The 70000-nt window shown below is 37.8% G+C and overlaps 8 protein-coding genes and 1 pseudogene across 9 annotated transcripts in view; 7 read left to right on the forward strand and 2 right to left on the reverse strand.

Moving 5' to 3' along the window:
- Positions 1–10088: 10088 nt before the first annotated feature.
- LOC149391716 (amino acid permease 3-like) lies at positions 10089–15131 on the forward strand. Its single transcript, XM_089618948.1, has 7 exons — positions 10089–10227; positions 11968–12076; positions 12164–12397; positions 12478–12571; positions 12643–12857; positions 12949–13088; positions 14167–15131. Exons 1-7 carry the CDS (start codon positions 10222–10224, stop codon positions 14806–14808), a joined length of 1440 nt encoding a protein of 479 aa, XP_089475074.1. The 5' UTR covers positions 10089–10221; the 3' UTR covers positions 14809–15131.
- Positions 15132–18044: 2913 nt separating this feature from the next.
- Positions 18045–20476, reverse strand: LOC149391717 (protein TIC 55, chloroplastic-like). The gene is made up of 4 exons (XM_089621351.1): positions 20078–20476; positions 19514–19616; positions 19083–19437; positions 18045–19009 (listed from the first exon to the last, which is right to left on the reverse strand). The coding sequence occupies exons 1-4, from the start codon at positions 20449–20451 to the stop codon at positions 18228–18230; spliced, it is 1614 nt and encodes a 537-aa protein (XP_089477477.1). The 5' UTR covers positions 20452–20476; the 3' UTR covers positions 18045–18227.
- A 412-nt stretch (positions 20477–20888) lies between these two features.
- On the reverse strand, positions 20889–22995 carry LOC149391718 (protein TIC 55, chloroplastic-like). Its single transcript, XM_089620604.1, has 3 exons — positions 22484–22995; positions 22262–22364; positions 20889–22167 (listed from the first exon to the last, which is right to left on the reverse strand). Exons 1-3 carry the CDS (start codon positions 22840–22842, stop codon positions 21046–21048), a joined length of 1584 nt encoding a protein of 527 aa, XP_089476730.1. The 5' UTR covers positions 22843–22995; the 3' UTR covers positions 20889–21045.
- Positions 22996–24801: 1806 nt separating this feature from the next.
- DBR1 (debranching enzyme 1) lies at positions 24802–28454 on the forward strand. The gene is made up of 10 exons (XM_089618700.1): positions 24802–25021; positions 25092–25249; positions 25376–25497; positions 25800–25993; positions 26379–26561; positions 26642–26760; positions 26855–26994; positions 27133–27255; positions 27720–27817; positions 27977–28454. The coding sequence occupies exons 1-9, from the start codon at positions 24899–24901 to the stop codon at positions 27791–27793; spliced, it is 1236 nt and encodes a 411-aa protein (XP_089474826.1). The 5' UTR covers positions 24802–24898; the 3' UTR covers positions 27794–27817; positions 27977–28454.
- Positions 28455–28887: 433 nt separating this feature from the next.
- Positions 28888–30491, forward strand: LOC149391720 (peroxidase superfamily protein). The gene is made up of 4 exons (XM_089618701.1): positions 28888–29211; positions 29314–29493; positions 29660–29825; positions 29906–30491. The coding sequence occupies exons 1-4, from the start codon at positions 28972–28974 to the stop codon at positions 30322–30324; spliced, it is 1005 nt and encodes a 334-aa protein (XP_089474827.1). The 5' UTR covers positions 28888–28971; the 3' UTR covers positions 30325–30491.
- A 1009-nt stretch (positions 30492–31500) lies between these two features.
- On the forward strand, positions 31501–35186 carry LOC149391721 (eukaryotic translation initiation factor 3 subunit B-like). Its single transcript, XM_089618699.1, has 11 exons — positions 31501–31799; positions 31892–32129; positions 32385–32531; positions 32644–32772; positions 32922–33050; positions 33137–33220; positions 33294–33418; positions 33510–33708; positions 33809–34341; positions 34454–34562; positions 34662–35186. The coding sequence occupies exons 1-11, from the start codon at positions 31678–31680 to the stop codon at positions 34998–35000; spliced, it is 2154 nt and encodes a 717-aa protein (XP_089474825.1). The 5' UTR covers positions 31501–31677; the 3' UTR covers positions 35001–35186.
- Positions 35187–44755: 9569 nt separating this feature from the next.
- Positions 44756–48329, forward strand: LOC149391722 (aspartyl protease family protein At5g10770-like). Its single transcript, XM_089620138.1, has 3 exons — positions 44756–44994; positions 45613–46044; positions 47316–48329. The coding sequence occupies exons 1-3, from the start codon at positions 44853–44855 to the stop codon at positions 48137–48139; spliced, it is 1398 nt and encodes a 465-aa protein (XP_089476264.1). The 5' UTR covers positions 44756–44852; the 3' UTR covers positions 48140–48329.
- A 14689-nt stretch (positions 48330–63018) lies between these two features.
- On the forward strand, positions 63019–64859 carry LOC149391723 (aspartyl protease family protein At5g10770-like). Its single transcript, XM_089620139.1, has 2 exons — positions 63019–63210; positions 63830–64859. Exons 1-2 carry the CDS (start codon positions 63157–63159, stop codon positions 64652–64654), a joined length of 879 nt encoding a protein of 292 aa, XP_089476265.1. The 5' UTR covers positions 63019–63156; the 3' UTR covers positions 64655–64859.
- A 2818-nt stretch (positions 64860–67677) lies between these two features.
- Positions 67678–70000, forward strand: part of LOC149391724 (aspartyl protease family protein At5g10770-like) — a 4088-nt pseudogene continuing 1765 nt past the window's right edge. Inside the window, exons 1-2 of the transcript XR_016300355.1 lie at positions 67678–67882; positions 69717–70000. The exon at positions 69717–70000 is cut by the window's right edge and continues 163 nt beyond it. The product of XR_016300355.1 is annotated as an aspartyl protease family protein At5g10770-like (transcript). The remainder of the gene's footprint in view (positions 67883–69716) is intronic.

Below are 70000 nucleotides of genomic sequence, written 5' to 3' on the forward strand. Positions count from 1 at the left end.
TGTACTTTGATTTGGAGATTTATATAATTAGAGGAAAGAAAAGTTAAGATTGACATATCATATGTCTATAGTTTATTCCTTCCCCAGCGGAAGTCGGCATAGATCACTTAGAACAACTTTTATTTTTTAATTCATGCATAATTCATCGTTTTTTTTTTTTTTTTACCTTTCTTTTATGCATATCGTTGTCAAGATTCATCATATATATGTAACATGTGTATATATGTATATATTAATAATAGGGTTACGACGATATAATATTAATTTTTTACACTGCTTTAAATTTTATACATTTTTTTATCACTTTTATTTTGCTGATATAGAGACCGAACTTTTTTTTTTTTTTTCAATATGTCTTTTAACGGCATTACCGCTAACAGTGGTACTTAAATGCAAGTTATTTATACCGACGAAAGAAAGTAGTAGTATATATACATGATTACATGCATAAAATCCAAAACATTAGATATTTATACCACAATTAATCCATATTTGTAAATGACTAAGCCAATTCAAACCTAAGAATTTCATTCTGTCATACGTTTCAAATTTTTTTGATTTATAGCCATTCTGCTTATGTGTCACATTGTTTATACCATTTTTACCCTTATTAATTAGTTAATATAATTTATTTTCGAAATTAATAAAATCTAATTTATTATTCAAAATCCCTAATTATTAGGATCTCAGCTATCTCTCTATCTCTCTCTCTCTCTATTTTTCATGTTCACTCTCTCTCTCTCTCTCTCTCTTTCTCTCTCTCGTCACATTTTTTTAGCCATGGACAAATGTCAAAATAATAAAAACCGCAGTTAATAATCGTTAATAACTGTTAATAGGTTTCTGCTTTAACTAATAGTCGGTAATAACTGTTAATAGGTTTCTGGTAGAAACCTATTAACAGTTATTACCGACTATTAACTGCGAGATGCTATTTTTTTTAACCTCTGTTATGGCTAAAAATGTAATAAAGAGAGAGAGAGAGAGAGAGAGAGAGAGAGAGAGAGAGAGTATTTAGGTATAAATAAATTATTTTCATTTAATTTATTTTTGGTAAAGAATTAAGGGAAAAAATAAGGGTAATTATGTCTTGTTGCATCAAAGATTGGCTAATTATCAAATATTACTAAAACATTGGCTATTTCACAATTTTAAGTTTTAAAAAGGCTAATAAGCTAGAGCGCCCTAATTTGAATGTCAAATAAAAAATAATAAACATATTCTGACGATTCACAATTATTTTGTAGAAAATATAAATACATGCCATGAGCTAATAACGTTTATTTATTATATTAGTTAGAGGAAACATGAGAGTTTAATTTGAAATTCCGTGGATTCCGGTCAGAAATCGGTCCGGAAACCGTTTTTTTAGAGTCCCGGTACCGGTATGTACAAAACCGGAAATTTTCTTGGATTCCGAGGAAACCGTTCTGGTTTCCAGTGTTTTCCAGGGAATCCTTCCACTTTCCGGTTGTCTTTAATCAAATTCTCACGCATTCCGACGAAAATTTACCGGTAAGTGGTCAAATATCGACAATTCTTAAAATATGATGATATTTAGTGTTCTTCACGAAATTTGTCGTTAGTTTTTTATGATTTAGTTCAAATTCTTAGTTTCTAACTTCATTATTGTGTTTAATTGGAGTTTGTATCCAATCTTTTTCAATTTTTCTGTTACATCAAAAAATAGGGTTTAGATTTGAATGTGTTTTTGATTTTTTTTTTTTTTAAAAATTAGTTGTAGAATATGAAATTTTATGTATAATTAATTGATTTTTAACATGAATATTATCATTATTTTGATTTTGTACTTTGCATTGAACTATATCATTAGGTGTATGTTGAATTTTTGTTGAACTATTATTGTAGACTTTTTCTATTTTTATTTTATGTTATGTATGAATTTTTTTTTAAATATTTATTCACTACATTCCTCTTGGTAAGTACGGTATTTGACGGTATTCCTCGACGGTAACGGTATTCTCAACGGTACAGTTTTTCTTTTCCTTTTCTGAACTATTATTGTAGACTTTTTCCATTTTTATTTTATGTTATGTATGAATTTTTTTTTAAAATATTTATTCACTACATTCCTCTTGGTAAGTACGGTATTTGACGGTATTCCTCGATGGTAACGTTATTCTCAACGGTACAGTTTTTCTTTTCATTTTCTGAATTCCATGGTATTCCTCTGGTTGACCTTCAGATACCAGTAAAATCTGAGTCCCGAAACGATAACGGTAACAGTATTTCGATCATTAGTCGATATTTGAAAATTAAATTATATTTTGTGCAGATAAAGAAATTAAGGTTTTTGGCTATGTGAAAGGTCAAGACTCAAAATTATCATTAACTGCAATACAACACATAACCACTTCAATCCCAAACACACATGCTCATTTTTGCATTTTTTGAGCACGTGTTTAAATTATTATTATTTTGTGTTTTTTTTTAGTTAGATTTTTGGGAAAAAAAGTTGTTGTTTTGTGTGATTAAAAGAAAAAAAGAACCGATTTCTTGAGGTCTTAAACTGAATTTTGAAGGCTTGCATTTAGTTTTCGAAGTTTTATAAAGTTGTTTTGCGCTCAGTTTTGTAAAAGAGAAATTTCATTTTCTAGACCTAAAAGTTATGAAAATATCTCAATTAGACCCGTTAATTAAAAAATATCCAAAATTGGACTTTTGTACCAATTTTGGACAAAAATGCCCTCAATTCAAAATAAACCTCATAACATCATCTTCTTCATTCTCACTTTCTCACTTTCTCTCACTTTCTCTCAACACAAAAACAACTTTTCTCCATCTCCACCAATCTGACGCGAAAATCACCAAATCCGACGCCATCCTCATCAAATCCGACGCCGACCTCGACACCTCCGACGCCCACCACCAACTCCGACGCCGACCCCGACCTCCATCAACCTCCATAGCTACCTCAAAATGACAAAAAAGGTATGTTTTTTAATGGTTTTTCATGGTTTCTTAGTGTACCATAGATAAGAAATAAGATTAGAGTGGTTTCATAGTGATTTTTTTTTTTTTTTTAAATCTGGAAATGTTTGGATTTTTTTTTTTTTTTTTAAATCCTGATGGAGACGGTCGGATCCCGTCAGATCCTGCCAGATCCGGTCGGATCCTGCCAGATCCGGTCGGATCCTGACCATGCCAGATCTGGTCGGATCTTGCCAGATCCGGTCGGATCTTGCCAGATCTGGTCGGATCTTGCCAGATCCGGTCGGATCTTGCCAGATCCGGTCGGATCCGGTCCGAATTTTATCTTAAATTTCATCGGAAATCGTACTTAAATTTCATCCTAAATTATCGGATTTCATCGGAAATAACGTTAAATTCCCGGATATTTGACCTAAATCTATTAACTTCTTTTTTTCTACACAAACTATATCAACATAACTATAAAAGATGAATGAATGAGCATACTAACCCATTTCGACGGGATTGATTGAAGTGGATACTCAAAAATGATGAAACGAGAGGAAATGAGAGAGGATGAGAGATGAAAAGAAGTATAGAATGAAGTGAAGATGATTATATTACCTTGAAAGGGTATTTTTGTCCGAAATTGGTACAAAAGTCTAATTTTATATATTTATGAACTAGTGAGTCTAACTGAGATATTTTCATAACTTCGAGGTCTAGAAAATGAAATTTCTCTTGTAAAATTCCAAGTTGTTTCGCACTCTGTTTTATAAAATTTTGAAAATCCGCACTCAATTTTATAAATATTGCCCATAAATAAAACTCGAAAAATCAACTTTAAAAAATAGGCTATTACTTATAAAAAATAAAAAAAATTTCACATGACCTTTCACATGACTATAAAATAGGTTTATAGTGTAAACTTTGAAATAAAAGGCAAAAAATAAGCTAAAACTATATATATATATATATATATATATATATATTTATATATATATATATATATGTTACTATATAATATAGTAACTTTGACCTTTCACATGACTATAAACCTTTAATTTTTCTTATATGCTTAAAAAAAATTCAAATGTTGTATCTCATCAGAAACTTTGGTTTCTGTTTATTGTACATAGATTAAAATTAGGGCGTTTTAGATTTGTAGTCAAAACTAAACTATAAAATTAAAATGTAGCCAATGTTTGCAAACTTTTAAGAAAATAGCTAATGATAATTATATTTGACTTAAATATCCTTATATTAAACATGTTATAATTAACAAAAAAAATGTAAATTATTTATAAATTCGACAATTAATGTACCAATAATGAACTCCGGCGGAATTCTAGAATAGTAGACATGATTTTTCATCCAACACAATGAGTCTATTTTTGAAGCTCTTCTCGCTACGAATCTGTAGGATTTGGAATCACTCAATTTCGAGTTCATCATATGAGGAAGATATGGATTTTTGAAGTTTTAATGAGGAAAAAAAAACTGTATGAGAGAGAAAGTGATGAATTATTGTAGCAAAAAAAAAAGGCTGGAATGACAAAATATGAAATTTGACTGGCTTATTCAAGTGTCACCTCATATGTTCGGCTATTTTCCTAAAAAATTTCAAACGTTGGTTATATCCCAAACGTGATGTTGAAATGGGCTAATAAGTTAAAATTTCTTAAAATTATACATTTTATACAGACATTCATCCATAAGCAAATGTTTTGAGTGGACTGTTTATTTAAAGATTTATTAATTTATGAAAATATAAAATAAAATAAATAAAAAAAGCTAAGATTAAGGTAATAACCAAAAAGCTGGTAAAGCAAAATAGAAAAAAAATATCAAAGAAACTAATTTCTAAATAAGATTATTCAAAACACAAGAAATTATAGGTAAATGATTGAGATTTGTAACTGAGTAAGCCACTTTAAATATGTAATTTTGGATCTAGCCTTTGTTTGACAATTTTTAGGTATATAGCCAAATGGCTTATGTGGCAATAATTAAGGTCTGATTTGCCATTATTTATTAACAAATTCGTTATTTTCTCTCTCCTATTTTTTTCAAATAATTTTTTTTTTATCAAAACTTCAAATATTTGTATCTTTCTCATACGAACTCGAAATTGAGTGATTTCAGATCCTACAAATTCGTGGCGTCGAGATCTTCAAAAATAGACCCATTGTGTTTAATGAAAAATTATATTTATGTCGATAATTTCAAAAAAATTCAGTTATTTCCATATTTAAGGTAGTAACGTGATTTTTCTACATCTATGATATTAAACATGATTGTTCATCAAACATAATGGATCTATTTTTGAAGATCTCGGCATCACGAATTCGTAGGATTTGGAATCACTCAATTTCGAGTTCATATGAGATAGATATGGTTTTTTGAAGTTTTTATGTAAAAAAAAGTGTAGGAAAAAAATAGGAGAGAGGAAATGACGAATTTGTTAATAAATAAGGGCAAATCAAACCTTAATTATTGCCACATAAACCTGTTGGCTATTTTACTAAATGTTGTGAAACGTAAGTTAAAAACAAATTTTATAGTTTCATTTTGGCTATTTTGCTACACTGCCCTAAATATTTTAGGATGGTTCTAAATAAGATTATTCAAAACACAAGAAATCATAGGTAAATGATTTTAGGTTGGAGAACCATCAAGGAAAAAAACTGTCTATTTTTATTAGAGATTTGTAACTAACTAGGCCAATTTAAACATGTGATTTTGGATCTAGCCTACGTTTGACAATTTTTAGGGATATAACCAAATGGTTTATGTGACAATAATTAAAGTCTGTCCTTATTTATTAACAAATTCGTCACTTTATCTCTCTTATTTTTGTTCAAATAATTTTTTTTGCATCAAAACTTAAAAAATTCGTAACTTTCTCATACGAAGTCGAAATTGAGTGATTTCAGATCCTACAAATTCGTGGCGTCGAGATCTTCAAAAATAGACCCATTGTGTTTGATGAAAAAATATATTTAATGCATCATATTTACGTTTCCATTTATTTTTTTGATAATTTCAAAAAATTTCAGTTATTTCCAAATTTAAGGTAGTAACGTGATTTTTCTACATCTATGGTATTAAACATGATTTTTCATCAAACACAATGGATCTATTTTTAAAGATCTCGGCGTCACGAATCCGTAGGATTTTGAATCACTCAATTTCGAGTTCATATGAGATATATATGGTTTTTTTGAAGTTTTTATGTAAAAAAGTGTAGAAAAAAAAGTAGGAGAGAGAAAATGACGAATTTGTTAATAAATAAGGGCAAATCGGACCTTAATTATTGCCACAAAAACCTGTTGGATATTTCCCTAAAAGTTGTGAAACGTAGGCTAAAAACAAATTTCATAGTTTCATTTTGACTATTTTACTACAGTGCCCTTTTTATTATCTATATCAAAGTCGACAGTTTTGAAATTTTGAGAGTTGGCTAGTAATATTCAAAATCCCTATAATTATAGCACGCCACTAATTTTTTTTTTTTTTTTTTTCATTTTCCTACACTATCTTAAATTGCTATTTATTGATCATAAATAAAATTGGTTATAGTTTAATAATGCATTATATAATCTGAAAATAAATAATATATTTAAAGATAGAAAAATTTAAATTTAAGGTGAGTAATGTCCCTAAGTTTGTTTCTACTTTTTAATTACATATAATATTACATATAAAATCTCGCTCTCTCACTCTCTCTACGTAGAGAGAGGACGTGTGTGACATGTCATTGTTCTACTGGCGGAGGAAGGCGATAACGGGCTGTGGGACAGGCATGCGTAAGATTCAAAATCCATCTGTGATGATACGTCTGAATCGCTTCGCCGAAGTCTGAGTGTCCCGATGAGTATTTGACATTTTTTAATTTTCACGCTATATGTCTCCCTGTAAATTTGAATATACTCACCTTTAGTTTAATTTTACGATGTTATTGAATCTTGGCTTTATGTTTACACATTTTTGTTGTGTCTTTTTTATATTGCTATACTCGCCTTTAGTTTCTCATTTTTGTTTTGGAGTACTCGTCTTCGGATTTTCACAATAGTTTTGGCCGTATAGGTATATATATAAACATAATTCTTTAGGTCTCGGTAGGAAAGAGTCATTCACTTGCTTAACATTTAGTGTGTGCCATTATTTTCGTTCTTAAGTTAAGATACGATGTTATCATTCGATTTTAAATATCTTGAGTTAAATCTTTTATGACTTGAACTCTTATATTTATTGTTCAAATTCTCGTGTTATAGGCTTGTTATCTAATAAAATTCTCGTGTTATTTATAATAAATTAAACTTATTAATATATCTTTTCACGTATTTCTTTTTGGTCAAGCTTGATCTTGACGTTCAAATTATGGAGCATAAATTAAAATCTAAAAGTCTAAAACACCTTCGCTCCTGTTCCATCAGGACTATTTATTCTAATGGGGGAAAAAAAAAACAAAAAAACAAAACAGGACTACTCTTTTCACAGCCTAATCATCTCATGCTAGTCATCGTCAAGAAAACGAATCTCCAAACGAACAAGCAAATCAAATTTCAGAGTTGCGTGTGACTATTTAGTGAAACGTCATTTTCCGAATAAATGAACTAGAACACGAATACAATAATAATTTATACACACGCTACGTACTAAAAATCTTTTAACAAAATTGATTCTTGCATTCAATTTACCTTGTAATATAATTGAACAGCGCTAATTATTATGCCAATAACTCTTTCTTTAGGAAGCCAATAATACCATTCCCTATAATGTTAGTGTGGGACTATCAGACACGGATTAATTTGTCTCTAGCTAGCTTTTTAATATTGATTAGCAAAGACACACATATCACACGTATACCTATTAATACATATATATATATATATACATATACATATATATATACATATATATACGCGTAAGGATGATTTTTCTACACCAAATATTATTTGAATTTTAAAAGGAAAGAAAGAATAGTGTGCTTGCGGTGCAGGAATTATTGGTGTATACTAACCCAGTTGTGGATGGCGAATTATTCGTGAGCTATATATTATATACTATGGACGGTTACCATTATATGTTGTAGTGACTTTAATTAATCATTACGTTTTCCAAACTCAGTGATCCAGGTTTATCCTGAATTCCTGATAATAAGGCGATTTGGAGGTTATTATATATATAACAAAAAAAAAAATACCATTTGCCAATATTTATATATAGTAGTGTTTAATTGTATCCCTAGTTTCATAGGTTTATAAACCTTATTGTATTAATAATTATGGGCATTTTCTAATTTTATTGACTTATGATCGCGTTTCGAATATCCTCCAACTTTTATACATATAAAATTATAATAAGTAAATAAAAAGTTTCATTGGTCACAAACTAATACAAGAGAATATGATCACCACCACCTTCAAGAATTTGGGTCTTGGTATTTTTCAGTCCTTTTATCAACATTTTTTCGCTCTTTTATTTTATTAATATGAGAGTATAATCCCCACGAAAATTAATTGGTGGGAATAGTCAAGCAAGAACCTCTTATTTGTTGTGGTAGTTAATATCAATCAAAGTTCAAACGGCTAGAAAGAAGATCGATCCGAATCGAATTATACTAATAATAATATCAGGTTATAGCTATCTCTTTGACGCATGTTTTGTCGATTTTATAGCAAACTTGGATTATTACGAAAAATATAATTTTCCCAGTATATATATCTGCAAGCTATATCAAGAATTTGTTCTCTTTAGACTAGTGGCATAGTGGGTTTCTCAATGATGAAAAATCGTGAACTTGATAAGAGAAAAATATCATTAATTTATTTTAAGATAAACATTATAAAAATCTTTGGTGGTTAAAAGCTGAATCACACATAAGTATAACTGTACTGTATTCCGGAGAAAGAATAAATCAACTTTAATTTACTCGAATGTGCTAGCTTATTTAAAGAGTGTGTGCTACTGTGATAATAATATTAGTAATAATTTTTACAAAGAAAAAATGAAACTTAAAAATATAATGATTGGTCGGTCATCCGGGACTTGGATAGTGGTTGTAAGTAAAAAAAACTGCTTAAAGACTAATTAAGTATTGATTTTAAATGTGAAATATACGATCTCAAACCGGTCTCTAAATTAGACTAAACATTTTTAGAGGTTTGATCCGGTTTAAACCGTTGGAAATATAAAATTCTTATATATTACGAATTTAAATAAATATTTTCTTAAATAAATAATCCATCATAACTCTTAATACAAACTTCTTCGGAAGGAATATCCAAATCAAACTTATTATATTCAAGTTAAACTATCAAATTTAAATATGCTAAAATAAATAATTAAATAAAGTAAAAAGATTTAATTTTAGATCGGGTCTCTAAACTGTGGTTTCAATGTTTGAAAATGTATCAAACCGTTTAAGACTAGTCTAAAAAAATCAGACCGAATTAATAAAATTCGTTTGAGACCCGACCAACAGTTTTAAAAAAAAAGATCTACAATCCAATTTGGTTTACGATTTTTGACCTTTTTGCACACTCTTTCTAGTCCTAGCAATCAATAGTTATCTGTCTGTTTGAGAAATCTTTTGTCTCATAAATGATAATCATATATATGAGCTATTCCATGCTAAAAAAAGAAAGAAAAAAAACATTTTATTATTATTGAGGGGACGAGTATAAACTTAAAAAGATTGATGATACAGATCTTAAGTTTTTCCTTTCTCTAATAACCTCTCGTTCCTCAGTCATAGGGACAAAATATGAGAATTAGATACCACCTTGTCCACCTACCAATCGGAATTAGTTTTATACATAAAATCATTGCCAGGTCAAGTGCAAAATCTTCTCTTGAATTATTTTTATTATTTGCACTACAAAAAAAAAAACAGTGCACCAAAAAAATAAAATAAACAACGGACTACAACAAATGCTGTATAATAAAACAAGCTTTGATTTATTTGATACAGCTATGGCAAACAATGAAATAATTAAGAGTATCCGAACCGTATTCTGTATTGGCAGTAAGAATGGTGGAGAGGCCACACACGTGCGAATCTTGATTTCAAACTTCAAAGGTAGTCATTTAAAGAGAGTGATTATTTTATTAATTTTTTCATGCTCCAAAAACTAGTATATAAGGCAAGTAAATCTTTAGAGAAGAAGTACCAAGACATCCCAAATAATTCAAACTCATATCCATAAATTCTCTATTTGCTTCTGAGGAGTGTTTGGTTGTTTGACTTGGTCTTCACAAGGGGTCTCAAAATTCAAAGTTGAAATGAAGGTATATTTATGCTTATTTTGTTATGTTTCTATTATAGTTTTGGAAGATAATTGCTTTCAATGTCATTGCGTGATTGCCAAAATGAGTTCTATTGATGGAAACTCGACTTTGGGGAATTATTTGTTCATGTTTTTCATATATGCGTTCGCTGATTTTTATGACATGCATTCTACATTTAGTTGATCTATATTAGACGTATAAATAAAGAAAGAGAAACGGGTCCAACCAAAGGTTTGAAAGTACAAAAACTAACAAATATAATTTCCCGCTCGTGTCAAAATTTATTGTTTCTCATTATGCTTTTTTTTCAATCATTTGATCATAAAAAAATCAGAAAATTAAAAAAATAGCTAATTTAAATGTTTGACATGACTAATAACCAACGATTGATAAATCTTAAATAAATAGCCGTAAATAATGACGTAGCTTAATATATGGAAATTGAATTTATCTAAGATTTACGTCTGTAAATATATGAAAATAGCTATTTACTTAAGATTTATCAAACGTTGATTATTTAGTAATGTCAAACATTTAAATTGACTATTTTTCTAATAGGTTACTAAAATGTATATCATATATTTCTTTTAGAAACTATTATCTACTGCTTGATGAGATTTCACAAAATATCAAAAATAAAAAATTGATCCAATTCAATATAGATATTTAAATATCTTCCCTTGATTGATCATAGATGAAAAGTTTACATTGTAAATACATTGTAAACTAAAGCTCGAACGTCTTTATTCAGTAGCAAGGAAAAGGTATAAAAATATCTTTGGCATGGTGCTGTTAAAATATATATGGGATACAAAAATATAAGAACAAAAATTATTAGAGGAAAAAGACTAGCTGAAAAATTGTGGCTTTATACCTATAATTTTTTACCTGCCACGTGTATAGTGTATGCATTATAAAGTTGGGCGATAGAACAAGTACAACTAGCTGTCAGAGGTCTTTTTCAATGTCCCTAAATAAAAACGTAATTTGAACTTTGAACTTAATGACAATCTCATTTGACTAGTTTAAGTATTCTCGATACCTACTTTGCCTAAAAACTGCAAAATATACTAAATAAATCAATAAAACTTGGTAAAATAGCAACAGCGAATAAAGATAAATTTTGAACTTTATTAGCGGTAGGTCCAAAGTTTTGTTTTTACAGGAAAACGATTTATTTACCAAAGTCCTACGTACCTAGCTTGTGTTTTAAATTTTTATCCAAATAAAAAATTTCTTGAAAAAAGATTTACACCCTAAAGAGAGAGCGATAATATATGTAGTAGTTGCAAGGGACAAATGACATTCACTTATTGGTAAGAGTTAGAAATAGAATCGGATTATAATAAGTAAAAAAAAAAAAAAAAAGGCTGTCTACAACAAAATAATTAACACTCCTAAAATAAAACAAAATAAAAAGTCAAATACGTAACGTCGGTCGTTGACGTCGATACACTCTGGTCTTTACTCTTTACACCACGTGGGTCTGAAGTCTGACCTCTATTTCTTCACATGGGAAAACCATTATAAATAGCTCTCACTCTCTTCATAGTTTCATCACTTCATTTCATCTCATTTCCTCTCCTTGGGCCGTGTGTGAGTGTGTGTGGGTGTCAAAAGAATCTCTGTTAAGAGCAGAAACGGTTGGGAGATACAGAGAAAGTCCCAAAATCCAATACATATTTCCTTTTTTTCCATTAAAACCGACATCAATTAATATCTTCTCATTCCGTGTCCAAGATGGGTGAGCAACACCTTCAACACCGCCAAGTCTTCGACGTCTCGGTTGACGTGGCTCCACAAACCGGCTCAAAGTGCTTCGACGACGATGGGCGTCTCAAGAGAACTGGTTAGCTTATTTCTTTATTCATTTATCATCGTTATTTATTGCATCGTATTGATTTTTGACGACATACATATATATATATACTTGCAGGGAATGTTTGGACGGCGAGTTCTCACATAATCACAGCTGTGATCGGATCTGGAGTTCTGTCTCTAGCTTGGGCCGTGGCTCAACTGGGATGGATCGCCGGGCCAATCGTGATGTTGATGTTCTCCTTCGTCACCTATTACACCTCAACTCTTCTCTCCGCTTGTTACCGCTCCGGCGACCCTATCACCGGAAAAAGAAACTACACTTACATGGAGGCTGTTCGGTCAAACCTAGGTCAGCTTTGGACAAAGCCGTAAATTCTCAATGCTTATTTATTGATTTATTTATTGAATTTGGGTTTTGGTTGAATTCAGGTGGGGTTCAAGTCAAGATATGTGGGATAATTCAGTACCTGAACCTGTTCGGGGTTGCCATTGGATATACTATAGCCTCCTCTATCAGCATGATGTTAGTTTTTTTTTTTTTTTTTTTTTTTGCGATTGTGTATTTTTAATAAAACGGGATGTGAAAAACGACAGGGCGATCAAGCGGTCGAACTGTTTCCACAGCAGTGGGGGAAAAAATCCGTGCCGTATGAACAGCAATCCGTACATGATCGCGTTCGGTATCACAGAGATAGTCTTCTCTCAGATTCCTGACTTTGACCAGCTATGGTGGCTCTCCATCGTCGCCGCTGTTATGTCCTTCACTTATTCCACCATTGGACTCGGACTCGGAATCGCCCAAGTTGCAGGTACTACTGATTCTGATTCAGTTTTTTTTTTTTTTTTTTATATATCAGCTTGTAATTTGTTCGCTGACTTTTTTTTTTTGGAATGAAACAGAGAACGGGAAAATTGGCGGGAGTCTCACCGGAATAAGCATCGGAGCGGTGACGGAGACGCAGAAGATTTGGAGGACTTTCCAATCCCTCGGTGACATCGCCTTTGCCTATTCATACTCCATCATTCTCATTGAAATTCAGGTAAAAAAATAATATATATTAATAATAAGCCTTATTAATGACGCAACAGCTTATCGCGAATTACAGAGCAAATTAAATGTTAAACCCAACCAGTCACTTGGTGATGGAAACAAGCGAATGAAATGGAAACAATTATTGAATTCAGATTTTTTTATAATTTTTTGTTTTTTTTGTTTTTTTTTCCATTTTTACTAGAATCGCCGTTACTTATGGAATTTATTACTCCAATGAAAACTTTTTCCTGATACGAAGAAGAGAAGATAAGCTCGATTACATATATATTTATAAGGTGATAAGTACAACAAGGACAAAATAGTAAAAAGAAAAAAAATTCCTGTATTAGCTTTAAAAATGAAATTAAATGCGAGTGCAGAGTATCTCTAAGATAAAAAGATAGAAATGTGTAGATTTTTCAAATACATATCTTTAAGATTTTTTTTAGCTTAAAATTTACGCCGATGTTTTAATCTGCATAAAACTCGACACAAAATTTACGCGATTTCGTGTACTACAGACTCAAATAATAAGAACTACTAACAAAAGAAAACTCTTGTATTGAAATATGTAACTAAATGTGCGTACATGCTTTTTCGCTTAAAATTTCATGCTGATGCTCAAAATTTTACACAGATGTTTTAATCGCATAAAACTGCATCTGTATATAATTTTTTTTTTTTTTTTTTTTTTTTTTGTGAAGACATAAATAGCTCAAACTAAGATCATGACGTGACATATAAACATAAATTAAGCTATATTTGTTTAGTATTTAAAACTTAGACTATAATTTTAATTTAAAAATAGTCATTCAACCATTTCATATAGTTTCTCCTAAAAATTCGGGTATAATTCATGTTCCCAACGGTCTTTAAAAAAACCCGTCGGATTTTAAATCACAAACCGGTGGGGTTCTAATTCGCAGGACAAGGTTCGATCCTCATTTCATATAGTTTTATCAAAATTTTACAAAAATTAACAGAACGTCGGCTATTTATCAAAACTTAAGTTTTGCACATAAATTTTGAAAAATCCCAATCATAAAAAATACTAGTATGTAATCAATCATGTCAAAATTTCGCAGGACACGGTTCGATCCCCACCGGCAGAGTCGAAGACGATGAAAAAGGCGACGCGAATAAGCGTAGCCGTGACCACAGCTTTCTACATGGCTTGCGGTTGCATGGGCTACGCGGCTTTCGGAGACTCTTCCCCGGGAAACCTCTTGACCGGTTTCGGGTTCTACAACCCTTACTGGCTCCTCGACATCGCCAACGCAGCCATCGTGATCCACCTCGTCGGAGCCTACCAAGTCTACTGTCAGCCTTTATTCGCCTTCGTCGAATCCCAGGCCGCCAAGCGCTACCCCGACAGCGCGTTCGTCACAGCCGAGATTCGCGTCTCCAAGTCCTTCTCCCTCAACCTCTTTCGGCTGACGTGGCGCTCCGCTTTCGTGGTCACCACGACAGTCATCTCGATGCTCATGCCGTTTTTCAATGATGTCGTCGGGCTTCTCGGTGCGCTCGGGTTTTGGCCGTTGACCGTGTTTTATCCGGTTCAGATGTACATTGCTCAGAAGAGGGTTCCGAAGTGGTCTACGCAGTGGCTTTGCCTTCAGATGCTCAGCGCTGCTTGCCTCGTCATCACTATCGCCGCCGCGGCCGGGTCTATCGCCGGAGTTATCCTCGATCTCAAGAACTATAAGCCTTTCGCTACCGACTATTAGAATGCCTTTTTTTTATTATTGGCCCTCTCTCTTTCATTTCTTTTCTTTTTTCCCTTTTTTTTTTATCTTTCTTTCTCTATTGTTGTGATATTGATGATGTCTTTGCGAGACCGTGCGTTTGTACCTAAATGAAAATTAGAGCATGAGTCTCTGTTCGTTCTTCTGATGATATGAATGAATGTCGCCATGGGACGAAAGTCAAATTCCATGGACTGTTGACTTTTACTTGTGGTGTAACGGAACAGACCTGTCAGTCGTGGACTTTATGGGAAAGACATGGGCTTTAATATCATCCATCAATGAAGTGAAACCCATTTGGGGGATATGGATATGAATTGGGATAGGTGTGTGTGTGTCCCCATTAAATCGAATGGGAATGAATTATGAATGGGTTTGTGTTATGCATATTTGAATGCGTTGTCTTCAATTCATCAATATGGATTCTGAAAGTGAAGTATTGGGAAACTAACATTAGGAAAAAAAAAGATATACTATTCTATTGACAATACGACACTCTTGTTGGGTTTGTTACACAAGATTCAATATGTCCACGGTTTTCCTTCCCATTTTCTACTGGAAAATGTTTTCGGGTGACCACTGCCATAGGAAATATGTATTTTTTTCCCCTCATTTTTCCGTTGTTTTTTGGTCGTTTTTTCTTAAGTCCTTTTATAATTATAAGACTTTTTAATGCTATTTTCATTTTTTTTTGCGTAGACATTTACATATATAATTAAACACTAAAAGTGAATATTAATTTAAAAACAAACTTAAAATGGATCTATGCTAAAAAAAATAGATCAGTCTTGTCCAAATTCCTAATGAGATTATTGGGCGAATAAGGAACACCAATAAATAAAATAATACATTTCACAAATAATAGGATAAAAATTGAGATGTAGTGGGATATAAATGGCACACGCCGCCACCAGTGGAGAGTCAGCAACCGGAAAGTGGTAGGGCCTCCATTTTTTATATTTCCTTTATATTTTATATGTCGTTGACTAAATACTCTATCTTTAAGGACTTTGAGCTTTTAGTGGGTTGTTGGTAGTATTATTCACTGGAATAGTCTTTTCCAATGTTGCTTTAGAGGGTCAATGAAAAAAATGGCACTTTACATTTCTTAATGATAGTTTATTAGTATTGGAGACATGAAGAAGAATCTCCGAGCTTATAGGACGAGTGCACGTAGGTTCCTAAATCTTTGGCCACTTGGATGTGTTCATTAATGATATATTGCCAATCAAAGGGTGTAATAATTATTGTATATAAGATTATAAACATGCTCATTTTTCGTGTTAAAAATAAATATACTCAAACAAATCGAATAAAACTTATACTAAAACGTGAGTAATTAAAAGAAACTTGGGAGATGTTTGGTTGTTAACTCAAATAATTTTTATTTTTTTTCAATTTTTTTAAAATTGTTGTGAAAAACATTTTTGTAATTACTTTTGAAAAGCTGTTTGGTTCTCCTTCTCTGGGCGTTCACTCCAATCTCAAATCTCTGAAGGCACCGGAGAACCTTCCTCTGCACGCCCTCCTCCGCGCGAGTCTGCTGTGCCTCGCCGTGCCTCGCCAGCCCCTCCGCGTCGCCGGAGTCCTCCTCCGGGAGCACCGTCAGCATCTCCAGCACCGCCACGTTGGCGTCCGTGTTGCCCTGGAGCCCGCAGAAGAGCCGCTCCATCGGCCACCCCATCTTCCCGGCCAGCGCCGATATCCCCAGGCAGATTTGCGTCAGAAGCTGCGGCGGCCCCGCCGTGAACCGCTTCGCCGCCGCCAGGAGCACGTTCAGGAGCGCCTTTACGGCTGTGGATTGGGCGGAGAGGATTTGGGTCCGGGATGGCGAGTTGGAGAGAGAGAGAGAGAGAGAGAGAGAGAGATGGCGAGTTGGAGAGAGAGAGAGAGAGAGAGAGAGAGATGTGAGTGAAAAAAAGCAAAAACAGATAAAAGTTGTTTTTGAAAATCCTTCACAAAAATAAAATACAACTTGAAAATTTTTCAAATAAATTTTTTCAGTTGTAAACCAAACACTTTTTACTTTATTGTAAAACAAAAAGCAAACTCAAAAAGTAAAAAACACTTTCCGGATGAGGTACCAAACATAACCTTGAACTCCACAAAACTTAAACGACTAGATGAGCCAAAAAAATGTTGTCTAAGAATCACCGAGACTTAAGCGTAGGTTTGAACTTACTCTAGATTTGCCAAAGCATATCTCTCTATCTCAAAATCGGAGATAAACTCCAACAAGCCCAAAGAAGACAACGTGAAAAACAGGACCAATCAATGAATGAATTCCAACCTTCAAAAAGAGGACCAGCACCAAAAGTCCATCACACGCGGATCAAGTGAAAGTTCGTGGCCAAATATTCTCGCGCCTAAATTTTTGGAAGATCTTAGGTGGAATACCGTACAACACTATGAAGAAGACTTGGCTTACTAGCAAAAATATAATACACGGAAGTAGAACTAAACAAAGGTAAATCTAATGTTAAGGAGCACAATCTAGTGTTAATAGAAAATATAGAAAAATTAATCCCTCTAGACCCCTTTCAAACACAATCCCACACGCCACTCGCTGACCCAATCCGAACATGACTCCTAGTTTGGGAGTAGGGAAAGGAGAGTAGCTCTCAACCCCACTTGTGAGGGCCTCGCCGGAAAGAACCGTGGAACCAAGATCGGCAAGGACTACGATTAGAACTCAGTCACTATTTCCGATGGCATACCAAATCTCCGTCCATGTAATTTCCCACTCAGATATTTCGATCGCCGAGCACGAAGCTTTTCCCGCCCACGCATCTCTGTTTCCCAAGGAAAAAAGACCACTTCCTTCTTCTCTTATAGGTTCTTAATTCCGTCTTTAAAAGTTGCGTGTCTTTTAAAACACTCTTGATGTTGATACTTTCTTGCCCGAGGTCTTGAGGCTTCCGCAATCTTTGACTTTGATTGCTATACTCTCCTTGAGACCAACCTTTGAGAACATTAGTGAGCATATCCTTGAACCTCATCCAGCCCCGATTGACCAGCGCTTCAATGATAAAGTAAACCCGTATCCCTTAAATATCCTACAAATCCTCTCTCGATCCGCAATTTCCAGGACTTCTTCAAAATTAGCACGAATCCATTTAGCAGCCTCACTACCTGTCAACGCCATAAGAGACTTTGCACGGTTGACCTCCAGAGAAACCAAGAATTGCTCGTCTTCAATGAAAGCATTCAGTGTATGTCTGGTTCTTCTTTGACACAGCCATGAACTATATCTTCCTTCTAAACGTAGCAAGTGTACATTGTTTAATGGTGACCACTCTTGCAACAATGATTCTGCTAAACAGAGTTTACGCTTTGCCAAGTAAGTAACGACAAAGCCATGTTAAGAGAAATGTATCAAATTTACAAATCCTGTACACTCTTCACAATCTTCTGTGAGGTCTAATGAAGTTGACAGTGTTCAAGTCGGCAGCGGAGTTGCAGACGTACGCACCGCCGCAGCAAGCGGCCGCGGCCACCAACAGAACCGCCTTCCACTGCCTTCCGGCGACCAAAACCGCCACCGCCGCCAACACAGCCGCCGCCGCCGACAGCCCGTCCTTCCACGCTCGGAAACCCTTGACCACCGCCGCGCATTCTCTGCAATGCACCACGTGCCTGAAGTACCGGTTCATCGGGTTCCCCGCCACCGCCGTCCCAACCCCGCCCTTCGCCGGAAAACCCGCCGCCGTGCTCGCCGGAAACCCCGCCGGAGCGTGCTCCACCACCGCCGGAGTCCCCGGTGGGGATGCCGTCCGGTGGCCGAAGTGGTGAGGCATCCCGTGGCCCACCTTGTCGACCCACTTCCGATACTCGACGACCCACGTGTCGGATGACCCGAGGTTGATGTAGAGCCGCCCGGTCGGGGAATTCTCTCGGATCAGAACCTCGTTCTGCGACGAGAGGAACCCCATGTCCTGCTCGAGAACCTTGCACGCGTTCTGGTGGAAGAACCACTTCGGGAAGAGGTTGACCAGAGGCGACCTTTTGGTGCCGCCGAAGCGGAGGATCAGCATGGACCGCCCTTGTCCGCTCGGCCTGCAAAGAAACAGCCCCGTGAAGTAGTGTCGCTCCCCGGTCTTCTCGTCCACGGTTTCCCTGTTGTTCTGCAGCGAGCACGGGGCCGAGAATCGCAGCAAGTTCGGCAGCGGATCGTCCTCCGTGGCTAGAGGTAGGCAAAACGGTTAAAAGGGTTAACCGGTTAAAAATGTAAAATTAACTGCGGATAAATTACCCACCTCTATCGGTGGCCTTTCCCCAGCGGCCGGCGAAGCCTCTCCCCGAGCGCTCGGCCACGTGGAAGAGCAACGGCTGGGCGTCCTCGCGCTTCGAGTAGAAGTCGGTGCGGTCGTGGGAGATCGGGACGTGGGCCGGGTCCATCAGGTTCTCGAGCAGGATCGAGTGGTCGTACGGGACCTCGTGGATCGTCGACGTGTCCTGAAACCCCGGCCGAGCAAAGTTCTCGAACCACGGAAGCTTTTTCGGGTCGGGGCTTGCTGATTGGGACATCCAAACCCATACCACTCCTTGCGAGTCTCTCACCTCGTATGGCTTCAGGCACGCCAATTTTGGTATCTTGGCCTCACTCGGAAGCTATCATATAGAATATATACGTAAATATATATGTTGCTGCAAAAGAAAGAGCTATTCATTAATGGATAGAACTGACCTGAGGGATTTTGACACATCTTCCATCTCCTTCGAATTGCCAGCCGTGGTATAAGCATTCCAATCTTCCGTCGATCAATTGCCCTTCTGATAGCTTTGCCAACCTGTGTGATTAGTATATCTACTTGTGGATCACAAGTTTTAAGATGGGATAAATAATTTAGTTTTTCTTTTCATCTATCTCACTCTCAGTTCTCTTAATCACTCTCTTTATTCTCTCCTCTTTTCCTTTACTTCCCTCTTTTTTTTTTTTCTAATAAAAACCAAAAATCACATGCACTGTACCAATTTTTTTAATATTATGTATACCCAGGCTTTCAATTTTGCAGTCAATTTTTTTTCCTGAATACATATTTTAACATTTTCATATAATGCTTTAGACAATGTTTATAATGAAATAGAAATTAATAGAATATTTGGTTGAGATTCCAGCATAATCTAACAATTTATAATATAATAAAGCATTGAGATTGAATTCTTGAAAAATTAGGGCGACGGAGAATTAGGATGCTTTGCGGGCCTGTAATTAAACTGTATAGTCATGATCGCAAGCAAGAGTTGTGACCTGTGGGGGCAGCGATCTTGGTGGCACCGGAGTTCTCCATCGCCGTCGCGGTAGAGCACGAGCTGCTGATCGTACACGGTGAGGCCCACCGGCGCGTCGTCGGGGACATCCTTGGCGAGGTACAGCGGGTACCACTCCTCCCTCCAATCATATTCCGCCACGTCGCTCTTCTCATCCTCCTCGCCCAGTAGCAACGCCTGATCCGCTACGACGCTACACCTGGCGTGGCTCCACCGTCTGCTTCTGGAGGTGGGCGGCGATGCTACTGATGGCGGCGGGTGTGACGTGGCAGTCCAGCAAGAGAGGAGAGAATAAGTGGCTGTGGATGTTGGGGTGGCAAAAAGGAGTGGGGTAAACACAAGAGACATGGTCATTGCTGGTTGGTCTAAAAGACTCTGGAACAGAAGATTATACAAGTAATCACAACTGGGTCCCACTAAAATGATATTTTTTTTACCAAAATTAGTCTGTAATAATAAGCACTTTTAATCCCTTGTTCGGTCTGCTTGTAGTAAAGTCTTTAGATTATATTACTCCTACATTTTGTTTTCTTCTCTTCGATTAATATTCAAATAGATGTCTACAAGATGTCTCATTCTAATAAATAGTGAGAATTCAATCCCTACAAAATATTCAATATATATATATATATATATATATATATATATATATTTACACACACACACACAAAATGTATTAAATTGGAAACTCTAGTGACTAGTCTCAAATCTCAATGCCCAAATGATCTCTCTCTTGCACTACGTTTTAGGTTTCCTAAAAAAAATACTAATAGAATATGGCACATTAAAGATACATAGATAGAGCAGTTTCATTTCATTCGAGGTTTGCACTTCTATGGCAGGCTAACTATTGTTTTTTCGCAAATCGCAAGTATACAAGTCGTATTGTATGTACCCAGAAAACAAAAAAGGTTCAAACATCATCATCATATTCATCAATCATCATCATCACAATCTCCTGTGAGTCCTAATGAAATTGACAGTGTTCATCTCAACAGCCTTGTCACAAGCATAAGCCCCGCCGAAGCTCGCCGCCGCAGCCACCAACAGCGCCGCCTTCCACTGCCGCCCGACGGCCAGCACCGCCACCGCCGCCAAAACCGCCGCCACCACCGACAGCCTCATCTTCCACGCCCCGAAGGCCTTCACCACCTCTCTGCACCCGGCGCAGTGCACCACGTGGCGGAAGTACCGGTTCACCAGATTCGGCGCCCCCGCCGCCCCGACCCCTCCCTTCGCCGGAAAACTCGCCGCCACGCTCGCCGGAATCCCCGCCGGAGAGTGCTCCACCACCGCCGGCTTCTCCGGCAGCGACAGAGTGGCGTGGCCGAAGTAGTACGGCATCCCGTGCCCCACCTTGTCCATCCACTTCCTGTACTCGGCGACCCACGTGTCGGACGATCTCAGGTTCAGATAAAGCTCTTTCGTCGGGACTTTTTCCTTCATCAGAACCTCGTTCTGCGACGAGAGGAACCCCATGTCCTGCTCGAACACCTTGCACGCGTTCTGGTGGAAGTACCACTTCGGGAAGAGCTTGATCAGAGGCGATCTTCTCGTGTTTCCGAATCGGACGATGAGCATCGACTTCCCTTGCCCGCTCGGGCGGCAAAGGAACAGCCCCGAGAAGTAGTGGGTCTCGCCGGTCTTCTCGTCGGCGATCTCGCGGTTGTTCTGGAGGACGCACGGGGCCGAGAACCGGAGAAAGTTTTGGGGTTCGCCGTCGGCCTCGCGGCCCCACCACCCGGCGAATCCCCGCCCGGACCGCTCGGCGACCTTGAACTTCAACGGCTGGGCTTGCTCGCGCTTGGCGGTCCAGTCGGTGCGGTCGTGGGAGATCGGGACGTGCGCCGGGTCCATCAGATTCTCGAGCAGGATCGAGTGGTCGTACGGGAGCTCGTGGATGGTCGAGATGTCGTTGATCCCCGGCCGAGCGAACGTCTCGAACCATGGGATCTTCGACTCATCCGGCGGAGTCTCCGGCGACATCCACACCCATATCACCCCTTGCGAGTCCCTAATCTCGTACGATTTCAGGCATGCCGATCTCGGAATCTTCGCATCGCCTGGAAGCTATTCGTAACACACACATGTACATATAATAAATTCACAGCTTCTCTCACAGTCACAGGCACAAAAATCAAGCTGAGATGAGACAAGTACTGACCTGAGGGATCTTGACACATTTTCCATCGCCTTCAAATTGCCAGCCGTGATACAAGCATTCCAACCTCCCATCGATCAACTGTCCTTCCGATAGCTTGGCCAATCTAGGTCAATTCGAAATTGAATCCCACACATAAATTAATCGTACAACAATCAGAGAGAATCGAGAGAAGAGAGACAAATCAAATCAAACACCGTGCGTGCGTGTATACACACGGTATACCTGTGAGGACAGCGATCTTCGTGGCAGCGGAGCTCGCCGGAGCCGTCGCTGTACAGGACGAGCTGTCTGTCGAAGACGGTGAGGCCGAGGGGAGCGTCGGCGGGGACGTCCTTGGCGAGGTACAGAGGGTACCACTCCGTCCTCCAATCGTAATCCTCGATCACCTTCTCTCTCCTCCTCTCATCCTCGCCGTACAGCACATTGCGGTCCTCCTTCGCGAACCTGTCCGCCACCGCGCCGCACCGCCGTCGCCTCGGGGCCGGCGTCGACGACGGAGGTCTGGGCGGCGACAGGGACGTGGTCGGGAAGGAAGAGCGGTGCAGAGAGAGGAGAGAAGGAGAGAGGAGCAGAGCTGCCATGGTTATTGGTGTGGAAGGTTGGGGAAGATTGAAGAAATGTGTCAAGTCATGATAGTCTTTCTTTCTTTCACTTGCTTGCTTGCGCGTTTCTTTTCTGCTCTACCATTTCTGGCCACACATTGCTTCTTCAATTACTTGTACATTTTCCTGGCGCAACTTTGAAAATGACATATAATACCAACAATGACCCACACTAATCCAGTATTTATCCTTCCGAGTCTAAAAGAATCATTTTTTTTTTATGAGTATTTTAGTAATATTTTTGTGTTGCAATTAAAAAATCGAATATAGTGTGTTAATGATCGTAATATATAAAATGTTGCGAACCTTTTGTTTTTGCGGGTTATGCAAATAGAAACAATAGAATCGTATTTTTTTTAAAAAAATTTATATAGTTTCATGAGTATTTTAGTCCATCGGACAATATATATATATATATATATATATATATATATATATATATATATATATATTTTTTTTTTCATTTTCACAGGTAAAAATCAAATTTATTGTGTAAGTGACCATATTTGATACAATTTCTCAATGTCGTTTCAACGCTTATAATTCACGTGGCAAGGATTGATTGGCTTGATCACTTTGCATTGTGTTTGTTATCTCTTTTTCATGAAAGATTATAAAGATTGCTCGGGGCATATGTTAATCTATATTTTCCAGTCAATGACGTTCGAGAGCAAACACATATTAATTGAGGATCGAATCCAAAATGCCACAGCTACTATCGGACATTAATTATCCGGGATTGTCGTTTTTCTTCACTGGAAAATAATTTGTTGGTTCTCTATTGTGTTCTATTGTGTTGAGTGAGAATTTACCTCACAGTCTCATTCGTTTATAATAAAAAGATTGATTCAATTTCTATTATTGGGCCTCAACTTCGTCACGAGGTCGATAACACTTTGTATATCATTCATAAGTAAACAAATTGATTTAATTATGATAAACAGGTGAGTATGGAAGGTCAGTGGAATAAAAAAAGTGACGTGTTTGTATGTGAAAAGTGGTTCTCACGTTTGAGTTGGACATCTCTATTTATAGCCTTTAGAAGGATCATCGATCTATGCCATATCTTTGGAAGACACATCGTCGAGTCTTCTCCTCTTAGCTCATGGCACATGTACAACTCCATCCAAACTTAGCTACATATTTAAGAATAATGCGGTTGAACTGATTTTCATGCCTTGAATCGCACGGCGGCTCGCTGAATAAGCCTTCAAGTCGTATTCTTTGTCGAGCTGAGCTGAAAAGAGCTCAACTCGTTTGATAATTCGAAGTGTGCTAATCTATTAAACGTCATAAATCCCGGGTATACATGTCGTCAATCTATCATATTTTCGTCGGATTTTGATTGTATATCCGTTGAAAATCTGTCGAAATATATTTATTTTATCGTCATTTAAACCATATTTTCGTTACACAAAAGTTCAAAAAATAAGAGAAAAATCGAATCAAACCCCTATCAATAAGGAACAACGTGAAATCTTGTAATCAATCTCTAATGTCTTCCAAACGACATTAACGCTCCTATCAATAAGGAACAACATGAAATTACTGGTCTCTAATGTCTTCCAAACAACATTAACGCTTGAGAATAATAAAATGATATAGAAATAGTAAAAGAAAAACAAATTTGCCTTTAATTAAGAGAGAACCTGTTATAGAAAATAAGGAGGAGTTTTTGACATATTTCATCGTACATCGAAGAGATTTTGTCGTGCTCTGATGGAAGAGGCAGAGTAGCCAGATTTAACCGTTGTCCGTCGTTATCGTTGAAGGTTGAGCGGCCGAGTTTGATTGCCCGGAGGCACAAGTCGATTTTGAATTCATTATATATTTTATTTTGAGGATTAAGGGGTCTAAAATATAATTTTTGAATACTTCCGAGTCTACAAAAGAATTAGACCTCATTAGTTGATCTACATACTGAAATAATTTTTATATTATTTACTAACTATCAACTATATTTTGAAAGAAAGTTTTTTCTCCTCACAATTCCGTTCCCTCCCGAATTCCCGAGTCTCGTTCACAGTTCACCGCCATGAAAATAGCAGTGGAAGGTTGTATGCACGGCGACCTCGAAAACGTCTACAAAACCCTCAAACACTTTGAAGCCATCCACAGCACCAAGATCGACCTCCTCCTCTGCTGCGGCGACTTTCAGGTACATCCATCGGAAACCTAATTTCGTCTCTGCGTCGCTCCTTATCTCAACGTATTTTTTTCGGGGTTAGTCCGTCAGGAATGAGAAGGACTTGGAGAGCTTGAACGTTCCTTCAAAGTACCGGTCGATGAACACGTTCTGGAAGTACTATTCCGGCGAGGAAGTCGCTCCGTATCCGACCATCTTCATCGGAGGGAACCACGAAGCCTCGAATTACTTGTGGGAGTTGTGAGTCAAGCTTTTCCATATAGTCTTTTAGAGTTTTATACCTGTTAATTGGACTTGTGAGTGGTTACATTCGATAAATTGCTGATTTAGGTCGTTGATGATAGGGTTTTGAAAAACTGTCTGTAGATACTACGGAGGATGGGCAGCTCCGAACATGTACTTCTTAGGGTTTTCCGGGGTCGTCAGGTTTGGGAATCTCCGTATCGGTGGGCTTTCTGGAATTTACAATGCTCGCAGTTATCATTTAGGTTTGTGAATTGTGATGATACAATCTTTTCTGCCATTGATAAAAATTTTAACTTGAATTTTTTGTTGAGTAAGTAGTTGGATTCCCGCTTTGCTCTTTACGCATAATCAATGCGGTCACAACTTGTAGCTTGATCATTTTGATATTTAAGTTTTTCATCGGCCCAGAAGAACTTTTTGATAACTTTTCAAGTGCGCTATGTAAATGATAGATTTCCTTGTCAATGAAAACCAAAGCTATAGCTGTTCTGTTTCCTTTGTTGTTTTGTTTCAATTTTTTTTAATGTGTTGCATTTCTGAGCAGGGCATTTTGAGAGGCCTCCATATAATGAAAGCACCATCAGGTCTATATATCACGTACGTGAATACGATGTTCAGAAGCTTATGCAAGTTGAGGAGCCCATGGATATATTTCTCTCGCACGATTGGCCTCTTGGCATCACTGATTGCGGGAACTGGAAGCAGCTTGTTCGCTTCAAGCCGTTCTTCGAGAAAGAGGTGAGTCTACACGTAAATGTGTCTTTTTTATGTTGAGTTGTGGAGCCTAATTCATCGGCGGCGCTTGTTTCGTGGATATATAGGGTGAACCACTATGAATCTGTGCGTTATTTGTTCTTTGCGATGAATTAATTGTTTTGTGGTTAGGTCAGATTTGGGGTGCAAATCCTAACACTTTACATGATCAAACTACAAATCTTACTGGCTAGTTACCCTGAATCTGGGGCATATTACTAGTCTCAAGTTAAAATGACTAAAATATATATTAATAAGTTCGTGGTAACAGAATATTCTCAAACAGTTGATGTCTCAATCCTTGTTTGGAAATTTAGAATTTTTTGCATCAAAGTAAAATTTTGTGATTAAGTGTTGTGATTTTATCCAGATCCAGGAAAAAACGTTAGGAAGTAAAGCTGCTGCAGAACTGCTGGAAAAATTAAAACCACCGTATTGGTTTTCAGCGCATCTGCATTGCAAATTTGCTGCTCGTGTTCAGCACGGGGAAGATGGCCCGGTGACGAATTTTCTAGCTCTGGACAAGTGCCTTCCTGGCCGTAAATTTTTACAGGTACGCTACCGAGATTTCGTTGAAGAGAACCTCTGTGTAGTTAAGCTGACAACTCCCCTGTCTTTGATTGCCACTTGAAGATCATTGAAATTGAATCTGAAGTTGGACCTTATGAGATTCGGTACGATGAAGAGTGGCTAGCAATAACTCGGAGGTTCAACCCCATCTTTCCTCTGACCAGAGCAGGGGTGAACTTCAGGTAATGCATATGAAATGATCAAGCCGTTGTGGTCGCCGAATATTTTCTAGCTCTAGCACGTTAACGTAATGTCTGATGAGATATGTCTAAACAGGAATCTACAAAATGATATGCAAGACTGTCGTCAATGGGTCAGGGCCAAGCTAGCTGAGACGGGAGGCAAACCTTTCGAATTTGCAAGGACAGTTCCGTGCCATGACCCCCGCAAACCTCTCTCCAAGAATTCATATTATGGTATTTTTTATATTTATTTATCTTTTTTTTTTGTTGAGGAAAATATATTATGTGGTATTTGATAAATTATTTATTCGATATTAGACTCTTGATGAAGAAACTCTGATGAGTAATGGTACTTTAAACTTCTGGTTGCAGAATATACCCGAAATCCTCAAACAGAGTCTTTCTTACAATTTCTAGAACTTCCTAATTTACTCGACAACACGTCAGAATCCTCAAACGCATCAGCAAGTCACGCATCGCCCATTCACAGAGGAGGTTCATTTTTTTTTTCTTTCTTTCAGGTTTATCTTCATTGATACCAAGTAGGTCCAGAGAATTCATGTTAGAATCTGAGATATTAAGGGTAGTATAATAATGCAATATAGTTAGGGGGATAAATACAGAATATGTAGAAGTTAAGTTAGTCTATAATAACAATGATAAGTAGAGAATATGTATGAAATAACGAGAGAATCTGAATGAGGAAGAAATTAGAAAGCACGGATCTCCCGAAACTCCGATGTCACCTATTGTATTTCGGTCCGTTTATATTTCAGTTCATACAAAAATACTAGTGCGTATCAATACAACATTAAGTCCACTAATCCTTTGTTACCCTTTGTTTGTGTGCGTTCTGCTGGATTAGAACCCTAACCACAATCTTGTTTTTTCTTCATTGACATTTAATCTCTAGGCAAGTCACTTTCCTTGAAATTAATTATATAAATATCCTTCATTAGGGCATACGGACCATAACAGCGAAGACATTCCCATTGACGATGAGGATGAGTTGGAAGACGACGCGGAAACCTGAATTCGAACAGTGGGAAGCTTTGTGGTAATCTCGTCATGCTTTTATTCTCTCTGGCATATTGTCATGCATAAGTGTTGCTTTTTATATTTGTTCCCATTCTACAACTGGCCGAAAAATGGTGATCTTTCAGTTAAATAATAATTTTATCTCTACTCAAGTTTGTTCATCTGTTTGTTATGCCAGATCATGAGACTATCATCAAAGCCACTGTATATTAAGTTAGGATATGAAAAAGGCATGGCAAATGCATGTGGACAGCAGCGTCGTCATTGGAAAACGAAACTTCACTTAAATACAGAGAGGCAAGGTCATTACGGTCATTTTACAGGCAAAGCTCCGATGCTATGCAAAATTGCTGGAGCCTGGAGAACTCCATAAAAGAATGGCTGGTTCAGTTTCTTCAGTATGCTAAACATAACTTAACTTGTCCTCTTTTACCATTTTAACAGTGCAATTTTTTTTTATAAAAAAAGGTGTAATTTTGTTCCTATGCCTCTCACACTGAACTGTGCCAAACAAATAGCTTCCTGTATATTTTGTTGTACATGCAGTTGAGCTCGGCCGTTATATTTAGTAACCTATTTTTAAGAATTGCGTAGGACGACGAACTAAGGCATACAAGTATTTTCATAAATGCCCAAAATTATGACAAGCGCACCAAGCAAGACCTTGCTTTTTTTTTTTTTTTTTTTGGTCTGTCTATGTGTTGTATGTATCTTCTTACTCAAGAGCCGTATTCTGTCGCCACTTGTTTCAGTGAAATCAGTGAGAGCTGAGCTCTACATATTTTAGCATGTACGCTCGAGCAACTCTAGATCTCAAGCTGACAAAGTCGGTGAATTTGCAAATTTCAACGTCGCTAAGTAACGTTTGTGCCATTAGTCATTCTACACTACGAGACGAGTCTCAAAGCACTGTAGTTCATTAAATACAGTCCAACATCATTTCTCTATCTCTCTCTGTTTAAAGCAAGGGAGTTGAATGTTGTGATCTACTTTCTGACATCAACCAAACCACATTAATGCCGATTCAATTGCTCTTATCTGTCATCTTCACATACTTCATGTTCTATGTATTCGTATGACACGAAATCACCCTGTTATCATTATTAGTTATACTTATATGTAGTATATGATTAATGCACAACAAGGTTTAAGCTCTCGATCAAGTGTATTCTCATGGAGGAAAGTTTAACAGCTTTCTCTTCCGAACGTGTTCTCTGCCACTTTCTCCTCTTAGTTTCGCTCTTTCTCATCTCTGCCTCTCCTTCTACTGCTCAACTTTCGCTCGGGTTCTATTCGGCTTCATGCCCTTCAGCAGAGTTTATGGTCAGAGACACAGTCAGATCAGCTTCCTCTAGAGACCCAACAGTCCCCGGGAAGCTTCTTCGATTGATCTTCCACGATTGCTTTGTCGAGGTCCGGTACTACCTGCATTGATACTTTCAACTTGATTATAGCCACTCCCTATTATTTATTTCTTAATTCTCTTTTTTGTGTGGTGTTTTTTTTTTTTTGCAGGGTTGTGATGGTTCTGTGCTCTTACAAGGAAACAAGTCGGAGAGAAGTGACCCGGCTAACACTTCTCTCGATGGGTTTTCGGTCATAGACTCCGCTAAAAGAGTTGTCGAGTTCTTTTGCCCACAGACCGTTTCTTGCGCCGACATCCTTGCTTTGGCCGCCAGAGACGCCGTTGAATTTGTGAGGAATCAATCACTTCTCTTTCTCTCATCATTACACACTCTTCAATGTAACTACCAGCGTTTAGCACAGGGACGGAGCTAGACATATATTGTTATTTCTGTTTCCAAATAATTTTCAATGTAAAAAATTGAGTCCTAAGCTAACTCGGTCCATGCACACACAGACCGGTGGACCGGTGGTTCAGATTCCGACGGGGCGGAGAGACGGGAGGGTCTCTTCTGCCTCGAACGTGAGGCCCAACATTGTCGACACGAGCTTCACCATGGATGAGATGACCAAGCTCTTCACTTCCAAAGGCTTGTCCTTGGACGATCTCGTCATTTTATCGGGTAAAAAAAAAAAACCGTTATCTATCCCAAACTCAGTTTCGAAAAAATCAATCAATGATCATCGTTTTCCTTTCTCTCAGGAGCTCACACAATAGGAAAGGCACACTGTGACGCTTTCAGCGACCGGTTCGAGGAAGACTCGAAAGGCAAATTTACCCTCGTAGACTCGTCCCTCGACACCACGTACGCGGACGAGCTCGTGAAGCAATGCCCGGCCGATCCCGACCCCGAGACCAAAGTCGACACTGACCCCGAAACCTCCTTTGTGTTCGACAACCAGTACTACAAGAACCTCTTGTCCAACAGAGGCCTATTCCAGTCCGATTCTGTGCTCTTCGGCGATCCCAGGACCAAGAAGCTCGTCCAGGATTTCGCAAACGACCAGCTCAGCTTCTTCGATGGATGGGCTCGGTCGTTCTTGAGGCTCACCGGCGTCGGGGTCAAGACCGGCGATCAAGGAGAGATTCGAGTCTCTTGTTCAGCCATCAATAATGCCTGATCTCAAATGGAAAATAAATTATATACATATATTATTCAGGATATGTATAATATGCCTTATATTGTCTTGTCATTTTTTTGTTACTTCATTGTTGTCCATCTGTAGAAGAATACTGTAAAGGAAATGGTAGCTATTCTATAAATGAAAGTATTACTCACTTATTTCTATGATGCAATCCATTATTAGTTTATTACTTCAGTACAATTAGCTGATGATGGTATTCGCTAAAAAAAATTAGTTGATGGTACGATACGAATATGATAGGGATAATCTGTGTACGTGACAGCATTGTATGGGTATATAATAAAACGACAGACACATCACAGGCATGTCAAGTATGTTTCCCAAAGAGTAGTTTTATTTTTCGGCTCGTGTGACAAGACAAGTGCTAAAATTATTTTTCTATGTTCTAAAACGTGTATTTGATAAAAAACGGCTTTAAAACTCATAATACCATTAACACTTAAAAGTTTCATTTTGTTTCAGAGATTTTGTAAATTTTTTCATATATATATATATATATATATATGTGTGTGTTATACTAAGGTATGAAGAATTGTTAGTTATCATAAAATCCAAGGTTTTTTTTTTCAATTTTTGTTTATGAATCGTCACATTTGCCCGCATGAGGGCTCATGTAATCTTTGCGTGACTATAAACATAAATCCTCATACGTGTAATCGGTTCTATCACTTTTAGTACGATCTAAATTGATTTAAAAGAAAGAAAAATTATACAAAATAGTCGTTCAAAACTAATTACTTAATAAAATAGTTAAAATTTTAAATTTTCTACAAAATAGTCAAAGTGATGTTGTCAAAAATAGTTTTTTTGACACTATAATTAAATTTTTTGAAGATTTATAAATGTAGTTTATCACTAAAAAAACATAATCATGTAGTAAAAAAAAAAATTATTGAAATCTGGTACTTGCAAATTTGAGCAATTTTATAATTTTATAAAAAATCTTAGCTATTTTGAAAATTCAAATCTCTATTGGGTATTTAGCTAAAACATTTTAAAAAAAGGGGGGTAGAAAATAACAGAACGACATTAAAACAGTAAACGACATGTAAGGATACGTATTGGACTGGGCTTAATAGCTTATTGGGCCCAGAAACCCTAAATTCAACATTTTTTTTTTTGAAACAGAACAGGTCAGGGACCTAATCTTCACTACGCATATCAGCCAATATCCTCGTCTGTACTTCTGGGAAATTCGAAGTCCAAATAACATCACTGTCCACATCAAAAGATATAGTGAAGCCCTAAAAAAGCACCTCTCTCAACTCTACCACGACGGACCTTATCGACCGAAGCCAAAATCGAAGCTCCGACGCAAGCTAAAAAACCATGGCGATCGCTAAGTTGACGACCGAGATCGAAGCCACGGCAGCCAGTCTCGGCATCGATTTCTCCGAGGTCGACCTCGACGCCGTTCACCTTCCTCCCGACGAGAGCTTTGTAGCTGAAAGGTTAGTGCTTTATTTTTTGTTTGTTTGTTTGTTTTGTTGCTGCTGTAGATTTGGGATTAAGTGTGTGAGCCGATTGGATTACGCATTCGCAGCGAAGACGAAGATTATTATGAAGATGATAACTTGGAGTTCGACTCCGGATTCGGTAACACAATTCTTGTGGACAATCTTCCAGTCGTTCCCCGAGAGAAGCACGAGAAGCTAGAAGGTGTGATTAAGAAAATCTACGGTCAGATTGGTGTGATTAGGGACGATGGATTTTCAATGCCCGTTGATCCCGAGACTCAGAAAACCAAAGGATATTGCTTCATTGAGTACAACACTCCGCAGGTGAATTCTCTCCCCCTCTCTCTCCCTCTCATTTCTTGATGAGTTGATGATTTAGGGTACACTGATTTCTGTTATTGTTTTGCGTGATCATATTTTTATCTTCGTTTTAGTTTGTATCCTAGTTCCTGATTCCATTTCCACACCGCAATAAGTACTTCTCTGGTTAATGTTAGTTTCCGTAAACTGTTCTTGCATTGGTATGAGTTTCTTTGCATTTATGATTTTCTCTTCTTGTTCTTGTTTTTGGCTTTGTAGGATGCTGAGCTTGCGAAGGAGAAGACTCATGGTTACAAATTGGATAGGGCACATATTTTTGCTGTCTATATGTTTGACGACTTCGAGAAATTCATGAAAGTTCCAGAGCAGTGGGCTCCTCCGGAGGCCAAGCCGTATATTCCAGGGGTAAAATTTGGTTCCCTTTTCTACAAAATCCCCGAGTTGTGATGTTAATGCTCAGAGTTCTCTGCTCGTACTAGTTACGCTACTTGTGGTGATACTTCTACTTGTATTGCAGGAAAATCTTCAAAAGTGGCTCACTGATGAAAAGGCCAGAGATCAGTTCGTCATACGTGCTGGTTCAGATACTGAAGTCTTGTGGAACGATACAAGGCAGCTAAAGCCCGAGCCCGTTTACAAACGCCCCGTGAGTGCAGTGATGTTGATAACTGATATATATCTTCTGCTTGTCTTAATTAGTCTAGCGGGTAGATATACTTGAAAGAGAGCACTTAATATCGGTTATCATTTACAGAATGTTGTATGATGAGTTACCGTGTCTCTTTTCTGCTACAGTACTGGACAGAAAGCTTTGTGCAGTGGTCCCCGCTGGGAACGTACTTGGCAACGATTCACAGACAAGGGGCTGCGGTTTGGGGCGGTGACTCTACCTTTGAGCGGTTGATGAGATTCGCTCATCCCCAGGTGTTTCTTCGCTGCTGATCTTTATTTTTCACATTATTTTTTTTATTTTAATTGGTTCTTAGAATATTGAGTTTTATGCTCTGCAGATTAGGTATATTGATTTTTCACCTGGGGAAAAATATTTGGTGACATACAGCAGCCACGAAACAAGCAACCCACGTGAGGCTAATGTGAGTTCTTGCTGCTCATTCTTCTGTGTGAAGTTCTTGTTTCCGTTTCTTTATCATTTGTGATCTTCTGCAGAGGGTTGTCATCAACATTTTTGATGTGAGAACTGGAAAAGTGATGAGAGATTTTAAGGGAACACCGGACGATTTCGCGATTGGAGGAACTGGAGGCATTGCAGGAGTATCATGGCCCGTTTTCAAGTACTAATTTTATTTTCTTTCTTTGTTTGCATCTTTTCATATCACAAACGATTATGGCACAACACTTAAACGAATGTCGTGGTTTTTACAGATGGAGCGGTGATAAGGAGGATAAGTTTTTTGCACGGATTGGGAAGAATCTCATCTCCGTTTACGAAACGGAAACCTTTTCTCTTGTCGACAAGAAGTCCATAAAGGTTGAAAATGTTGTGGACTTCAGTTGGTCACCCACCGATCCGATTATCGCCTTATTCGTTCCTGAATTAGGGGGAGGGAATCAACCTGCAAGGGTGAGAGTGTTTTTAATTTATGTGATACAAATTTTTTCTAAAAAAAAAACTGTTTTTTGGTGAGTGGAGCTGATGATGTTCCACTGAATTCTAATAACAGGTTAGCCTTGTTCAACTCCCTGGTAAAGAAGAGCTCCGCCAAAAGAATTTGTTCAGCGTCAGTGACTGCAAAATCTACTGGCAATCCAATGGGGACTACCTCGCTGTAAAGGTTGACCGGTACACAAAGACGAAAAAGAGCACATACACTGGGTTTGAGCTTTTCCGCATAAAAGAACGGGACATCCCTATCGAGGTGTTGGAGCTCGAGAACAAGAATGATAAGATTATAGCCTTTGCTTGGGAGCCAAAGGGTCACAGGTTTGCCATCATCCACGGAGATAACCCGAGACCCGACATCAGTTTCTATTCGATGCGCGGCCCTAATAACTCAGGGCGTGTTTCTAAGCTCATCACGCTCAAGGGCAAGCAAGCCAATGCTCTTTTCTGGTCACCTGCTGGAAAATACATTATTCTTGCAGGTTTGAAAAATTTCAACGGACAGTTGGAATTCTACAACGTTGATGAGCTTGAGACCATGACAACAGCTGAGCATTTTATGGCAACGGATATCGAATGGGATCCCACGGGAAGGTAATTATCCCGTGTCTGTATATCTATATATTGTCATACCACAAGAATGTGATGTTGCTTTACACTTTAATATAATCCCAAATGACTTTTTTTTTTCAATTTTCACCAATAGATATGTGGCAACTGCTGTGACCTCTGTTCACGAGATGGAGAACGGTTTCAACATCTGGTCCTTCAGCGGAAAATTGCTTTACCGGATATTGAAGGACCACTTCTTCCAGGTAAACTCTCACTCTCACGCTTACGTTCAATTATTATTTCACTCATCGATTGCCACCAAAGCCTCGGTATAATGATTCACATTGCTTTGCGAATCGCAGTTTTTGTGGCGGCCGAGGCCGGCGTCGTTCCTGAGCTCGGAGAAGGAAGAGGAGATATTCAAGAACTTGAAGAAGTACAGCAAAAAGTACGAGGCGGAGGACCAAGACGTGTCGCTGCAGCTGAGCGAGCAGGAGAGAGAGAAGAGGAAGGCTCTGAAGGAAGAGTGGGAGAAGCTGGTTCAGGAATGGAAGCGGGTGAGCGAGGAAGAGAAGGCCTTGAGGCGGGAACTGAGGGACGGAGAGGCCAGTGACGATGAACACGAAGAGTACGAAGCCAAGGACGTCGAGGTCGAGGAGGTCCTCCACGTCAACGAGGAAGTTATCCCTTTCGATGACTGAAAAACTCAACTCTCCCATACCTCCTTGTTGATGATATGACTTTGAGTTATTATAATTTCTAATTTAGAATTTTGAGGCACTTCGTGTGTAGGAATTTTTGGACTAGCATTTTCCCTGTGCTTTTTTTTTTTTGGGGTAAGGAGTTACTATTTTTTTAATAATTTAAAATTTAATTTTATGTTGCTAGAGGCGTGTGAGTGCACGTAGCGATGGAGAGTATAAGTAAAGATCATGCTCTTTATTTCAGTAAAGAAACAAAAGTCACAAGCGGTTGTCAAATTTTTGGTACAAAATTAGACAATATTAACGAGCGATACACGTACACTGCGTTACGTTTCTGAAAAAAAAGAAAAAAAAACATCGTTATGTGGAAGTAAACCTGGCTTGGCGGGAGATACCGCCATTCCCGCTCTTGCCAAGCCCGGACTCCCGATATTTGACCAAACGGGAGTCCCGTCCCTTTAAGTAACGGGACGGGAGCGGGGACCCCGCCTAACGGGATTCGGACCCCGTTAGGCATTAAAAAAAAATGTTTAAAAAGATTATAAATAATTATATAGAAGGATGTAATTGAAAGGATTTTAAACTAAGTGGGTAGAAAAAAAATAATAAAGTGGTACCTAGAATAGCCTAGTGTTAATTCCACACCACCTCCTGTGTGGAGGTCGTGGGTTCAATCCCCACTGCAGCATAGCTGCCTTAAAAAAAATAATAATAAAAAAGAATGTAAATTTAAAAATGGGCCTCCTAAAAAACTTCACCGACCCCTAAAAAGGTGCGACGGTGAGGAAAAAGAGCACCACTTTCCTCGTTAATTATTTGAAAAATTATCTCGGACAAGGACCGGGATATCCCTTAGTTATAGAAGTTAGACTAACCATTGATGTTTACATTTGCGAAATCAACTTCAAAATCGTCAAGAATATCAAAGCACATAAATGTTTCTTGTGCTCGATTTCTATGTTGAATCCAATCCTTACCACATGTCAATGCTTCGACCATCTCCGGTTTAAGCTACATCTTCTATCGTCGATGATGCGGCCCGCGCTACTAAAAGCCGCCTCAGATGACACGGTTGAAACAGTGATGGTGATGATGTCTTGTGCCATAGATGACAAGACCGGGAACCTCCTCGCGTTCTGTCTCCACCAAACCAATAGGTCGATGGCTTCGTCATCGGGTTTGATCCACTCGTTCCGATCATACTCTTATATCTCTGGATGGGACCGTGTGTCGGCTGGGCTCGACCTCGGTTGACTTGTCCCAGCTTCTTGTTGAGGAGATGGGCTATAAGCGGGCGCGTTGATGAAGACATTCGTGTATTGGTGCATTCTTAGATACTGCGTCTGTGATTGATTTGGTTGTGTTCGATATTGCAGGAGGAGTTTCGCTTCGTATACCCTGAAAGATCATAAAAAGCTTGCACGATCCTCGCAAGATCAAGTGCAACGTAATCTTGGTCTTTGAAATGATTTCGTAAGTATTTAAGAAATCGGCAGTCTAGAATGGCTCAAAAAACGTATAAAAATGGAACCTTTCCAGCCACCCAATATTTTAAAAACTTGGCTTTCATTGCTTGAATACAATCTTCAAAAATTGTTTCATTTTTATATTTAGCAAAATGCACAGCAATTGCGGTCATAGTATGAAGACCGAGAAAATAAGTAGGAGTGTAAACAGCAGAAAGATAACAAGTTTCTTTGTAAAAAACGTCGAGAAAAGAAACAAATGATTCAACCATCTTAATATCATATTCGGTGATAGCGTCATCGCCATGTTCACTGTTAATGTAAGAAACAATAACATTGACATAATGCTCGGATAAAAAGTTGGTCAACATAAGAAATGTATAATTCCACCTAATTTTGTTATCTAGATGGAACGTGCGCTCTTGGAGACCGCTGTGTCTAAGGCGTCTCTTAAGCTCGTTTACTCTACTGGTTGAACTATTGATCCAACTAATGTAATTCCTAATTTTGTTGATGGATGAGTCATAGCTAGCGGCTCCAGCTTGAACTATAAGGTTTATTATATGGGTAGCACATCGTTGATGCAAAAAGGTATCGTCACAATGAAGTCTATCCTTTAACTCTCTAACCATGGCATTGTTGCTTGTAGCATTATCTAAGGTTACGGATATAATCCTATCGGTCAAACCCCACTCAGCTATAACACTGACTATGATATCTAGGATGTTTTGACTAGTCTGAGAACCTTATATCCTCCTAAAGGCTATGATACGTTTGTTAGGTTCCAATCTTCGTCTATATTATGCACTACAACACTCATGAAATCCATCTTAGATTGACCAGTCCATATATCCGAGGTTAATGCTACACTATACCTACCAGATGATATTGTGACTTTCATTTGTTCGTTTTCTCCTAAAAACCATTTTAGGATAACAGATCTCAAGGCTTTCCTAGACATGATTTGAACGTTTGGAATTATAGAACTCATGAATCTAACAAAGCATTGAGATTCGATATGACTAAAAGATTGATCGGTGGAAACAAAGTATTCTACTAAATCACGTCTAAAAACTACAGGATCGATATGACTTACAATACTTGACGAGGCTCCAGATTGCGTCCCCTGGCAGTGCCTGTGATGACTCCACAAGAGCGACGTCCCGACTCTTGTGTTGTGAGCACTGAAGATTTTGCCACAATTGTGGCATTTTCCGGCTTTTTCTCCGTTCGAAATTACCTCTTCAAACCACGTCCACACAACGGACCTACTTCGACGTCGTGGTTGTTGTTGGGTTTGTTGAGGTGGTTCTTGTTGCTGAGGTGGTTGTTGTTGTTGTTGAGCACTTTCATGTTGTTGTTGTCGTGCTCGTCTTTGTCGTCGTTGTTGTGTCTCCTCTTGTTGTTCACGTTGTCGAGGTCGTGGAGCTTGACTTTGACTTCGACGTTGAGGTGGTGGTGGTGGTGGTAGGTCTTCTTCTTCCTCTTCTTCTTCATTTGGATTTTGGGTTTCATCGTCGTCTTGTTCTTCATTTGGATTTTGGGATTCACGCATATGTTACTCGTATCTTTGAAATGCTTCATAAGCCACTTCGGATGACGGAATTTGAGCTTGATAGGTTTGCTCGGGATCATTTGAGGGTAGTATGACACTTGGGTGTTTAGAATTTCGGTGAATTCCGAATGGCAGAAAGTAGGAGCAACATAATTTGGTCGGGGGCGTTTTGAGACAAGTGCAACCATTTTTCTTCAAAACGGTGCATTTAAAACGGTCAAAATTCAAACAGCTATTTTTTTTGCCGTTGGATCAAAAGATCCAACGGCCAGAATTAAAAAAAAAAAATATTTCTCGCCCGGGACTAACGGGATCACCGTGTCCCGTTAGTCCCGTTAACGGGACTCCCGTCCCGTCCCGTCACAGTAGCGGGACTCCCGCTCTAGTACTGTGTCTAACGGTAGCGGGGATTCCGTCTCGTCCTGCTACATTAGACCAGGTTTACGTGGAAGCTAACGATGCGGACTTGAATAAGGTCACAATTTGACTTAGTGTAGTATTTTAATGTACTGACATGGATTTGCGCTGTCTTGTTCATGAGTTTGCGCATGATGTATTGTTATGGATTTGCGTTGCCTTGTTCAATTTTTTTTTTTAACTATCGTTGTCTTGTTCATGAGTTTACGTAGGAGGTTCAATCGGGTTGGGTTAGTCGGTTTTTTCGTGTATTGTCAACCCAATCACCTACAACTAATATTATAGATTTAAAATCTAAATCAATTCGATCGAAAGGTAAAATCAAACAAATAATAATCGGGTTGGTTTGACTTGATTTTTTTTCGGATTATTTTTCTAGATATATGACTTTATGATTTGAATGAAATCATGTATTATTATATCTAACAATCTTATGTCAAATAAAATCAAAATTTTGCTTATATATTTTTTTTTTTGTAAAAACAAAGTATTTTTTTAATTTCATTTATAATATTATTAATAAAATGATATATATATTTTTTTAACAATGATACATATAAAATATTTGTAATTTTAAAAAAAAATTAAGGAATTATCGTCATCAAGTTGGTTTGGTTCAACCCAAATACTTGCGGTTTGGATTGGTTAAAATCCAAACTTCTTCGAATTTTGTTGAAGTGATTTAATAAAGAGTGCAATTTGATTTGAATATTCGAATTGTTTGGGTAGGCGGGTTTTGTGAAGGGTATACTAGCAACGTAGCCATTTTGAAACATGGTTTTTGGAATCTAGCCAACGTTTGGTAAATTTTTCAATCTAGCAATTTACTGAAATTTACAGATATAAAATACCTAATTTACCCTTTTTCTTATACTTACTTAATCAAAACACTAGCCCACGTTTGACCGATTTGAATTGTATACAGCCAATTAATTTCATATTTTTCGCAATTTAATTGGATATTTAGCTAATTTAATAGGAGATTCAGTGATGTAATTAAAAGATAAAATTTAATGCAATAAATGCACAAAAAATTTACCATAATTAACAGAAATTAACAAATCAGCGGAGATTAACAAAAATTTACAAACATTTACATTGTATTTGCTTACACGGCTATAATTTCAGCAATTTAATTTCAGCTTTTTGAATTCATAATAGGAGATTTGGTGATGTAATTAAAAGGGAAAATAAATATTTATTTGATTGAATAAAGTCAAACAAGATAATGAATACACGTAATTATGATAAAATCCCGTTCAAAATTAGAAAATAAATTTGGAAAACAAAAATACCGTATTAAATGCGTATTAAAGGAAAGGAAAGAAATCGGCTCTACCTGCACATATGTAAATTTACCATAATTAACATAAATTAACAAAGCAACGGAGATTAACAAAAATTTACGAACATTTACACTGTATTTGTTTACACGGCTATAATGTTCATTAAAGAAAAAAAACCCTCAATAACCAACTTTGCCAAATATAGATTTTTTTTTTAAATTCGAAATATAAACCGAATATAACAAATTCGGCTACAAAACCAAGTTTCAAAACGTGGGCTAGTATATTTGAAACAAAACCAATGCTAATATAGTAAATACCATCTTACATAAATATATGACACGTCATCAAATTTGGCTAGATTCGAAAATTAAACGAAACGTTGGCTATATTACAATTGCAACGTTTGATGTGGTTTAGATCGACTAATTTTTCTTTTGTGAACACCACTAAGTTTCCGCATGATGTATTATTGTTTAGAAATTAAAATAGCCAACTCAAGGGGATTAATTTATTAATATTATTATAATAATTATTATTATTTCTATGAAAACAAACAGACCGTTAATTGAACTGTGTGGCCTTCTTAAAAGCAAGGAAGAATGACAGTGTATTATCGGAAGACTTTGGCTGTCGCAGCTATGAGAGTCAATTTATTGTTTATCGATCGTCAATCTCGGTAGCCATTAGAATTTGGATTGATTTATACGCCGTTTAAAAGTAAACCAAAATATTGGCCGCCCAACAGTCCCAATTTTGTTCAGACGAGATAACTTGGCAGCAGAAAAACTCATGCTAACTAGATTACTTTTTAAGGAAGAAATTAAAACGTCATTGGCAACTCGACAAAAAAGTGAAAGCACGAGTCAATGCATGAATTATTGGTCTTGTAGACTTTATATCATATGGTTTTACACATGATCTATTTGGTGACGAATGCTAGCTTACACTCATGTACAATCATTTACAATCTTGTTAAGCTCTAATAAAAAAACTGTAGATGTTAGTACTTAGTACCGACCATTGATTGAGCCCATGATTAATGCTTTCACACATGTACTATTATTTTCATTATAATGTACTTGTGAAGCTCTAATAAAAACAGTAGATGTCACTTGAAAATAAAAGCAAATATTTATCGATATAAGCTAAAAAAAATATAAGCATTTGCATTTTAACCAACGTTTTGTAAATTTTTCGTAAATAGCCATAAATGTTTCGTAAATAACTAAAAAAAATGATGTAATCAATGTTATTTACACATATTTACTACAAATGTACTCCGTGTAACTAGATTTATGTGACTATTTCCAAAAAAATTAACGAAATATTAGTTATTTAGAAATTTCTAAATGTTTCATATGCATACATAGCCACTTGAACCAAATAAAAAATGATTCATTAGGAAAATAGCCAGCTTAAACGTTTGATATTGTTAAATAGTCATTTGTTAAATCTTAGGTAAATAGCCACTTTCATATATTTACAAATGTAAATCTTAAGTAAGTAACCACTGCTATATATTAAGTCACGTCATCATTTATGGCTATTTACTTAAGATTTACGAGACGTTGCTTATTTAGCAATATCAAACATTTAAACTGGCTATTTTTCTAAATATTTTTTGATAAAAAATCACCATATTATAATAAAACACTTGAATGATAACAAAAGTATGTTTTCATCATAATATAACTTAATTAACTTTTTACATCCTAAAGTAAACCCGACTTTTATGTTCTTAAAACTTTCTAAAATCATTCTAATTCTTCATTGAGGCAGTTTCTTCCAAAGAAAAATCCATCATTTTGTGGTCCTTTACTCCGCAAAGAGACTAATTAGTATAAGTTGAGTTTTCAATGGGTTAAAAATTTGCAAGTCCTCAATTCATGATATTTATATTTCCACGTAAGAAAAACTCTAGAGATTATATATGTTTGCATTATTCTCATGATGGATTGATGCTGTCCAGAAATTATATAATTATCACCTAATAAGCATAATAATTCATATAAATATTTAATATCAAAGTTGTGCATAGGCGTTAAAAAAAAAAAGTTGTGCATATGCAGTTTGCATGATGGAGTTAGAGAGCAACGATAGAAACCAAATATCGTATTTATGACAAAAAAAAAAAAAAAAACTGTCATAATTAAACTAATTCAGCAAATCTTAGCACAGCTACATATCCGATTATGAAACTTAGTTATTTTATTTTTCGTTACCTTCTCGCTAATGAGACGTAGGAAAATCAACAAAAATAAGCGTCTTTCTCTTGCAAAATACAAAATAGGAAAAGGAAAGCCGAAACAAGTGATGAAAGTATTTCGTACGTAATGAATGTTACTCCCGAGCTTGAATCTAACTTGATTTTGAGTGATTTTTAGTGTTTTAATGTGTTTTGTAGTTTGGAGAGACAAGTCATTGTTCAAGGTGTTTGGAGATGACCGAGGCGTTTTGGAGGCATCAAGGCATTAAATAGGAGCGAAACGGAGCAAGACAACGTGAAGGAAGCATTGGCGCGCACGCGGGATGAGACGAAGTCCGCCGAGCAGTTGGCGTGTTTCGCGTAGAGCAGAACTCGATTTGGCGCGCCACGTAGCCAAAGGAGCGCGCCGCGCTGAGCTCCCGTTCGGAAAAAGGAATTTTCCGATTTTGGTGCTATTTCGACTGTCCGATCAAATCTGATGGTTTTTGAGCCTCCGAAAATAATCTAAAAATATCCTATACGTATCAGAGTCAGAGAACACATTAGGGGATTTTTTTTTTTTAGAGTGTTAGAATAGTGTTTGGCTCATTGGCAGAGAATGAAAGCTGGAGAAGAGGCCGTTCATCACCACCATCACCACCACCACCATCGAAACGTTTTTTCATCTTCTTCTCTTTAATTATGAAACTCCTATCAATCATGTGTTGTTTTAATTTAGTTTTCATGGTTATTTATTTATTTATTTATTTATTTTATGTTCTTGTTCTTGTCGACGCCATGAACTGAATCCCGAGAGAGTGATGGTGTAGCAAGTCTTGATTATGCTTATGGATTTTTTTTAGTTAATTGAAGTATTTATTTTCACTTCATCTTGCTTTGTTTAATTTAAAATTGATCGTAATGCTTGTATGTGATTAGCTAACTCGTTCATGATACTAGAATTGACTTGACGCTTGAGAAAGATTAAGTTGATTGTATTGAATTAAATTACTGTAATACATTCCTAGACTAGAGATAGCTAAGCTGTTACGGAGTCGTGTGTACGTTCTTGTGTTTAACGCGATTAGGAGTTAAGATCGATAGATGATATTTCGGCATATGTTTAGATTGTTAGATGCTCGAGAGAGATTTAACAGTTATATTAACGTGAGCGTGATTATCAAAGTAGGAGTGTGTGTAAATCAAGCGTGAATTCCGTGAATCCAAACCATAGAAGAGACTTGTGAAGCCATTGCCCTTGCCTTCTCATTACCATAAAATCCCCGTTTATTTGCTTTATTTATTTTATTTGTCAATTTTAGCTATAATCATTCTCTCACAATCTTCGAGTTCAATTCGTTACTAGTTATTTTAAATAATCGGTTAAGCATAATCCTCGTGGGATCGACTCGTATTTACGACTTTACTACTTGAGCGACTGCGTGCACTTGCGTACGGAAATATCGCAACAACGAGTTACTTGGCAAGTTACATAATAGTTAATGACAAATAATTAATTTTGAGACAAGTTATTGGTGAGTCTAAGCAAGAATTTTCAGTCAATAAGCAAGTACTAGAGAATTCTCTTCCAAATGGCTAACTCATAACTGGGTCTAAGTCTTCTTCTCTTATGATGCCTTGCTTTGGCGCAAAGTCGCCGTGTTTCTGATCACACTTACACTCTTCAGCTCTCATCCTTAATGCCCTCCTCATCTTCTTGCACCCCTTCCTCCAAAGGTTATCTCTCTATCTCTATCTCTATCTCTCTTTCACTGATTTTTTTTTCTTTGTAATCCGACTTTGTATATAAATAAATAAAAAATTCTAGTCATTCTAATTCTTCTTTTAGGAAGTTTCTTAAAAAAAACCAATATCTTTTTGGTAATGTACTCCAACAAAGTGAGACTAATTAGTTAAGTGTGGGTCCTGGGGCTCAATTAAAGTGTGGCGTAAGTTTCACACTTAGAACGAAATTGACTAAGACTATATAAGTTGAATCGTCAATGGGTTAGAAACTTCTAAGTCCTCGATTCACATTAAGAACTCTAGAAATATTATATATTTTTGCTTTATTCTCATGATGGATTAATGCTTTCCAGAAATTATATATAATTATCACCATATCACCTATATATGCATGATGAATCATATGAATATTTAATATCAAAGTTGTGCATATGCAGTTCACATGATTGAGTTAGAGAGCAACGATAGAAACCGAACATCGTATTTATAACAAAAATAATAACTGTCATAATTGAACTAATTAAGGACAACTTAGCACCGCTCCATATCTGAATCTGAAACTTAATTATTTTATTTTTCTTTGCCTTTTCGCTAATGAGACGTAGAAAAATCAACAAAAATAAAAGTCATTGTTTTGCAAAATACAAAATAGGTAAAGAAAGTCGATGAGACGTAGAAAAATCAACAAAAACAAAAGTCATTGTTTTGCAAAATACAAAATAGGAAAAGAAAGTCGAAACGAAAGGTATGAGGTGAGTTACAATTAGGGTCCATAAAATATATAGCCATATTTACACTTTGAGATTGTTATTAAGTCAATGTTTGATAAATAGTCACATCCACATATTTTCATGTTTAAATGACGTAAATAATCCACATTTTTATTTCAATGAAATGACAAACTAGGAATGACACGCCGTGTTTTTGACTATATGTCAAATATTTATCATGCTGAATATATAGCAATTTTAAACGTCTAAACTAATTACTTAAATTTTTGTAATATTTAATGACAATACTTAATTTCGAGACAAGAGCAGAGACAAGAATTTTTCAGTCGTCTATAAGCATGTACTAGAGATATGCATGCAATTATAGGCTATAAATAGACGCGTTTGGGAAACATAATTGGTCATCAACCTAAAATACATTTACAGAAGAGAAGTCAAGTACTAAATCCTCTCTTTCCAAATGGCTAACTCATTCCTGGGCCTATGTCTTCTTCTCTTATTATGCCTTGCTTTGGCGCAGAGTCGCCGCGTTTCTGATCACACTTACACTCTTCAGCTCTCCTCCTTGACTCCCTCCTCATCTTGCAACCCTTCCTCCAAAGGTTATCTCTCTCTCTCTCTCTGATTTTTTTTTTTTTTTTTTTTGTAGTGTATATATATATATATGTATATATCGGCCAGCTTATATATATTTTAATAAAAGTCTACCTTTCTACTCTGTCTTACGAACACTATATCAAAATCATCATTTGTATATATCAATTTCACGACGACCCATTTTTAAGTTTCTTTACCTTGAATCTTAATTTATATACACGTAACTGAGACCATTTGAGCAAAAATTATCTATTCGATTGTCGAATTAATTTTGTTTATATTTAAGTTGTGAAAAATCTGAAATTATACGCTTACACTACATTACGCTCAAGATATATAATTTAGATAGAACTGGTTAGAAATAGGTCATTCATTTTCATTGTTAGATATGCAATAACTTATTTATTGAAATAAAATATAATGTTATATCGCCAATAAGGATTAAAACTAATTAACATGAATCCTAAATACAATGCCCTAAAATCGGTACAAATGTAGTAAACACGGATATTTTATTAAATCACAACAAGGAACATGCTTGTTAAAAATATTAAAAGGGTTGGTTCTTAGTTCTTACAATACACTCTATTACTGTTATTATTATACGATATCATTGATTTCAGTGCCAAAGTCGAAGTCATCGATGAAAGTGGTGCACACGCACGGCCCGTGCTCTCACCTCGACCAGCAAAGCAGCGCGGCGGAGATCGCGAGCGAGATCCTCCGGCAAGACATAAGCCGAGTTGCACTAATCCGGTCCCGATTCTCCGGCGATCAGAGCAAGTTTGAGGAGGAAGCAACGACGACGTTGCCGGCCAAGTCCGGGAGCGAATTAGGGACGGGAAACTACTACGTGACGGTGGGGCTGGGGACGCCGAAGAAAGAGCAATCGCTGGTGTTCGACACGGGCAGCGATCTGACGTGGACGCAGTGCCAGCCCTGCGCCGGTCAGTGCTACAGCCAGAAGGAGCCCATCTTCGACCCCTCGGCCTCCACTTCCTATGCCAACCAGACTTGTTCCTCTCGCGCTTGCTCTCTCCTCAAATCTCAATCTGGTAACTCATATATATAAGACAACTAAGAATTTAATGCTTTTATACTTACAGTTTTAAGGTTTTATTTATGATTAATAACTTATATATATTAGTTTTGGTTTACTCGTATGAAAACTCAAAATTTGCCGTATAATTAATCTTTTGTAAATTTAAAAAAAAAACTATCGACGAGATTTTATTCGTAAAGCCAAAAAGACGTTAGTGATTATAAATAACCGTTGATAATTGTAAATAAACTCTAAAGGCATAAATAGAATGTTAAAAAAAAGTCCAGATAATGTTCGTATCGCTGCAATGTTATTTACTTGAAATTTACAAAAAAAAAAAAAAAAAAAAAAAATTATTTAACAAATCTTCAAATTTTGATGATTTAGTTACTAATAAATTTAATTTAAATATGACATAATTACGTATTCTAATTAAAGTCGGTATTTATTTATGAGATTTGTAACTAATTAGACCACTTTAAACATGTGATTTTAGATCTAGCCTACGTTTGACAATTTTAGAGATATAGTCAAATGGCTTATATGACAATAATTAAGGTCTGATTTGTCCTTATTTATTAACAAATTCGTCATTTTCTCTCTTCTATTTTTTTCAAATAATTTTTTTTGCATCAAAACTTCAAAAATTCGTATCTTTCTCATACGAAATCGAAATTCAGTGATTTCAGATCCTACAAATTCGTGGCGTCGAGATCTTCAAAAATAGATCAATTGTGTTTGATAAAAATTACGTTTAATGCATCATATTTACATTTCCATTTATTTTTTTTTATAATTTCAAAAAATTTCAGTTATTTCCATATTTAAGGTAATAACGTGATTTTTCTATATCTATGGTATTAAACATGATTTTTCATCAAACACAATAGATCTATTTTTTATGATCTCGGCGTCACGAATCCGTAGGATTTGGAGTCACTCAATTTCGAGTTCATATGAGATAGATATCTTTTTTTAAAGTTTTTATATAAAAAAAAAAAGTGTAAGAAAAAAATAAGAGAAAAAAATTGAGGAATTTGTTAATAAATAAGGGCAAATCAAATCTTAATTATTGCCACATAAACCTTTTGACTATTTCTCTAAAAAAAATTGTGAAAAGTAAGTTAAAAACAAATTTCATTGTTTCATTTTGGTTATTTTGCTGCAATGTCTTTTACTTATAATCATTTTTCCCAATTTTAAATGAGCAAACTGTAATATATAAATATGGAGTAAGCCGAGGTAGAAAGTAAAAATAATTGCGTGTGTGTTACGGACGTGAAGTGTGTTCGGGGTCGGACCCGCAAGCATCGACGTGCATATACGGCCTAGAATACGGCGACGGGTCAGTGACGGAGGGTTACTTGGCGACAGAAACTCTGAGCCTAACCTCCTCTGAAGTCATCCAAAACTTCCTCTTCGGGTGCGGCCAGAACAACGGCGGCCTCTTCCGCGGCGCCGCCGGACTCCTCGGCCTCGGCCGCGACGCCACCTCCATCGTTCAACAAGCCGCCGCCAACTACGGCCGGAAATTCTCCTACTGCCTCCCCACCGCCCGTTCCTCCGCCGGTCACCTCACCCTCGGCCCCGCCGCCAGCTCAGCCGCCAAGATCCAGACCCCAATGCTGACCCTCGAAAAACAACCCAACTTCTACGCCCTGACCATCGACGCCATCACCGTGGGCGACAAGGCCGTCCCCACGGCGGGGCTGAGGTCGGCGCCGACGATCATCGACTCCGGGACGGTCATCTCGCGGCTGCCGACTGAGGCGTACCGGGCGGTGAGCGCCGAGTTCAAGAAGTACATGACGCAGTACACTCCCGTGACGGGCACCAAACTGCTTGACACGTGCTTCGACGTGGGGACCACCGGGGAGTTTTCGATCCCCAAGATGAGCATCGTGTACGGCGGCGGAGCCACCGTGGATCTGGTGCCGGCGAACATATTGTTTCTGAAAGGGGAATCGACGGTGTGCCTGGCGTTTGCTGGCGGCGGGGACGAGGACGAGGACGATGTTGCTATTGTGGGGAATGTGCAGCAGAAGGGGTTCGATGTGTCGTACGATGTTGCCGGGGCTACGATCGGATTTACTCCCAATGCTTGTTAACTTCTTTTATTATTCGGATCTTACTTTCATTAGTAGTGATCGATCATATCATGTATTTTTATTTCAGTAGTCTTGCTTATTATGCTTGCTAAACTCCTATGGGAATACGTTGCCTTATAGTGGTGTTTGTACCTTCTCATCTTCGGATGTGCTTTCCAGTGATAATATCTATTTTTCTTTCTGCTTCTGATAAAAAGACTATTATTTTCCTGTCCACAATTTAATCACGTAGTCTATATAAATACTTAAACTTGGACATGTGGTCTATATAAATATGATATTGGCAGTCGTAAAAAAATATGATATTCACAGTCATAAACTTGTGACAATTTAATCACGTAGTCCATATAAATATGATATTGACAGTCATAAATAGATTTTTTTTTTTTTTTTTTTAGTGTTAGTGTCGGTGTAGGATTTCGTCCATCTACATATCAAATTGATTATTATAGGCTTGCACAATGAGGCCAATCAGTTCGAAGAATTATAGTGATCGTCTCACGCGACCCGAGCGGAACTTGGCCCAATTGAATCAAAGATTAGAAGCACAAAAATTGGTCTCACGCATAAGACCTGGCCCACCTGTTAAATGCCAATTTTAAATGGTCTTTTATTGAATGTTCGTGGTTGTTTGGCGAGCTACAATTAGTAACAATGATATTATATAAATCGAACTTCATATTTTTTAAAAATATACAAAATCAATTTAAATAAAAATATTTTAGCTAGCATAAACCTCTCTCTTGGGGATCGTATGGGGCGTAGCTCTTTAGAAAAAAAATTATATTGTAAGGATATTTAGTTGAGAGTATTTTGGAAGACTTATCTGTAATCCTAATTTTTCTCTATATTTACTATGTGTTACGGGATAAAATAGTCAGACACCGAGTAGGGTAGTCGGAACCCCGAGCAGAATTTAAAACTCAGCACCGAACTCAGGTAAAATAGACCTAAGAGTTAAACACTGAAAAGGAACGACCCGTTCATAAGTTAAGAACGAAACCTACCGATCAGAACTTCGGAGAGAAGAGAAGATCGTGGGTCAAAGACTAGTCAAATCAAAAGAAAACATGTTTCAAATGCTTAAACGCGCACCTTGACGGTTCAGAAATCGTGTAACCGTCCACCTCAGCGAGAGGGAATCTACAGTTACCCAAAAAACCGTCTAGAACGTGGGATTGATCACCCCACGTTCTCCATAATAACCGTCAAAACCCACAACCACGAAGCTACACCAGACAAGTATAAATAGGAGCTCGCAGAGGACTTTAGGAAGGAGATCACTGATTGATTGATACTTAGAACCTCTAGAAAACATTGCTCTCTTATATTAGATTCATCTGTATAAAGAGAAAGTCTTACCTAAATCATCTCTGTACTCGGAGTTCTTATACTCGGAGTCTGTGTATTTTCGTGAGATATTGTTGTACTAATTTTACAGGTCAACAGTTGGCGCTAGAAGGAGGGGGCACAGCTGAAGAATATGGCTAGCTCATCCACCCCGATCACTGTCCCCAACCAGGAGACGGAGATAGAACATCACAATCGCACCTTGCCTCTCACCCTGGAGGAAATAGCTGAACTTCTCCCAGAACCTAGTCTCGAAGAACAATTCAGACAGATGCAAGAGCGTCTTTCGGTCTTAGAGGCGAATAACAGGGAGCTGAAGAGAAGGCTGCAGGCAAAGAAAGTCACACTGCGAAGCGCGGTAGTGATCCCAGATGAAGAACCCTCACACCGATCAGGGAAAGAACCTGTCGGGCAGGATCCGCAAGTTAAGAAATCTCGGAAACATGCTAAAGATCGGTATGAGAGGATGGAAGATGACTCTGAATCCGAGAAAGAGCAGTCCAGTCAGGAAAAGATTCATGATCGGTACCAGCCCACTATGGACAGAGGTCATTCAAACACCTTCAGAAATAGCATGGTAAGCTCGGAAACTGAAGACAGCGCGAGCACCAACAAAACAAATTTTAGAAGATTGGAGCGTCGAATCGAAGAAGTGGCCCTAGGTCAGAATGAGTCTATCCCGAAAGTTGGAGAAGCTGTATCCCTTTCACAGCACGTGTGTTAGAACATCCGTTGCCTGATCGTTTCAGGATGCCGAGCATCCCAGTATACGATGGAAAGACCGACCCAGGAGACCATCTAGACACATTTTCTTCTTGGATGCTGTTGCAAGGGGCCGGACCAGAAGTTATGTGCAGAGCATTCTCTATCACTTTAACTGGCTCAGCCAAAAGGTGGTATAGAAAACTAAAGCCAAACTCCATAGGATCCTGGAAGCAGTTATCCAGAAAATTCATGGAACAGTTTGTCGGCTCCAGCTCGGGAAAAACTCCAAAAGAAAGGCTGCTAGCAGTGAGACAAGCCCACGACGAGTCATTGAAAGATTTTATTAATCGCTATTCGGAGCAAGCTCTTCAAGTTGACGATCTGAACGAAGACTTTAAGCTCTTCGGGATATCCTCCGGCGTCCGAATAGAATCGGAATTCTGGTGGTCACTTCAGAAGACTAGTCTAAGGGACTACAACGATTTCCTGAAGAGAGCTCAGAAGTATATCAACGCGGAGGAAGCAAGGTTGGCGGCAAGAAAAGCGAAGCCACCGAAGAGCTACCGAGAAGAGCACAAGGAGCGACATTCTGAGGATAACCGCCCACCAAAGAAGAGCCGATCTGGAGCAGGACCTCTGAAGCCTTTTTCCAGTAAGTTTGATAAATATCATAAACTCAATGCCCCGATAGAGGAGATATTTAGTCTTACACAGGACAAAGAAGATTTCCCTAAACCAAGGCCGATCAAGAAAGATATCTCAAAGAGAGATAAAACAAAATATTGTGCTTTCCACGCGGACATCGGTCATCGCACTACAGACTGCTTCAACCTCAAAGAAGCTATAGAAGCTTTGATCCGAAGAGGAGCACTGAAGAAATTCAAGGCCGAGCACGGGGATCAAGAGGATAAAAAAGGTGAAGCATATGCTGAAATCTCGCTCATAGTCGGAGGACCACATGTGGGAGGAACCTCAAGGAGCGCTCAAAAGAGCTATGTAAGAGAGGCCTACGCGGGCCCCCGACAAATCTTGTTCACAGCCGAACAAAGGCCTAACAAGATAGCCAAGCCTAGCTCGGAGCCTATCACCTTTACAGCAGAGGATGCTCGGTGGGTGATGTTTCCACTGGTCATATCAGCTTTTATCGGTAACAGGAATGTGCACCGAATATTGGTGGACACTGGGAGTGCCGTCGACGTGCTCTATGAAGACACTTTCAACAAAATGGGTCTTAAGCAAGACGCATTAACTCATTCTCCTGAAAATCTCTATGGTTTCACAGGAGACCCAATCCAGCCTAAGGGAGTAGTCTCACTCCCGATAACTGTAGGAGAGAGCCCTAGGAGTAAAACCACTAACACAACATGGGTGGTGGTCCCCGTAAAATCTTCGTTCAACGCGATCATTGGCAGGCCAACCTTGCAGTCCCTTGGGGCTATCGCTTCTGTGGAATATTTGAAAATGAAGTTTCCTACCGAGCACGGGGTAGGTGAAGTAGTCGGTACACAGGCTATCGCAAGAAGCTGTTATGCAAATTACCTCAAAGAGAGTCAGGACAAAGATGTCCACAAAATTATGATGATCGACTCGGATTTCGACCCACGCCTTCCGAGCCGAGAAGAGATTGGCCCAGGGTATGAAGTCGAGGAAATCACTCCGAATCCAAAACAACCTGAGAAGAAGCTCAAGATTGGAAAATATCTTGAATCAGGTACCAAAAATAATTTAATTACTCTCTTGTCTAATAGCTTAGACATATTTGCCTGGTCACAGTCTGACATGACGGGGATAGATCCCCAAATAGCGTGTCATAGGTTAAATATAGATCCTAAAGAAAAACCCATTAGACAAAAGAGAAGGGCTTTGAACTCCGAAAGGTATATAGCCTTAAAAGAAGAAGTAGATAAGCTAATTTCTAACGGATCAATAAAAGAAACTAAATATCCAAAATGGGTAGCCAATCCCGTCCTGGTCAAGAAACCTAACGGGAAATGGAGAACTTGTGTAGATTTTACGGATCTGAACAAGGCTTGCCCAAAAGATAGTTTCCCTATGCCGAGAATAGATCAGTTAGTAGACGCCACATCAGGCCATGAAATTTTAAGCTTCATGGATGCCTACTCTGGCTACAATCAAATCCCTATGTATGGTCCCGACCAGGATCACACGGCATTTATAACTGACCGAGGACTATACTGTTACACAGTAATGCCCTTAGGGTTAAAAAATGTTGGAGCAACATATCAAATATTAGTAAATCATATGTTCGCTGAATTACTCGAGATTACGATGGAAGCATACATTGATGATCTGCTAGTCAAAAGCCGAAAAATAAATGAACATACGGACGATCTTAGAAGATCATTCGAACTTTTAAGGCAATATCGCATGAAATTGAATCCTCTAAAATGTACATTTGGTGTCTCCGCAGGTAAATTCTTAGGTTTCATCGTTCATGAGCGAGGCATCGAAGTAAATCCAGAGAAGATCACAGTCTTATGGAACATGACACCACCACGGAACATAAAAGAAGTGCAAAAGTTGACAGGGTCCATAGCTGCATTAAGCCGTTTTATTTCGAGGTCAACCGATCGGAGTATTCACTTCTTTAATGCGCTCAGAGGCTCCAAGGAATTTGAATGGACCAAGCAATGCGATGAGAGTTTCGAGTCTCTAAAAGAGCATTTGGCATGGCCTCATACTTTAAGAAAAGTACAGGAATGAGAGCCCCTGGAAATTTACTTAGCCATATCGGAGCATGCAGTGAGTTCAGCGCTAGTCAAGGATGAGGGAAAGGACCAGGTCCCGATTTATTACACTTCGCGACGTCTCAACGAGGCAGAAGGAAGATACCCGAAACTCGAAAAGCTAGCCTTCGCCCTCATCACCGCCTCTCGGAAGCTGAAACACTATTTCCTCGCACATCCGATTACAGTCCTTACCAATTTCCCGCTACGACAGGTGCTGCAAAAACCTGATGTGTCCGGAAGGCTAATGAAATGGTCGATCGAGCTGACGCAATATGATATACGCTTCAGCCCCCGACCAGCAATCAAAGGACAGGCAGTAGCTGACTTCATTGCAGAATTCACATACAGACCAGTTAATTTCCCAATTTGGGACATGTACGTAGACGGAGCGGCCAACGAAAAGGGGTCCGGGGTCGGGATTGCGCTATCCAGCCCAGAATGAGACAAGGTAAAATTCGCTTTAAAATTCGATTTCAATGCTTCAAACAATGAAGCTGAGTACGAAGCTATGATACATGGGCTATAAATAGCAAAAGATTTAGAAATCAAAAAGCTCAAAGTATATTCGGATTCTCAGTTAATTGTTAATCAAATGAAATTTGAATTTCAGGCAAAAGGCGAAAAGATGTCGCTATATGCCGAGAAAGCCAGAAATCTGGCAAGCAAATTCGAACTTTGCGAAATCACACAAGTCCCCAGAGCCAGGAACGAAGAGGCCGATGCATTAGCGAAGCTTGCCACCCAAGGATCCGACTCGGAGTCAATCCCAGTCATCAAGATTGGGCAACCTAGCATTGAGCAAGCTCCCCATGTGCTTCAGGTCGACCAACGAAAGTCATGGCAAACTCCGATCATGAAATACTTGCAGCACGGAACTCTGCCCGAAGATAAAAATGAAGCTAGGAACTTGAAATTCAGAGCTGCTCGGTATTTCCTAGAAGGTCAAAATCTCTACAAAAGATGATTTTCTCAGGCTCTCCTCAAATGTCTAGACGAAGACGAAGCTGCGTACACTCTCAAAGAAATCCATGAAGGGATATGCGGAAGTCACATCGGATGCGAAGCATTGGCGCAAAAAATCATCCGGCAAGGACTCTACTGGCCAACGCTAAAAGCCGACGCTCGGTACATGACACAAAAATGCGTCAAATGCCAAAAGTTCTCTAACATCCCTAGGCTTCCTCCTAATCCACTCATCTCCCTCTCATGCCCGATCCCATTCGCAGAATGGGGGATAGATTTGATCGGAGCTTTGCCAACAGGCCGAGGTGGATGCAGGTACGCGATTAAAGCCATCGACTATTTTTCAAAATGGGTTGAAGCCGAGCTTTTAAATAAAATAACAGCTCATGCAATTGAGAAATTTGTATGGAAAAATATTATCACTCGTTTTGGAATACCAGTCAAAATTGTATCCGACCACGGAACTCAGTTTGACTGCGATTCCTTCAAAAGTTTTTGTGAAAAATATGGCATTAACAAGGTTTTTTCTACTCCAGTAAGACCACAGTCCAACGGATTGGTGGAGGCCGTCAACAAAACAATAAAACACGGCCTAAAAACGAAGTTAGGCGACCAGAAGTCAGAGTGGGTGGATATGCTCCAAGAAGTCCTCTGGTCATACAGAACCACCGAGCACTCCGCAACTGGCGAAACGCCTTTCTCCCTCGCATACGGTTCCGACGCGGCCATCCCGACCGACGTCATGATACCAACAGTGAGAAGAGAAAAGTACTCGACAGAGGTAAACAACGACATTCTATAAATTAGCCTAGACTTGCTAGAAGAAAAAAGAGAAAAAGTCAGATTAAGAAATCTCGCTAACCAACAAAAAGTTACTCGGTATTTCAACAGGAAAGTCCGACCAAGATTTTTCAAACTCGGTGACAAAGTCCTCAGAAGAGTTTTTCTCCACACCAAAATCCACCAGGAAGGAGCCTTCAACGCAAACTGGGAGGGACCCTACATCATCCGAGAAGACTTCGGAAACGGGGCATACCGACTACAACAGTTGAACGGTGATATGGAGAAAAACCCTTGGAATGCCGAGCACCTTCGCCGATTTTACGTTTAAGTTTTTTAATTTTTAAACATTCAAAAAGCAGCTTGGTCGCATGTATTGTGTTTGCAATTTCAAAAAGCGGTTTGGTCGCATGTATTGTGTTTGCAATTTCAAAAAGCGGCTTGGTCGCACGTACTTGTGATTTCCAGAAGTTATTTATCTTTCGTTCTCTACTCGGTGTTAAATCGCATGGTTTTTATAAATTACGGCTAAATAAACTAGGCGGCAGGATAATTAGCAAACAGTTGTTTAGAAAACTTAAAGGAAATATACTTAGTTATACTTTATTTTGGCTAAGTTCAGAAATACTTTTTATTCTTTTTCGCCAAAGTCAGAAACATAGATAAATTAACATGGATTATAGATCCGACCAAGGATCAATTGTTCAAAACCCGAGCGGGTTAACAAAAATTACACAATAAAATATCCGACCACGGATCAATTGTTCAAGACCCGAGCGGGTTAACAGAAATTAGAATGCAAAAGAAAATAAAATTCTACTCCTGGTCGCCTCCTCCATCCACGTCATCACTAGCTCTTGATTCCGAATCCTCATCGAGATCCGTAGTATCCAGAGTAGGATTCTTTGGGCCGAGGATCCGAACGGCCTCGTTTATCCCGGCGGTATAAAGGTCATCGCGCATGTTGCGATAATCCTCGGAAGCCTTGTACTCTTCCACCGCTGCTAAACGAGCAGCCTCAAGATCTGCTTGGAATTTTTGCGTGAGCTCCGTGAGCTCCGATCGGGTCTTCACTGTTTCGTCCCTGGCCGCATCCCTCTCCTTGAGAAAACGATCGTTCCGTTGTCTCAAAGATGTGAGCTCGGAGCCTAGTAGTCCGACAAGGCCGACCACACCAACGAAAACATGTGGTAATCAAAAGGTCAGTTACAAAATTTGTCAAGGGAAGAAAAGAGATACCGACTAGGTGAGTAAAAACGTACCGAAACCGCGGAGTCGGTGACCTGGTTAAGCATCTCTTAAGGCTCAGACCCGAGAACCGCTTGGACCTTCTCGGCAGGAAGATGCTCGCGAAGGAAGGAAACGATCGGAGTCAGGTGGTCGGATGCAGAAGAAGGTTCGGTCAGGCTTTTCACCGGAGAAGAACTCGGAAGTTCCGAAACTTTTGAAGCAGACGCGGTCGCCCGCTTACTAGCAGCCGAAGTCTTGGAAGCCTTAGTACGTTTCGGGTTAGGAGGAACCTGTTCGGGAACGGGTCTCTTCTTAGCCATCTGTGCAATCTCTGTTAAGAAACAAAAAGTAAGAACGAGAAAAGATTGGAACATATGCGATTTGATAAAAGACGAATAGAATGCTCACTCGAGTAGGGATAATAATAGTATTGATCGAGTAAGTCTGGGTCCGACAACACAAACGTCGACCGATCAGCCTCCGAAATGTCAAAGATCTCCGAGTGGAGTGGTCGCTCGTCCTCGGGATACAGTGGAAGGGACCCTGGAACCAAACATAAAATATATGAGGAAACCAGAACAACAAATCTGGTCCAGTTTATCAAATAAGAATGTTGAACCAGAGTCACACCCAGTTCCGAGAACGAAGCTCTTATGGGGCACATTTCGTAAGAGGCGTTCCCTTCAACCCAAAAGAAGTAATCCTTCCAATTTTTCTGGCTGGAAGGAAGACGAGTAACCACCCTAGATTGGTCATCATGGGCCCGAGCATAATAATAACCATGTTGGCCGGGAGCCGACTTAAACAAATAATATTGCGAAAAATCTTGTAAAGTGACGGGCCGATCGTAAACTTTCGCCCATAGCACAGCCATCCCAACGAAAATCTTATACACATTGGGGACGAGCTGAGTAGGAGAACAACCCAGGTCAGAAACGAACTGAGAAATAAGAGGATGCATCGGTAATCCTCCGATCACGTTCAAGATAGCCTTGTTGAACGCTATCTTCCCGGCAGGAGGCTGATCGGCCCTCTCATTTTCTAAAGGCGCCGAGATGATAATTCCTTCTGCTATCTCAAATTCCTCCCTCAGTTCTTGTATATATTTTTCGGTAACCCGAGAAGTCCAAACCTTGGCCGAAAACTGGCCCTCTTTCCGTTCAAAAACTAAGGCCTCATCCTCTTCCTCCGGGAGATCAAACCCAAAAGTCTTCCCGCTCGGGCCTGGAGCATCGTGGGAATACTCGCGCGAAAGGGAAGGACTCATCGTCTCTCGGGACTCCGACTCGCTTCCCCTCGAAGAAGCAGACGAAGACGATATCTCTAGAACCATGGTCTCCCTACACGACATGGAAGACGAATCAAAAACTTTTTCCTCGTTATCAACCCCCTCGGACTCAGGACTGGGATACACGCATGATTCATCAAAAGCCATTACGGGGCGGTCTCATCCGATCTCTGGGACATGATACCAAACGCGACTCCTGAGGAAAGGAAACGTGGACACATCCGAGAAGATAACACTATCGGGATCAGGCTCCGATCGTCGAACGACACGAGGGTCAAAACTCAGGTCAGGACGCGCAAGTCCTCCCATGTCCCTAAGGAAGTCGAAAACTATGATCCCTAAAGTCCGAAGGGTCCGAATACGATAAGTAAAGGAAAATACAGATCACCGAATAACGATCTCAAAACAAAAGAAATGTATCGGATTAATGATGAAGAAGCCTTACCCGCGAGTTTGAAGATCGGAAGATCCGAGCAAAAAACGAGAGAGCTGAGAGCACAGTCTGAATAGGCAGATCAAGCCGAGAACGCTCCGAGAGTAAAATTTAGAAGAAAACGTGGAATGAATCCAAAAACTTAGGAGAAGCCTTATATAAAGACCACGCGAACGGCTTGGATTAAGCTTGTCCAAGAAGCCAAGCAGATCTGACCGTCAAAGCGAAACGACGCGATGATTCAATATCACCAAAGGTAAACGACGTCATGCGATACCCTACAAAAAGATAAAAATGTAGAACGTTACTCGGGTCATTCCGAGACGAACAAGCAAAGATGAATGCGGTAATCTGTTAAACCGAAATAGTTCCTTATCATTTTTGCTGAAAATACTAAGAAACTGGAGGGCTGCTGTTACGGGATAAAATAGTCAGACACCGAGTAGAGTAGTCGGAACCCCGAGCAGAATGCAAAATCCAGCACCGAACTCAGGTAAAATAGACCTAAGAGTTAAACACTGAAAAGGAACGACCCGTTCATAAGTTAAGAACGAAACCTACCGATCAGAACTTCGGAGAGAAGAGAAGATCGTGGGTCAAAGACTAGTCAAATCAAAAGAAAACATGTTTCAAATGCTTAAACGCGCACCTTGACGGTTCAGAAATCGTGTAACCGTCCACCTCAGCGAGAGGGAATCGACAGTTACCCAAAAAACCGTCTAGAACGTGGGATTGATCACCCCACGTTCCCCATAATAACCGTCAAAACCCACAACCACGAAGCTACACCAGACAAGTATAAATAGGAGCTCGCAGAGGACTTTAGGAAGGAGATCACTGATTGATTGATACTTAGAACCTCTAGAAAACATTGCTCTCTTATACTCGGAGTTCTTATACTCGGAGTCTGTGTATTTTCGTGAGATATTGTTGTACTAATTTTACAGGTCAACACTATGTATGTTGATGTTTAATTTTGGGGAGCTCTAAAGAGATTGTAAATACAACTTTCGATTTGATTTATTAATGAAATCTGCAAAAATAAAATAGAGGTGGCTCTCACATTGAGAATGAACTATTATAAATCTATACATTGTTATTTTTCTTTATGATTGGATTTTTTTTTATCAACTCGAATCCTGAAAAAAGATGGTCACATTTATTTTTCTGTTAAAGATTGGTATACTATATCCTATCTTATTACGAGGAATGCAGTTAAAGGAAACTTCATACATACTAGATACGGATCACTTTACGTATAGGTTGATCCGAGATTAATCAATAAGATGGTGTTAAAAAGTTAAAAAAAAAAAATGAATTGTGTACGTAATTGGCTTGTTATGACACTCTGATGGCGACCTGAACATCTACCTAACTCACTTTTTACCTCACGTTTCGGAGCTTTTATTACATACAAATTAATACAGCAAGACATCCTTTATTTTTTATTAAAAAAATTATGATTAGACTATTAGTTAAAATGCAAAAACAGTAAGTTAGCCCATCAAAATCTTTTCAGATTATGACCCGACTACGCTTTATTTATTTCTTTGTGATACTGTCATTACTCAGCTAGTATTATGAACCATTCACTACAATTAATATTTTCTTAAGAAAATCACCAGAGTATCAACAATGATAAAGACACACAACACTACTAAATTACTTGATTTTTCAATGTAAAAGAAAATAAGCAAGCAAGTTTATTGTTTTTTTTTTTTTGTTCAACAGAATGCATATTTATTGTTATTGGAACTTCGTGAACGTAAACAAAATTGGATTGCAAACCACGTACGTAATGCTAATGAAACCATGATTACTCATGCTAGCTGTTTGTCATTTGTGTGTGTGTGTGTGTGTGTGTGAGAGAGAGAGAGAGAGAGAGAGAGAGTAGTTAGTGGGGTTGGTATATATGGAAAAGGTTCGAGTCAGTAGACAATGTGTGGGAAACAGGATTACAATAACGTTTGGAAAAATAATTCCATCAAGGAGTTACTTTGGATATTTCAGGTTATGAAAAAACAATCTCCCTTGTGATTGTGTTTGTGACGCAAAAAGAGTTGTACTTGGAACGTCCTAGCAAAAAAAAAGAATTGTACTTGGAACATAGTTTTAACTTCATTTTTTTTTATCAGACATGGCTCTAATTTCCTTTTTTTTATCAGACATGGCTCTAACTTCATTGCTTATTAAAAATCGTTCTTTAAAAAAAAAAAAAACACAAAACAAAACAAATGGAGAGTGGGATGCGGACCAAGTTCCAACAAACTTTCTTTCTCACGCCGAAGATTTAATGGTATCACTTCACTAACTAGTCACTGGACTGGATGCTCTATAATTCAAAGTTTCACACACACTCGTCAACAAGACTTATTTTTCTACGTAATATATATATATATATATATATATATATATATATATATATATATATATATATATATATATGAATGATCCCGTGTTGTACACGTCATTTAATTATATTATTGTGATGTGATCTTCTATTAGAACTGTGGCAATTATAGCAAATTTTGATTAACTGATCGGAACAACTTCATTTAATTATGGGAAAATAACTCATTTATACCATATATTTTAGTGAAATGTCGAGTTTAACCCTCGGTTTTCAAAAATGTCGAGTTCATACCCTCTGTTTAACTAAAATGACGAAATTATACCATCTGTTTAACTAAAATGACGAAATTATACCATGAAATAGACAACAGTGTCACAAATATTCTTTTTATTGACTTTTCATTGACGTTGACTATAATATTTATAATATAAACACCAATTATCTTTATTCATTCGCGCTACATATGTAATTTATTTAAAAACTAAAAAATAAACAACAGTCTCTTAATCATGAAGATCACAGAAAGAGGTAAATGGGTAAACATCGATAGTTGATAGTCATCAAAATCGCATATTCGAACAGAGAATCCAAGATTTAGAGTTACAATTCGAACACGGAATGAAGTCATTTCTTAGGCGGTATGAGTTTTATTATTTAATTTCAATTTAAAGCTATTTTTATTTCAAAATTGAGAATTTGGAAATTAGGGTACTGATTTAGATTTGATTCGGTTTTTCTTATATAAGAGTTAATATCAATGAAAGGGAGATTTGTGACGCTGTTATTCATTTCAGGGTATAATTTCGTCATTTTAGTTAAACAGAGGGTATGAACTCGACATTTTTGAAAACTGAGGGTTAAACTCGACATTTCACTAAAACACATGGTATAAATGTGTTATTTTCCCTTTATTTATAGCAAATTTTGATCCCGTGTTGTACACGTCATTTAATTATAATATTTAAATTGACTATTTTTCTTATGTACTCTATAAATAAATATTTGTATGATCATGTCCAACAATTGAAGTGTAGCGTAGTTTCACAGATTGACGAAGATTATATAAGTTGTGTAGAGTCTTCAATGGGTTAGAAATTGGTAAGTCCTCAATTCATATTTATTATTCCACGTAAGAAAATATATAATAATCACCTTATCATCGATATAAGCACGATAAGTCATATGAATAAGTACATATGCAGTGTTAAGCCATTTTTTGGATTAACACTTATAGACACGGCGTGAACGGATTTGGCCACGTGCCTTCAAACCCGTCGGATTGGTGGTGAAATATTCATCTTAACAAGGTTAGAACATGATAATCGATTCTCAAGCTATTTGACACTTTTGTATTGGAAATATAATTTGGCTTGGTAACTTTTATTTGTGGGAGAGAGTGAATTTTTTTTTTCTCCACTCTAAAGAGAATGAAATTAGATTGTTCCTCTTTTTTGTATGATTTTGAATGAGTGGAATAATTTTGATTTATCTTGATTCTTGATTTTAGTCTCAAAAGTGTTTTTAGTGAGAAAAATAGTTGAGTGGAAAATTTGGGTTGGGCTTGTGTTGAGCTCACCGTACTTCTTTGTTTTTGGGTTGGGCTTTCATGTTTTTCAGATAAGAGAAAATCCCTCATAACATGCCGTTCACATGGTTGAGTAAGAGAGCAGCGATAGAAACCAAACATCATATTTATATAAAAAAAAAAAAAAAAAAAAAATTAACAGCTATAATTGAACTAATTATGCAAATCTTAGCACAACTCCATATTTGAATATGAAACTTAATTATTTTATTTTTCTTTACCTTGTCCCTAATGAGACGTAAAAAAAACAAAAATCACTAGTACCAATGCTGAATTCTACAACTCACATTCTACAACACTTATGGCTAAGTGTTATAGAAATTAGAGATTATACAACACTTAAAATAAGTGTTGTAGAAACGGGATGTTTTTGCAACTCTTATGACTAAGCTTTGTAAGCTTGATGTTTCTACAACACTTACAATAAGTGTCGTAAAATTTCACCATCTTTCATATCTCCTACAACGGTTAGACTATCCGTTGTAGAATCATCGCCATGGCGACATATGTTTCTCGTCGTGGCGAAATTCTTCTCAACGGATAATCTAAGCGTTGTAGAAGCTTCTATAACGTTGGATTCTACAATGCTTATTAAGTGTTGTAGAATCATTTTACAATTGTTTTTAAGCACGGTAGGATTTCAGTTTTGTACCGGTGAATATGAGTCTTTGTCTTGGTAAATACAAATAATGAAAAGGAAAGTTGAAACGAAGCTACGTGCCGAGTTACATAATATTTAATGACAACATTTAAGTCGGAGACAAGAGCATAGACTAGTGATTGGTGAGTTCAACTATAAGCAAGACTTTTTCAGTTGACTATATGCATGTACTATAAACATGTGCATGCAATTATAGGCTATAAATAGACGCGGTTGGGAAACATAATTGGTCATCATCCTAAAATACATTTACAGAAGAGAAGTAAAGACTCAATCTCCTCTCTTTCCACATGGCTAACTCATTCCTGGACGTATGTCTTCTTCTCTTATCATGTCTTGCTTTGGCGCAGAGTCGCCGCGTTTCTGATCACACTTACACTCTTCAGCTCTCGTCCTTGACGCCCTCCTCATCTTGCACCCCTTCCTCCAAAGGTTCTCTCTCTCGCTCACACTGAAATTATTTACTAATTATTATTTGTAGTATATACATCCAGCGTATTTTTTTTTAGGATATATGTGCTAAAAATACTTAGTATAAGGGTTTCAGTGCCAAAGTCGAAGTCATTGATGAAAGTGGTGCACAAGCACGGCCCGTGCTCTCACCTCGACCAGCAAAGCAGCGCGGCGGAGATCGCGAGCGACATCCTCCGGCAAGACAAAACCCGAGTTGAACTAATCCGGTCCCGATTCTCTGGCGAGAGCAAGTTTGAGGAGGAAGCAACGACGTTGCCGGCGAAGTCGGGGAGCGAATTAGGGTCGGGAAACTACTACGTGACGGTGGGGCTGGGCACGCCGGAGAAAGAGCAATCGCTGTTGTTCGACACGGGCAGCGATCTGACGTGGACGCAGTGCCAGCCCTGCGCCACTCACTGCTACAGTCAGAAGGAGCCCATCTTCGACCCCTCAGCCTCCACTTCCTATGCCAACCAGACATGCTCTTCTGACGCCTGCTCACTCCTCAAATCTCGCTCGGGTAACTAATATCTATAGTACAACCCTGAATGAGACTGCTTAGAAATGTTTTTATACGTACACTTTTAAGGTTATTTATTTATTTATTTATGATTAATAACTTATATATTGGTTTTTGGTTCAGTCTCAAATATAGTCATACGAAAACTCAAATTTTTCCATATAATTAATCTTTAATAAATTTTAGGTAGGTAGCCACAAGATTTTATTTATAAAACTAAAAAGACGTTAGTAATTATAAATAATCGCTGATAAATATAAATAAACAGTCAGACTACAAGGACATAAATAGAATGTTAATTTTTTTTTAAATAATGTCATATCAATATAATGATTATTTATTTAAAATTTATAAAATTAGACTATTTAAAAAAATCAACAAATTTTAGTGACTTTGTTACTTATAAATTTAATGTAAATATGACATAATTACGTATTCTAAGACATAATGTCGTTATTTTCCTAGGACTAACTAATTGGGTACAAACCCCCGACACTTCTGAAAATCAAAATAGAAAGTCAGCATTTTTCCCAATTTTAAGTGAGCATACTGTAATGTAAATGTGGAGTAAGACAAGGTAGAAAGTAAAAATAATTGCGTATGTGTTACGAACGTGAAGGGTGTTCGGGGTCGGACCCGCAAGCAAGCATCGACGTGCATATACGGCCTAAAATACGGCGACGGGTCAGTGTCGCAGGGTTACTTGGCGACAGAAACTCTGAGCCTAACCTCCTCTGAAGTCATCCAAAACTTCCTCTTCGGGTGCGGCCAGAACAACGGCGGCCTCTTCAACGGCGCCGCCGGACTCCTCGGCCTCGGCCTCGGCCGCGACGCCACCTCCATCGTTCAACAAGCCGCCGCCAACTACGGCCGGAAATTCTGCTACTGCCTCCCCACCGCCGGTTCCTCCGCCGGCCACCTCACCCTCGGCCCCGCCAGCTCAGCCGCCAAGATCCAGACCCCAATGCTGACCCTCGAAAAACACCCCAACTTCTACGCCCTGACCATTGACGCCATCACCGTGGGCGACAAGGCCGTCCCCACGGCGGGGCTGAGGTCGGCGCCGACGATCATCGACTCCGGGACGGTCATCACGCGGCTGCCGACGGAGGCGTACCGGGCGGTGAGCGCCGAGTTCAAGAAGTACATGACGCAGTACACTCCCGTGACGGTCCCGGGCTCGAACCTGCTTGACACGTGCTTCGACGTGGGGACCACCGGGGAGTTTTCGATCCCGAAGATGAGCATCGTGTACGGCGGCGGAGCCTCCGTGGATCTGGTGCCGGCGAACATATTGTTTCCGAAGGGGGAATCGACGGTGTGCCTGGCGTTTGCTGGCGGCGGGGACGACGTTGCTATTGTGGGGAATGTGCAGCAGAAGGGGTTCGATGTGTCGTACGATCTTGCCGGGGCTAAGATTGGATTTACTCCCAATGCTTGTTAACTACTCTTTTTTTTTATATATAGTTTTACTATATTCGGATCTACTTTCATTACTAGTGATCGATCATATCATGTATTTTTATCTCAGTCTTGCTTATTATGCTTGCTAAACTCCTATGGGAATACGTTGCCTTATAGTGGTGTTTGTACCTTCTCATCTTCGGATGTGCTTTCGAGTGATAATAATATCTATTTTTCTTTCTGCTTCTGATAAAAGACTATTATTTTCCTTTCCACAATTTAATCACGTAGTCTATATAAATACTTAAACTTTGACATGTAGTCTATATAGATATGATATTGGCAGTCGTAAAAAAATATGATATTGACAGTCATAAACTTGTGAGAATTTAATCAGGTAGTCTATATAAATATGATATTGACAAGTCATAAATAGATTTTTTTTAGTGTTAGTGTCGGTGGTGTAGGGCTTCGGATTGATTATTATAGGCTTGCACAATGAGGCCAATCAGTTCGAAGAATTATAGTGATCGTCTCACGCGACCCGAGCGGAACTTGGCCCAATTGAATCAAAGATTAGAAGCACAAAAATTGGTCTCACGCATGAGACCTGGCCCACTTGTTAAATGCCAATTTTAAATGGTCTTTTATTGAATGTTCGTAGTTGTTTGGCGAGCTACAATTAGTAACAATGATATTATATAAATCGAACTTCATATTTTTTAAAAATATACAAAATCAATTTAAATAAAAATATTTTAGCTAGCATAAACCTCTCTCTTGGGGATCGTATGGGGCGTAGCTCTTTAGAAAAAAAAATTATATTGTAAGGATAATTTAGTTGAGAGTATTTTGGAAGACTTATCTGTAAGCCTAATTTTTCTCTATATTTACTATGTATGTGGATGTTTAATTTTGGGGAGCTCTAAAGAGATTGGAAATACAACTTTCGATTTGATTTATTAATGAAATCTGCAAAAATAAAATAGAGGTCGCTCTCACATAGAATGAACTATTATAAATCTATACGTTGTTATTTTTCTTTATGATTGGATTTTTTTTTATCAACTCGAATCCTGAAAGATGGTCACATTTATTTTTCTGTTAAAGATTGGTATACTATATCCCATCTTATTACGAGGAATGCAGCTAAAGGAAACTTCATACATACTAGATACGGATCACTTTACATATAGGTTGATCCGAGATTAATCAATAAGACGGTGTTAAAAAGTAAAAAAAAAAAAAAAAAAAAAAAAAAAAAAAAAAAAAAAAAATTGTGTTGTGTACGTAATTGGCTTGTTACACTCAGATGGCGACCTGAACATCTACCTAACTCACTTTTTTACCTCACGTTTCGGAGCTTTTATTACATACAAATACAGCAAGACGTCCTTTATTTTTTATTTAAAAAATTATAATTAGACTATTAGTTAAAATGCAAAAACAGTAAGTTAGCCCATCAAAATCTTTTCAGATTATGACCCGACTCCGCTTTATTTATTTCTTTGTGATATTGTCATTACTATAGCTAGTATTATGAACCATTCACTACAATTAATATTTTCTTAAGAAAATCACCAGAGTATCAACAATGGTAAAGACACACAACACTACTAAATTACTTGATTTTTCAATGTAAAAGAAAATAAGCAAGCGAGTTTATTGTTTTTTTTTTGTTCAACAGAATGCATATTTATTGTTATTGGAACTTCGTGAACGTAAACAAAATTGGATTGCAAACCACGTACGTAATGCTAATGAAACCATGACTCTCATGCTAGCTGTTTGTCGTGTGTGTGTGTGTGTGTGTGTGTGTGAGAGAGAGAGAGAGAGAGAGAGAGAGAGAGAGAGAGAGTGGTTAGTGGGGTTGGTATATATGGAAAAGGTTCGAGTCAGTAGACAATGTGAGAAACAGGATTACAATAACGTTTGGAAAAATAATTCCATCAAGGAGTTGCTTTGGATATTTCAGGCTATGAAAAAACAATCTCCCTTGTGATTGTGTTTGTGACGCAAAAAGAGTTGTACTTGGAACGTCCTAGCAAAAAAAAAAAAGAATTGTACTTGGAACATAGTTTTAACTTCATTTTTTTTTTATCAGACATGGCTCTAATTTCATTTTTTATCAGACATGGCTCTAACTTCATTGCTTATTAAAAATCGTTCTTCAAAAAAAAAAAAAAAAAAAACACAAAACACAAAACACAAAACACAAAACAAAACAAATGGAGAGTGGGATGTGGACCAAGTTCCAACAAACTTTCTTTCTCACGCCGAAGATTTAATGGTATCACTTCACTAACTAGTCACTGGACTGGATGCTCTATAATTCAAAGTTTCACACACACTCGTCAACAAGACTTATTTTTCTACGTAATATATATATATGAATGATCCCGTGTTGTACACGTCATTTAATTATATTATTGTGATGTGATCTTCTTTTGGAACTGTGGCAATTATAGCAAATTTTGATTAACTGATCGGAACAACTTCGACCTAATATAATTTTTTTTTTTATCATATTAAGCATTATCTTCTTATGATCTTATCTAATGTAACACTTTTCGTTTCAACACAAAAGAAAATATTATTCCTTTCTCCATTACTCTCAATAATTTTATAACAACTTGGGGGCGTGGGTGTTTATGCTAGCCCTTTTTTGTCTTTTGGAACTCAAACTCTCGTAATTCTGTTATTATCTGATAAAAGAGGACTAAATTAACCTTCTTTGAATTTGAACTACGAAGCAATCACTACGTATGCTATAAAAATGAACCACTGAAAACACAAAGGAAAGAAATCAAAATGTAGATGATAATAGTGCAGCGAATGCGCGTGAGCACATGCTTGGTCCCCCAATCTTCTCAGCGCGAGTGCTAAGACACTTTTGGTCACACATCACTGACGAGTCGAAGTGACAATAATACCCTCAACGAGGTACAATGAAAATCATTGAAGGATAAATGACGCGTTATTATTTGTCTCCCTCTCAAAAGGTGACGTGTACGTGTCCCAATAAGCTTGATTATAAAAAGCCAAGGGAAAGGGTTGGATTGTTAGTAATAAGCAATAAATTATTTTGCGTGGGAGCTCCAAATTATTAAGATGGCCTGTTATTCTCTCCCTGCTGGAAGATATTATATCTTATCTTTAATAATATGCATATCGTTTATGTGCAAGTGTTTTGCCTTGCAAGAACAAACTCACACTGTTCCACTGGCTTCTCTATTTCCGGCTTCAATCTGCTCTCACTCTTCTTCAGGTACTCAATCGGAGATCTATTTCTTTTTCATTTACTTCATGTTTATTCTATTTGGTGTTTTCATTTGTGACTGGTCTCCTGATTAATGTCTCCGTATAATTTATTTATACTTGTATATAGTTGCTGGGGTACCCCTATACTTATATGTTATTGATTAGACAATAACCACATAACTTTAATAGCCAGTGTTTGATTTTCATTTATTCAAAAGCTGAGTGGAAAATAAATATTACAAAGATATAATATAAATAGAGCTTTTGTATCCGAAATTACAATCTAAAAACAGAAACAAATAAAGGGAAATAAAGGTAATAAATATTCTTAAATAATCAAAAATTTATAAATAGAAAAGAAGAACGCCACCAAAACATAGAAACATTTTTTTAATAGTGGCGGAGCCATGATTTACATATTACTGAGGACGAATTTGATAAAATATATATATAGGAGATGTATATATAAAAAATATTATTCAAAAAAGGATATACATAAAAAGAAAAATTGAGCTAATATAAAATATATATAAAGTATTCAAATAAAAATTAGCGTAAAAAATTTAGTTAATATATACAAAGTCTATGATTTTAAGGGCATGAAATTAGGCGATCGGATTTTGCTTGTTGGGCTGTTTCTACTCATAAATTTATTACGCCGACGTCAATACACGACGGTTTTGTGCCATGCATATGTCATTGTTCTACAAATATAGATATCTCATTGACTGTTTGACACGCAAATATAGAATATAGATTCGTGAATTCAATTTCAATATGAACAAAATTATTACCGTATATACTACAAGACAAGGGAACGAACACGTGAAGACCCTTATGGTGTTCAGTCGGCTTGGATTTTTAGTCAATTCCATGGCCTTCAATTTATTCCGGAATTAAATTTATGAAAGTGGGTGTGTGGGTCCGCTACATTAAATTATATTGTACATTTAGGTTTAGCTCTTCGCCTTTTAAATTCAAGTGAAAAACTTGACTTCAAAATAATGCATAAAGTACAGAATCACTCGCGTTGGTTAACATGCACACATCAGATGTGTAGTGCGTATTTAGCTAATGTACCACGTTCAATAAAATACACAACACGCTAAACGACACGTCGTACCTGTAGTGGATTGAGGAGGGGGTGCAAAAAAAAAATTCAGAAATCACAGTCACGGGTGAAGTTTCAGAGCCACGGAAATACTAGACGATGATTCACCAAAAAAAAATTAACAAAACATAAAAAAAAAAGGTCTCACTGTAGTTATTCGTTGGATTTAGTAACATGTACAAAACGCATAAAGAGAAAGTCATAAGCAATAATTAAGTTTTGTTGTAAAATATCTACTCATACAAAAATACGTCCTTATGATTATATGTGTAATATTCACTGCTCGATATATCATTATCATAGAATCAATCAATCAACTAAACAAACAAACCCATAAAAATCATGAAACCTAACAACACCACCTAAAGTCACGATTGATATAATATAATTAGTTGAAATTATCATATCACTTTTTCATCATACCCTCAAGATAGTGGATTTATATTCTTAACTTGTGCTGGATTGAATTTTGTAGACTAACAATGAAAATATTTATTTTAAAATTTGGGAAAATTGAGTATATGTACTTAATTTAAATCCTCTTCTAAATTAAAAAAAAAAAAATAGATCAAACATACGCCTCATATAGCTATAATATGAATTGAGAGTAATCATTATACTATTTCAAACAATTTTTTTTTGTTAAAATTAATTAACAATAAAATAATTAAATCTATTTATTTCTATTTTTCTTATATGCGAATAAATTATCTTATTTTTTCTCTCTTAGTGCATGAGAAAGAGGAAGCAACTTTGAAAGTGGTGCACAAGCATGGCCCATGCAGCAGCTCGCCGGCGGTCCAAGACCACGGCAAGATCCTCCGACAAGACGAGGCTCGCGTGAAGTCAATCCGGTCCCGTCTGAGGGTGGTTCGAGCCGAGAAGCAAGTGGAACGTCGTCGTGGTGGTGGTGGTGGTGGTGGTGGGACAGACGTTCCGGCAGTATCAGGGGCGGCGGTGGGGTCGGGGAACTACATAGTGAGATTGAGATTAGGGGCGGCCAAGGAAGAGCTG

Source organism: Urtica dioica, chromosome 7 (assembly GCF_054948205.1).
Source record: "Urtica dioica subsp. dioica isolate 48M chromosome 7, U.dioica_male_clone48M_v1_H2, whole genome shotgun sequence".
Classification (NCBI taxonomy): Eukaryota; Viridiplantae; Streptophyta; class Magnoliopsida; order Rosales; family Urticaceae; genus Urtica; species Urtica dioica.

Excerpts from the sequence above, each read along its gene's own strand:
- LOC149391716 (XM_089618948.1), top strand. Across the intron at positions 12,077-12,163 it reads TGGGCGTCTCAAGAGAACTG|GGAATGTTTGGACGGCGAGT; the intron begins GTTAGCTTATTT and ends ATATACTTGCAG. Across the intron at positions 12,572-12,642 it reads GCCTCCTCTATCAGCATGAT|GGCGATCAAGCGGTCGAACT; the intron begins GTTAGTTTTTTT and ends GAAAAACGACAG.
- LOC149391717 (XM_089621351.1), bottom strand. The coding sequence starts at position 20,451 with ATGACCATGTCTCTTGTGTTTACCCCACTCCTTTTTGCCACCCCAACA. Across the intron at positions 19,617-20,077 it reads CAAGATCGCTGCCCCCACAG|GTTGGCAAAGCTATCAGAAG; the intron begins GTCACAACTCTT and ends CTAATCACACAG. Across the intron at positions 19,010-19,082 it reads GGGAAAGGCCACCGATAGAG|CCACGGAGGACGATCCGCTG; the intron begins GTGGGTAATTTA and ends GCCTACCTCTAG.
- LOC149391718 (XM_089620604.1), bottom strand. The coding sequence starts at position 22,842 with ATGGCAGCTCTGCTCCTCTCTCCTTCTCTCCTCTCTCTGCACCGCTCT. Across the intron at positions 22,365-22,483 it reads GAAGATCGCTGTCCTCACAG|ATTGGCCAAGCTATCGGAAG; the intron begins GTATACCGTGTG and ends GAATTGACCTAG. Across the intron at positions 22,168-22,261 it reads AATGTGTCAAGATCCCTCAG|CTTCCAGGCGATGCGAAGAT; the intron begins GTCAGTACTTGT and ends TGTTACGAATAG.
- DBR1 (XM_089618700.1), top strand. The coding sequence starts at position 24,899 with ATGAAAATAGCAGTGGAAGGTTGTATGCACGGCGACCTCGAAAACGTC. Across the intron at positions 25,250-25,375 it reads TCGAATTACTTGTGGGAGTT|ATACTACGGAGGATGGGCAG; the intron begins GTGAGTCAAGCT and ends AACTGTCTGTAG. Across the intron at positions 25,498-25,799 it reads TGCTCGCAGTTATCATTTAG|GGCATTTTGAGAGGCCTCCA; the intron begins GTTTGTGAATTG and ends ATTTCTGAGCAG.
- LOC149391720 (XM_089618701.1), top strand. The coding sequence starts at position 28,972 with ATGGAGGAAAGTTTAACAGCTTTCTCTTCCGAACGTGTTCTCTGCCAC. Across the intron at positions 29,212-29,313 it reads TCCACGATTGCTTTGTCGAG|GGTTGTGATGGTTCTGTGCT; the intron begins GTCCGGTACTAC and ends TTTTTTTTGCAG. Across the intron at positions 29,826-29,905 it reads CGATCTCGTCATTTTATCGG|GAGCTCACACAATAGGAAAG; the intron begins GTAAAAAAAAAA and ends CCTTTCTCTCAG.
- LOC149391721 (XM_089618699.1), top strand. The coding sequence starts at position 31,678 with ATGGCGATCGCTAAGTTGACGACCGAGATCGAAGCCACGGCAGCCAGT. Across the intron at positions 33,051-33,136 it reads TGAGATTCGCTCATCCCCAG|ATTAGGTATATTGATTTTTC; the intron begins GTGTTTCTTCGC and ends TATGCTCTGCAG. Across the intron at positions 33,221-33,293 it reads GCAACCCACGTGAGGCTAAT|AGGGTTGTCATCAACATTTT; the intron begins GTGAGTTCTTGC and ends GATCTTCTGCAG.
- LOC149391722 (XM_089620138.1), top strand. The coding sequence starts at position 44,853 with ATGGCTAACTCATTCCTGGGCCTATGTCTTCTTCTCTTATTATGCCTT. Across the intron at positions 44,995-45,612 it reads TTGCAACCCTTCCTCCAAAG|TGCCAAAGTCGAAGTCATCG; the intron begins GTTATCTCTCTC and ends CATTGATTTCAG. Across the intron at positions 46,045-47,315 it reads TCTCCTCAAATCTCAATCTG|TGTGTTCGGGGTCGGACCCG; the intron begins GTAACTCATATA and ends ACGGACGTGAAG.
- LOC149391723 (XM_089620139.1), top strand. The coding sequence starts at position 63,157 with ATGCCAACCAGACATGCTCTTCTGACGCCTGCTCACTCCTCAAATCTC. Across the intron at positions 63,211-63,829 it reads ACTCCTCAAATCTCGCTCGG|GGTGTTCGGGGTCGGACCCG; the intron begins GTAACTAATATC and ends ACGAACGTGAAG.